The 71,387-nt window shown below is 45.4% G+C and overlaps 2 protein-coding genes and 2 pseudogenes across 4 annotated transcripts; all 4 read right to left on the reverse strand.

Moving 5' to 3' along the window:
* Positions 1-5,229: 5,229 nt before the first annotated feature.
* Positions 5,230-9,817, reverse strand: LOC118521366 (T-cell surface glycoprotein CD1a-like; annotated as a pseudogene).
* Positions 9,818-15,294: 5,477 nt separating this feature from the next.
* Positions 15,295-18,792, reverse strand: LOC118521331 (T-cell surface glycoprotein CD1a-like; annotated as a pseudogene). Its single transcript, XR_013449527.1, has 6 exons — positions 18,654-18,792; positions 17,843-18,109; positions 16,879-17,157; positions 16,407-16,683; positions 15,983-16,073; positions 15,295-15,834 (listed from the first exon to the last, which is right to left on the reverse strand). The product of XR_013449527.1 is annotated as a T-cell surface glycoprotein CD1a-like (transcript).
* Positions 18,793-31,017: 12,225 nt separating this feature from the next.
* LOC118521328 (T-cell surface glycoprotein CD1a-like) lies at positions 31,018-34,589 on the reverse strand. 2 transcript variants are annotated; one of them, XM_036069798.2, is made up of 6 exons: positions 34,403-34,589; positions 33,570-33,836; positions 32,599-32,877; positions 32,295-32,408; positions 31,707-31,797; positions 31,018-31,559 (listed from the first exon to the last, which is right to left on the reverse strand). In XM_036069798.2, exons 1-6 carry the CDS (start codon positions 34,461-34,463, stop codon positions 31,514-31,516), a joined length of 858 nt encoding a protein of 285 aa, XP_035925691.1. In that variant the 5' UTR covers positions 34,464-34,589; the 3' UTR covers positions 31,018-31,513. The 2 variants fall into 2 exon arrangements, with proteins under 2 accessions (XP_035925691.1, XP_035925689.1); XM_036069796.2 differs by having other exon boundaries at positions 32,130-32,408.
* A 30,966-nt stretch (positions 34,590-65,555) lies between these two features.
* Positions 65,556-68,179, reverse strand: LOC118521351 (antigen-presenting glycoprotein CD1d-like). The gene is made up of 5 exons (XM_036069845.2): positions 67,959-68,179; positions 67,419-67,697; positions 66,615-66,893; positions 65,792-65,885; positions 65,556-65,680 (listed from the first exon to the last, which is right to left on the reverse strand). Exons 1-5 carry the CDS (start codon positions 67,972-67,974, stop codon positions 65,659-65,661), a joined length of 690 nt encoding a protein of 229 aa, XP_035925738.2. The 5' UTR covers positions 67,975-68,179; the 3' UTR covers positions 65,556-65,658.
* Between the last annotated feature and the right edge of the window lie 3,208 nt (positions 68,180-71,387).

Here is a 71,387-nt window from a genome sequence, read left to right on the forward strand (position 1 = left end):
CATCATACTCTCTAGCTCCGTATGTTGTTGCAAATGGCAAGATTTCTGTCATTTTTATGGCTGAGTAATATTCCTTTTTGGGTACATACCACACCTTTTTTCGGTATGCCTCTATCTATTGGTACTTGGGATACTTCCATACATGGACTATTGTAAATAATGCTTCAGTAAACATTGGGGTGCATGTTTATTTTCATTTCACTGTTTTCACATTCTTTGGGTAAATATCCAGTAGTACAACTACTGGATCACGTGGTATTTCAGTTTTTAATTTTTTGAGGAACCTCCATACTGTTTTCCACCATGGCTGCACCAGTTTGCATTCCCACCAAGTGTACGAGAGTTCCCTTTACACCACTTCCTCTACAACACTTGTTTCTTGTGTGTTTTTAAATTTAGCCAATGGGACAGGTGTGAGGTGATATCACATTGTGGTTTTGATTTGCACTTCCCTGATGATGAGAGATGTTGAGCATTTTTTCCTGTGTTTGCTGGCCATCTGAACATCTTCTTTAGAGAAATACCTACTCATGTCTTCTACCCATTTTTTTTTAATTTTTTTTATTGTTATGTTAATCCCCATACATTACATCATTAGTTTTAGATATAGTGTTCCATGATTCATTGTTTGTGCATAACACCCAGTGCTCCATGCAGAACGTGCCCTCCTCAATACCCATCACCAGGCTAACCCATCCTCCCACCCCCCTCCCCTCTAGAACCCTCAGTTTGTTTTTCAGAGTCCATCGTCTCTCATGGTTCGTCTCCCCCTCCGATTTCCCCCCCTTCATTCTTCCCCTCCTGCTACATTCTTCTTCTTCTTTTTTTCTTTCTTAACATATATTGCATTATTTGTTTCAGAGGTACAGATCTGAGATTCAACAGTCTTGCACAATTCACAGCGCTTACCAGAACACATACCCTCCCCAGTGTCCATCACCCAGTCACCCCATCCCTCCCACCCCACCCCCCACTCCAGCAACCCTCAGTTTGTTTCCTGAGATTAAGAATTCCTCATATCAGTGAGGTCATATGATACATGTCTTTCTCTGTTTGACTTATTTCGCTCAGCATAATACCCTCCAGTTCCAACCACGTCGTTGCAAATGGCAAGATCTCATTCCTTTTGATGGCTGCATAATATTCCATTGTATATATATACCACATCTTCTTTATCCATTCATCTGTTGATGGACATCTTGGCTCTTTCCACAGTTTGGCTATTGTGGACATTGCTGCTATAAACATCTCTACCCATTTTTTAAATGGATTATTTATTCTTTTGGTGTTGAGTTGTCCAAGTTCTTTATATATTTGGATACTAACCCTATATTGGATATGTTATAAGGAAATATCTACTTACATTCAGTAGATTGTCCATTAGTTTTGTTGATTGTTTCCTTTGCTGTGCAGAAGCATTTTATTTATTTATAAAATTTAAAATCAAGTAATTAACATATTGTGTATTATTAGTTTCAGAGGTAAAGTTCAGTTATTCATCAGTTACATACAATACTCAGCACTCATTACTTCAAGTGCCCTCCTTAATGCCCATCACCCAGTTGCCCCATCCCCCCACCCACCTCCCATCCAGCAACTCTCAGTTTGTTTCTTAGAGTTAAGAGTCTCTTATGGTTTGTCTCCCTCTCTGATTTCCTTTTATTTTATATAATATAAATATAATATACATATATTATATATATATAGCACTTCTTTATCCATTCACCTATTGATGGACATCTGGGCTCTTTCCATATTTTGGCTATTGTGGATACTGCTGCTATAAACATTGAGGTGCATGTGCCCCTCCGAATCACTATGTTTGCATTCTTTGGATAAATACCTGCAGTGCAGTTGCTGGGTCATACGATAGCTCTATTTTTAACTTTCTGAGGAACCTCCATACTGTTTTCCAGAGTGGCTGTACCAATTTACATTCCCACCAAGAACATAAGAGAGTTCCCCTTTCTCCACATCCTCGCCAACATCTGTCATTTCCTGACTTGTTAATTTTAGCCATTCTCACTGATGTGAGGTGGTATCTCATTGTGGTTTTGATTTGTCTTTCCCTGATACCAAGTGATGTTGAGCATTTTTTCATGTGTCTGTTGGTCATCTGGATGTCTTCTTTGGAGAAATGTCTGTTGATGTCTTCTGCCCATTTCTTGACTGGATTATTTGGTTTTTGGGTGTTGAGTTTGATAAATTCTTTATAGATCTTGGATACTAGCCCTTTATCTGATAAGACACTTGCAAATATCTTCTCCCATTCTGTGGGTTGTCTTTTGGTTTTGTTGACTGTTTCCATTGCTGTGCAAAAGCTTTTTATCTTGATGAAGTCCCAGTAGTTCATTTTTTGTTTTTGTTTCCCTTGCCTCCATTTTTTAGTGCATCTCAGTAGTACCATTTTTAAATTTCGGCCTGATGAGATTTTAGTTCTTTTCTTTTTCTACAATGAGGGATTCTCTACTGTACTCTATACTTTTTCAAGTCTCACCAGTATCTTATAAATCTTGTTTTGAATTCAGTTCTGACATCTTACTTATATCCATATTGATTAAATCCCTCACAGTGAGTACTGCCTCCTATTCTTTCTTTTGGGGTGAGTTTCTCTGCTTTGTCATTATGTCCGGAATAGAACAGATGAAAGGGAGAGAAAAGACAAAAGTAGCAACAACAATGCCAGAAAATACAAACAAAACAAACCAGGAGAAAACAGAAACAAAGCAAAATAAGAAAAAATCAAACAAGCAGTAAAACAGAACAAAACAATAAATTAACCCTGAGTGTATTTTTGTCTGTTTGTTAAAGCAACTAGATCCCAAAATAGGAAAGAAAGAAAAACTTATATATATATATATATATATATATATATATATATATATATATTATACAAAAATAAAATAAAAATACAATGAAAAGAAACATACATATATACATATATATGTTTATATATATAAATATAAATACATATGTACAAATTTATATATATATAGTGTATGCAGAATATATATACTATACATATATAGTATACATATATAGTATATGTAAAAGAAAAATTAAAAAAGAGTTTAAAAGTTTAAAAAAGAATTGATAAAAATAAGAAAATAGTTGAAAAAATAAAACTAAAAGACTAAAGAATAATTTTAAAAAACATGAATGCTATATACTGTTTTCCCCAAGATCTGAAATTTTGCAGTTCTCTATGATTGGTAAACTTGGTCCTAGTAAGTTGTTCCTGCTGGTCTTCTATGGGAGGGGCCTGTTGCGCTGATTCTCAGTTGTTCTTGCCTGGTGGAATTGCACCCCTCTTGCCAGGGGGCCAGGTTCAGGGTAATCTGCTCCAGATAGCACTTTGTGGTGCTGTTTTGCTCACAGAAGGATTTCAGGATCCGTGCGGGGGAGATGAAAATGGCAATTCCCTAATCTCTAGCCCAGGAGCTGGAAGTTCAGGCACCCCCCAACACACACACTCTTCAGTGAGCTCTCAAAGAAAAGCAGTCAATCACTTGTCTCCCTGGTATCTGTCGGATCTCTGTGTTCACCCAGCTTGCAACCAAGCGTTTTTACCTCAGGCATGCGACCCAGTTTCCAGTCTTCAAACTTTACAGATTCCTTTGACCTGGACCTGTGCCTTTCCTCCCAGGGGAGGGAGGGTTTTTTTGTCATGCTTCTGCCTTTTGGTGGGCCCCTGCCTGGAGAGCAGTCATGCGACCAAGCAGAGGTTGACAGATTATGGCAACACCTAGCAGAAAGCCAGCGCCTAGATAATACTTACAATACTTCCCAGGTATAATACTTTCTGGGTAACTTCTTTAAGCAAGCTCCCTCCCCTCTGCAGTTTATCTTTTGATATATTGCCCCAGATTCACATCTCCACACCTTCTACCTTGCAAAAAGTGGTCACTTTTCTATTTGTAGAATTGCAGTAATTCTTTTTTCAGAACTCCAATTGATTTCACAGGCACAGACCTCTAAAACTCCAGTTGTTGAGCCCCACTGGTTGCAAAAACACAAAAATCAGCCCCTCTTGAGTTCCCAGTCATTGGCTTTGGCAAAGTGTTTTCCCTGTGTAATCCCCTGCACACTCCTCTCTCCCTCTCTCTCTCTCTGTCTGTCTCTCACTCTCTCTCCTCTATCCTTGACCGGGGCTCCCTCCCCTCCACAGCACTCATGATCTATTTCTCCCCCAAGTCATGTCTCTGAACCTCCTACCTTCTATGATGGGGCCTTTTCTCTGCCTCTAGCTGTGCAATTTGTTCTGTCAGTCCTTAGAGCGATTTCTTGGGTATTCAGAATGATTTAATACTTATCTAGCTTGGTTTGAGGATCCAGGCAAGCTTTGGGTTCTACTATTCTGCCATGTAAACTCCTCCCTCCTGACCCTCTTGTTTCTTTTTCTGTTCTTTTCTTTAATTTTTTGGTGGTGAGAACACTTCAGATCTACCCTCTTGGCAAGTTTCATCTATACAATTTCTCTGCCTTCTTGCATGCAGGTATCAACATCAGGCATGCTTCTCTGGTGCTGAAAAATGGTTTATACTTGTTTCAGGCTCTTTACCCCACACTTTATCATCCAGGACAAGAGAGAACATTCATTCCCCTGCCATCAACCCCAAGAATCAGGAAACAGATCCATGTCAATAGGTGTCTGCTGTTAAATAACTGGAATGGTCACAGGCAAAAATTGTGTTTCTCCTCAGGGGCTCAGAGACATCAGCAAAAATCCAGAAGAGTGTGAATTCACTCAGCCTGGTGACAAGACTTTTAACAAGAAGAACATCAAACATCTCAACTACTACAAACTTGCCAGGAAGTAAAAGAAGAAGAAAAAGCTATAAATGTGGCATATATTCAACACAGATTCTTATTGAGGACATATTCCATGCAGGTGAGATTCCTTGCCAAGGTTACAAATATTAAAAAGGAATGGACATTGTTCTCAAGGATCCTAAGATTTAGGAGAGACGAGGGACCTAAATGGGGGTAAGTAACAAGAGGTGGAATGTGAGGCATAGATTTACGAAAGTTCAGGAAAAGGTGGTGAAAATTCTCAACAGGCAGAGACTGCTTCTACTTGTGAATCAGGGAGGGTTCTCTGGAGGAAGTGACATCTGATGCCTGTTCACCCAAGCAGGTGCTGTGACTTCATTCCATTCATAGATAAATTTTGAGGTTTAAGTTCCAGAACCAAGAAAGAAAAATAAACCCCGCTAAATTAAACTGAGATTATATTGACAACTGATCATTAAGCAAAAATGAAAGACAAGGCTGCACACAGAGAGTTGTAAGACCATCACCACTGAGCTGGGTTTGGTAAGTACTGGGGCCTGGGCTGCTGGGATCTCGCTCAGAAGGGAGGTCAGTGCACTGAGGTCTCCAGTGTGTTTTCCTGGGAGGAACAAGAGGAGTCACTCTGCAGTAGGTGGAGGTGAGCACTACAGGGGGAAGGGCACTGGGAACAGGGAGGACAAAGACAGACTAAAGGTAGGGAGAGACATGGGAAAGAGTAGGAAGTTGGCTCCAAAGACTTACCAATGCTTCCAGAGCCACAATGCCAGACCTGCCTGAAACACCAGGAGCACTGTCACCACCAGGAAAACCAAGCCCTTGGAGTAGGGCTGCTCTGGGTTTGGTACACAGAGGGTATCACTTCCCATCTACCCCAGGTTGAATTGCAACTCCCTGGTCTTCTTTTCTCATGTCACCCTCTACCTCACCAACCTCCCTTCCCCCTTTCACTTCTCCCATCCCTCCTCAGAAATGGGCCCTTACCCACCTTCTACATCCTCCCACATCAGCAAGACCTTCACCCTCAGCTCTTCCATTTCTTGGATTACTGACTTTTTGGTCCTTTGTGGTCTGGAGTCCCTAGAATCCCCAATTTTGCATCTGGCTCTCCTGCTCTGTCAGAGGAATACCCACCCCCTTTCCCAGCCGGACCCCAGTCTTTCTCACCCCAGTAGAGACCATGTCCTGGCCTCCTAGACTGCTGTGTCTCACCCGGCACGACAGGCCAGCTGCGTCCCTGGTTATTACATAAAAGGACATCTGAAGGTACCATGTCCCATCAGCATGGGGCAGGACGTTGCCTTGCTGGGTGCCCTGTTGCTCCTACTCACCCCACATCCACCTACTCATCACATCCACCTACACATCACCCACACAGGCTTTGGGTAGAAGCCAGAAACGTGGGACACCAGCAGCAGATGGACAGAACCGGGACTGGGGCCAGTGGACAACCAGGCCTCTGGCCTCACTGCACAGACAGGACAGGAATTCACAGACTGAGAGGGTAGATATTCACGTCACTTTAGATAGATATCTTTCTACCTCTAGAAACCTGTCCCCATCATCCTCTCTCCCTCTTGACTCCTTCTTACCCTGAATTTGAAAGAATGGTACAAATTTATGAGTGCAGAATAGAGAATCCTTGGAGGGAGGGAGCAGGACTGACCTTGCTGCTGGAGATATGCCTTCCGTGCATCAAGAAGACCCAACAGGAAACGGGGCAGGTGTCACTGAGGAGCGTGTATAGCATTTCACTGAAAACATGATACTGATTAAATAGTGTGCAGACCTGCTGAGCCCTACTTCCTCCCTTTGGAGATGGCCACCATGATGTGTTCTGGAAACTCATGAGATCTGATCCTTGATAAGCAATCTGTGCAAAGTCTTCTGATACTTTTCCAAAGTGGGAATCACAGCCTCCTGCGATCTGTACCTGGAAAGGATCTGGGGAAGAGAGACTGAGTAACAATACAGGGGGTGAGAAAGAGATGAAATGAGATGGGTGGAAGCCATGATGGTGGAAGCCGAAGGAGAAGTTCAGGGGATTGGAGGGAATGGAACACAGTTTGGTTTGAGGTTTGAGGTTTGAGGGGGCGCTCACACAAAGCGAAAGTGGTGGTGGATGGAGGCAGAGGAAGAGGTGAATGATAAAGGAAGGAACAAATATTGGAGGAGAGAGATGAAGGGTGTGGGCAGAGAATAGGGAAGGGCTCAGTGGGAGAGCTGAGGTAAAAATAATCTAGCTTCAAGGGAGTGCAGTGGGTACAGGGAACACATAGATAGAGTTCACTAATGGGACTTAATGAGGAGACAAGTACAGTTCAAGGAGTGTGTAACAGAGTGAGGGAGGAGAGTGCAGGCCAGGGAGAGGGGTGGTGTCAGGTGACACTAGTCAGGAGCAGAAGAGCACAGCTTGTGGTCAAGAGAGGAGTGAAGTATCAGAAGACATGAAGCTTTTCAAGAATTGGGGTCTGGCTTCTACTCCCTGCCTAGATGAGTGTGATTCAGATTTATGATGGGGAGACATGAGGTTCAGAAGCCACTGGAGGCTCTTTCCCAGAGGAAGATGGAATTCAAGTAGACTCCTACATACACATACTCATACATACTTACACACATATTGAAATGCACACAAGCACATGTTCACACATCACACACAACAAAGACTGTCACAAACACATATGCACACACACACACACACACACGTGCACACTCACACATGCACCCACTGGGTAGGGCCAGATCTCACCATCTTCACTGTCACCACCTGGGAGGGGAACCACCAGCAACACAAGTTGCAGGAACAGCATTATATTTGCAGATGTTCTTTCTTTTCTTACAAGTCAGCCTTTGGCATCTCTTCTAGCAAACCTACACCACACAGCACCTCTCTTCTGACTTCCTTCTCAACACACAAGCCTTCCCTGGGTCTCTGCAACAATGCAAATGTGCTCCTCCCTCAACCCTGGACACCTGCTCAGACTTTCACTTCCCCTCCTGGTCTGACTCTCCTTCTGGCTTCCAGCTTCTCCCTGTCACCAGCTTCCAACCTGCTCCACGTCCCCTAATTCAGAACAAGTCTTATATGGCATGAGAAATTGACCGCACCTCTCAGGCTTTTCCTTCTCCAGAGAGAAACCCATGTAAACACACAGCCCCTGCACCCAGCCCTGGACCCTGCCTTCACTCTGTCCCTCCTGCCCTTGTGACACCCCCCATGTATTTCCTTCCCCATCTCACCCCTACCCCAGCTCATTTACATTTCCAACTTCCCGCTGCTTATGTTAAAAAACAAAAAATCATCCAGGTAAATTTGAATATCCAGTTGTTTTTATTAAGTGATTCAAGAATGGGGTAGCACACATCTGGCAGGTAAAGGGGAACTCTGAAGAGATGTATAAATGGGAAGATTTTATAGGAAGACATTGCCATAAGAAGAAAAAGGAGTGTTTCAGGAAAGGTTACTTTCCCTTAATTGTGAGAGGAGAGGGTCTCACCATTCAGATGACCTCCCCTCCCTGGCGGATGGAGAGGGCCCATATGACAGAATACCTCACTGGTGCTGACCAGAAAAATCTCACTGACAGGTGAACATTTCTAGGGGAAGTGGTAACTGTAGTTAGGTTAGGGATTAAACAAGGTTTGGGTACTTGATCTGGCCTGAGGTGCCATTTTGGGCCAATGGGTTTCTTTTTAACAGTTGCTCTATTTGCTTGTCCAAGTTCCCCCATGATTGCATGTGTAACAGTATCAGCAACCACCAGTTCACTATTATTCTTAGGGAGGAACCAGTAGCCATCACAGAGACCATGGGGCATTGAAACATCTGAAGTATACCCCCTCAGTCTGACTTGCATTAATATATACCCACTCACCAGTCACTTAGCACCGGCCTGGATCCAAGGACCTTGCTATACTCATGAAAATACTGTGTTCACAATGCAATCACTTTATACAAGAAGCTTTTATTCTACTTGGGAAGAAAAACACACAAATCAAGAACTATACATTTTGGTGTGCTGAGTTACTTTTTCTTTGTTTGGTTCCTTTATTTTAAATTCTAGTATAGTTAACACACAGTGTTATATTAGTTTCACGGGTACAGTATAAGGATTCTACAATCCTATACATTACTCAGTGCTCATCAATATAAGTGTAATCCTAATCCCCTTCACCTATTTCCCCCATTCCCCCACCCATCTCCCCTCTGGGAACCAGCAGTGTGTTCTCTATAGATAAGATTCTGTTTTTTCCTTTGGCACTTCTTCTCTTTGCTCATTTTGTTTGTTTCTTAAATGCCACATATGAGTGAAATCATATAGTATTTGTCTTTCTCTGACTGATTATTTCACTTACCATCATACTCTCTAGCTCCGTACATGTTGTTGCAAATGGCAAGATTTCTGTCATTTTTATGGCTGAGTAATATTCCTTTTTGGGTACATACCACACCTTTTTTCTGTATTCCTCTATCTATTGGTACTTGGGATACTTCCATACATGGACTATTGTAAATAATGCTTCAGTAAACATTGGGGTGCATGTTTATTTTCATTTCACTCTTTTCACATTCTTTGGTAAATATCCAGTAGTACAACTACTGGATCACGTGGTATTTCAGTTTTTAATTTTTTGAGGAACCTCCATACTGTTTTCCACCATGGCTGCACCAGTTTGCATTCCCACCAAGTGTACAAGAGTTCCCTTTACACCACTTCCTCTACAACACTTGTTTCTTGTGTGTTTTTAAATTTAGCCAATGGGACAGGTGTGAGGTGATATCACATTGTGGTTTTGATTTGCATTTCCCTGATGATGAGTGATGTTGAGCTTTTTTCCTGTCTGTTGGCCATCTGAACGTCTTCTTTAGAGAAATGTCTACTCATGTCTTCTACCCATTTTTAATTGGATTATTTGTTCTTCTGGTGTTGAGTTGTCCAAGTTATTTATATATTTTGGAAACTAACCCTTTATCAGATATGTTATTAGGAAATATCTACTCACATTCAGTAGATTGTCCAACCATTTTGTTAACTATTTCCTTTGCTATGCAAAAGCTTTTTTTGAAGTCCCAATAGTTCATTTTGCTTTTGTTTCTCTTGCCTAGTGAGATGTGTCTAGCAAGAATTTGCAGTGGGCAAGGTCAAAGCAATTGCTGCCTGTGTTCTTCTCTAGAATTTTGGTGGATTTATGTCTCATGTTTATGTCTTTCATCATTTTGAGTTTATTTTTGTATATGTTGTAAGAAAATGGTCCAGTTTCATTCTTCTGCATGTGGCTGTCCAGTTTTCCCAACACCATTTGTTGAAGAGACTGTCTGTTTTCCAATGGATATTCTTTCCTGCATCAAAGATTAGTTGACCATAGAGTTGAGGGTCCATTTCTGGGTTATCTATTCTGTTCTATAGATCTATGTGTCTGTTTTAGTGCCAGTACCAACTGTCTTGATGATGGCAGCTTTGTAATACAGCTTGAAGCCTGGAATTTTGATGCCACCAGCTTTGGATTTCTTTTTCAACATTCCTTTGGCCATTCAGGGTCTTTTCTGGTTCCATATAAATTTTAGGATTATTTGTTCTAGCTTTGTGAATAATGTTGCTGATATTTTGATAGAGATTGCATTGAATGTGTAGATTGCTCAGGGCAGCATAAACATTTCAACAATATTGTTCTTCCATTCCATGAGCATGGAATGTTTTTCCATTTCTTTGTGTCTTCCTCAATTTCTTTCATAAGTCTTCTATACTTTTCAGAGTACAGATCCTTTACCCCTATGTTTAGGTTTATTCCTAGAAATTGTAAATGAGATTGATTCCTTTCTCTTTCTTCTGCCTTATCATTACCTTATAGAAATGCAACAGACTTCTGTGCATTGATTTTATATCCTGCCACTTTGCTGAATTCCTATATGAGTTCTAGCAATTTTTTTATTTTCATTTTTTCTTTTATTATGTTATGTTAATCACCATACATTACATCATTAGTTTCTGATGTAGTGTTCCATGATTCATTGTTTGCATATGACACCCAGTGCTCCATGCAGTACATGCCGTCTTTAATACCCATCACAGGCTAGCCAATACCCCCACGCCCTCCCCTCCAGAACCCTCAGTTTGTTTCTCAGAGTCCATAGTCTCTCATGGTTCATCTCCCCCTCTGATTCCCCCCTTTCATTTTTCCCTTCCTGCTATCTTCTCTCTCTCTTTTTTTTTTTTTTAACATATAATGTATTATTTGTTTCAGAGGTACAGGTCTGTGATTCAACAATATTACACAATTCACAGTGCTCACCATAGCACATACCCTCCCCAATGTCTATCACCCAGCCACCCCATCACTCCCACACCCCACCACTCCAGCAACACTGCTTGTTTCCTGACATTAAGAATTCCTCATATCAGTGAGATCATATGATACATGTCTTTCTCTGATTGACTTATTTCGCTCAGCATGATACCCTCCAGTTCCATCCATGTCGTTGCAAATGGCAAGATTTCATTCCTTTTGATGGCTGCATAATATTCCATTGTATATATATACCACCTCTTCTTTATCCATTCATCTGTCAATGGACATCTTGGCTCTTTCCACAGTTTGGCTATTGTGGACATTGCTGCTATAAACATCGGGGTGCACGTACCCCTTCGGATCAGTACATTTTTACCTTTGGGGTAAATACACAGTAGTGCAATTGCTGGGTTGTATGGTAACTCTATTTTCAACTTTTTGAGGAACTTCCATACGGTTTTCCAGAGTGGCTGCACCAGCTTGCATTCCCACCAACAGTGTAGGAGGGTTCCCCTTTCTCCGCATCCTTGCCAACATCTGTCATTTCCTGACTAGGTAATTTTAGCCATTCTGACTGGTGTGAGGTGGTATCTCATTGAGGTTTTGATTTGGATTTCCCTGATGCCGAGCAATGTTGAGCACTTTTTCATGTGTCTGTTGGCCATTTGGATGTCTTCTTTGGAAAAATGTCTGTTCATGTCTTCTGCCCATTTCTTTTTTTTTTTTAAGATTTTATTTATTTATTTTGACAGAGAGACAGAGAGAGAGGGAACACAAGCAGGGGAAGTGGGAGAGGGAGGAGCAGGCTTCCCGCTGAGCAGAGAGCCCGATGTGGGGCTCGATCCCAGGACCCTGGGATCATGACCTGAGCCGAAGGCAGACGCTTAACAACTGAGCCACCCAGGCGCCCCTTCTACCCATTTCTTGATTGGATCATTTGTTCTTTGGGTGTTGAGTTTGATAAGTTGTTTATAGATTTTGGATACTAGCCCTTTATCTGATATGTCATTGGCAAATATCTTCTCCCATTCTGTTGGTTGTCTTTTGGTTTTGTTGACTGTTTCTTTTGCTGTGCAAAAGCTTTTTATCTTGATGAAGTCCCAGTAGTTCATTTTTGCCCTTGCTTCCCTTGCCTTTGGCAATGTTTCTAGGAAGAAGTTGCTGTGGCTGAGGTCGAAGAGAGTTCTAACAATTTTTGAATGGAGTCTTTTGGGTTTTCAACATAGAGTATCATGTCATCTGTGAAGAGTGAAAGGATGGGGTGGCTGGGTGATAGACATTGGGGAGGGTATGTGCTATGGTGAGTGCTGTGAATTGTGTAAGATTGTTGAATCACAGACGTGTACCTCTGAAACAAATAATACATTATATGTTAAAAAAAAAAAAGAAGGTAGCAGGAAGGGAAGAATGAAGGGGGGGAAATCGGAGGGGGAGACGAACCATGAGAGACAATGGATTCTGAAAAACAAACTGGGGGTTCTAGAGGGGAGTGGGTGTGGGGATCGGTTAGCCTGGTGATGGGTATTAAGGAGGGCACATACTGCATGGAGCACTGGGTGTTATACAAAAACAATGGATTGTGGATCACCACATCAAAAACTAATGATGTATTGTATGGTGACTAACATAACATAATAAAACTAAAAAAAAAAAGAAAAAAAGAAAGGATGCTATAGGGTGCCTGGTGGCTCAGTTTGTTATGTGACTGCCTTCCGCTCAGGTCATGATCCCGGAGTCCCAGGATCGAGTCCTGCATCAGGCTCCCAGCTCAGCAGGCAGTCTGCTTCTCTCTCTGACCCTCCCCTTTCTTGTGTTCTCTCTTTCACTCTCTTTCTCTCTCAAATAAATAAATGAAATCTTAAAAAAAAAAAAAAAAAGAAAGGATGCTGTATTTTGCCAAATGCTTTTTCTGTATCCATTGAGAGGATCATATGATTCTTGTCCTTTCTTTTATTAATGTGCTATATCACATTGATCAATTTATGGATGTTGAACAATACTTGCAGCTGAGAAATAAATCCGGCATGCTCATGGTGAATAATCTGTTTAATGTACTGTTGGATCCAATTTCTAGCATCTTTGTGAGAATTTTTGCATCCATGTTCATCAGGGATATTGATCTGTAATTCTTTTTGGTGGGGTCTCTGCTAGGTTTTGGGATCAAGGTAATTCTGGCTTCATAGAATGAGTTTGGAAGTTTCCCTTCCATTTCTATTTTTTTGAAACAACTTCAAAAGAATAGGTGTTAATTCTTCTTTAAATGTTTGGTAGAATTCCACTGGGAGGCCATCTGGCCCTGGACTCTTGTTTTTTGGAGATTTTTGATTACTTCTTCAGTTTCTTTGCTGGTTATGGGTCTGTTCAGGTTTTCTATTTCTTCCTGTTTCAGTCTTGGTTACTTATTTATATGTTTGTAGGAATGCTTCCATTTCTTCCAGATTGCCTACTTTGCTGGCACATAGTTTCTCATAATATTCTTTTATAATTTATATCTTCAGTGTTGGTTATGATCTCTCCTCTTTCATTTATGATTTTATTTATTTGGGTCCTTTCTCTTTCCTTTTTGATAAATCTGGCTAGGTGTTTATTGATCTTATTAATTCTTTCAAAGAACCAACTTCTAGTTTGGTTGATCTGTTCTGTTATTTTGATTTCTATATCATTAATTTCTGCTCCAATCTTTATTATTTCTCTTCTCCTGATGAATTTAGGCTCTATTTGCTGTACTTTTTCCAGCTCCGTTAGGTGTAAGGTTAGGTTTTGTATTTAAGACTTTTCTCATTTCTTGAGAAAGGTCTGTATTCCTATCTACTTCCTTCTTAGGACCACCTTTGCTGCATTCCAAAAGTTCGGAACTTTATGTTTTCGTTTTCATTTGTTTCCATGTATTTTTAAAAAATTCTTCTTTAATTTCCTGGTTGACCTATTCATTCATTAGTAGGATATTCTTTAACCTCCATGTATTTGTGTTCCATCCAAATTTTCTCTTGTGACTGAATTCAAGTTTTAAGCATTGTGGTCTGAAATATGCATGGTATAATCTCAATCTTTCAGTACCAGTTGAGACCTTATTTATGACCCAGTATGTGATCTATTCTGGAGAATGTTCCATGTGCACTTGAGAAGAATGTGTATTCTATGACTTTAGGATGAAATGCTCTGAATATACTTCTGAAGTCTATCTGGTCCATTGGTTATTCAAAGCCCTTGTTTCCTTGTTGATTTATTTTTTTTTAATTATTATGTTATGTTAATCACCATACATTACATCATTAGTTTTTGATGTAGTGTTCCATGATTCATTGTTTGCATATAACACCCAGTGCTCCATGCAGAACGTGCCCTCCTTAATACCCATCACCAGGTTAACTGATCCCCACACCCACTCCCCTCTAGAACCCTCAGTTTGTTTTTCAGAATCCATTGTCTCTCATGGTTCGTCTCCCCCTCCAATTTCCCCCCCTTCATTCTTCCCTTCCTGCTATCTTCTTTTTTTTTTAACATATAATGTATTATTTGTTTCAGAGGTACACGTCTGTGATTTAACAGTCTTACACAATTCACAGCACTCACCATAGCACATACCCTCCCCAATGTCTATCACCCAGCCACCCCATCCTTCCCACCCACCCCCAACTCCAGCAACCCTCAGTTTGTTTGCTGACATTAAGAATTCCTCATATCAGTGAGGTCATATGATACATGTCTTTCTCTGATTGACTTATTTCGCTCAGCATAATACCCTCCAGTTCCATCCACGTCATTGCAAATGGCAAGATCTCATTCCTTTTGATGGCTGCATAATATTCCATTGTATATATATACCACCTCTTCTTTATCCATTCATCTGTTGATGGACATCTTGGCTCTTTCCACAGTTTGGCTATTGTGGACATTGCTGCTATAAACATTGGGGTGCACGTACCCCTTCAGATCCCTACATTTGTATCTTTGGGGTAAATACCCAGTAGTGCAATTGCTGGATCATATGGTAGCTCTATTTTCAACTTTTTGAGGAACCTCCACACTGTTTTCCAGAGTGGCTGCACCAGCTTGCATTCCCACCAACAGTGTAGGAGGGTTCCCCTTTCTCCACATCCACGCCAACATCTGTCATTTCCTGACTTGTTAATTTTAGCCATTCTGACTGGTGTGAGGTGATATCTCATTGAGGTTTTGATTTGGATTTCCCTGATGCCGAGTGATGTTGAGCACTTTTTCATGTAAATCACCCATATTTTTATTGAGGAAATATTCCATGCAAGTGAGACACTTGGCAAAGATAGAAATATTTAAAAGACATGGACATGCTCTCAAGAGACCTAAGAGTTAGAAGGCAAAAGGAACCTAATGGGGGCAACAAGGGCTTGGGTGCAGGAATAGATTAGCCAAAGTGCAGGTCAAGGTCTTGGAAATTCTCACAAAGTAGACTAATCTACTTGTGAATCAGGGAATTCTCACTGGAGGAAGTGATATCTGATGCTTGTGACCCATGGAGGTTGCCAGGAATCCATTTTACTTTGAGTTCAATTTTGAGATTTAAGTTGCAAACCAAGTCAGAAGAACAAATCCAGCTAAATTACACTGAGCTTATATTCTCAACTAATCATTAAGCACAAATGAAACACAAAAGTTGCACACAGAGAGTTACAAGGACATCACTGCTGAGCTGGGTTTAGGTATATCCTGATCCTTGGGCTGATGATTTCTCATTCCAGTGGGAGGCCAGTACATTGAGGTCTCCAGTGTGTTTTCCTGGGAGGAACAGAGGAGGAATCATTCTGCAGGAGGTGGAGGTGAGGAATACATGGTGGGAATGACAACAGGAGCAGGAGGAGTGAGGACAGACTGAAAGGTGGGGAACCACTTGGGAAAGAGCAGGAAGGTGGCTCCATAGATTTACCAGTGTTTCCAGAGCCACAAGGTGAGAACTGCCAGAAGCACCAGGGGCACTATCGTTTCCAGGAAGACCAAGCCCATGGGTTGGTGCTGCTCTGTGGGTTTGGTGCAGAGAGTGTGTCATTTCCCATCCACCCAGGGTTGAACTGCACCTCCCTGGTCCCCTTTGCTCCTGTCACCCTCTGCCTCACCAACCGCCCTTCCTCTTCTCTCTTCTTCCATCCCTCCTCAGAGATGGACCCTTCACAAACCCTCTGCACCACCCACATTTACAGAACTCTCACCCTCAGCTCTTCCATTTCTTGGATTAATCATTTTTGTCCTTTTTGTTATGGAGTCTCTAGGAACCCCAATTTTTCTTCTGGTTCTCCTGCTCTTCTGGAGGAATACCCATCCCCTTTCCCAGCTGGGCCCCAGCTCTTTCTCACCCCAGTAGAGGACAATGTCCTGGCCTCCTAGACTGCTGTGTCTCACCTGGCAGGACAGGCCAGCTGCCCCACTGGCTTTTACATCCAAGGATATCTGAAGATACCATGTCCCATCAGCATGGGGCAGGACGTCGCCTCGCTGGGTTGCTGTTGCTCCTACTCACCCCGCACCCACATCACCCACACAGGCTTTGGGTAGAACCCGAGACATGGCACACCAGCAGGAGATGGCCAGGACTGGGACTGGGGCCAGTGGACAGCCAGGCCTCTGGCCTCACTGCAGAGACAGGACAGGTATTCACAAACTAAGAGGTTAGTTCTTCACATCACTTTAGATGGACACATTTTTTCCACCTCTAGAAATCTGTCACTGTCAACCCCTCTTCACTCCTTCTCACCATGAATTTGAGGGAATGGTGCAAATTTATGAGTGCAGAGTAAAGAAATCTTGGAGGGAAGGAGCAGGACTGACCTTGTCGCTGCAGATGTGTCTTCCCTGCATCAAGAAGACCCAAGAGGAAATGGGGACAGGTGTCACTGATGTGCGCTTGTAGTCTTACATTGATCACATGATACTGATTGAATAGTCTGCAGACCTGCTGAGCCCTTCTTCTTCCCTTTGGAGATGGCCACCATGACTTGTTCTGGAAGATCACGAGATCTGATCCCTGATACGCAATCCACATGAATCCTACTGATGGTTCCCCAAAGTGCAGTTCACAGCCTTTTGCTGCCTGTACCTGAAAGGGATCTGGGGAAGAGAGACTGTGAGTTTCAGGACAGGGGGAATGAAAGAAATGAAATGAGATGAGTGGAAGCCAAGGATGATGGAAGCAGAGGGAGAAGTTCAGAGGATTGAAGGAAGTGGAGCAAAGTTTGGTTTGAGAAGGGGCTCAGCCAAAGAAGAAGTGTTGCTTGCTGGAGGCAGAAGAAGAGGTGAAAGACTGAGGAAGGAGCAAATGTTGAAAAAAGAGACATGAAGGGTCTGGATAGAGAATAAGGAAAGGCTCAGAAGGAGAGCTGGGGTAAAAACAATCAAGGGAAAGGGAGTTCTGTGGGCCACAGGGAATACATAGACAGACATCACTAATGGGATTCAATGGGGAGAAAGCAGCGTTCAAGGAGACAGTCACAGAGTGAGGGAGCAAACGTGCCTGGATGGAGGCAAGGGAGAGGGGTGGTCATGGGAGACACAAGTATGAGACAGTGAGGATAACCTGCAGTCAGTAAGAGGAGGGGAAATTGCAGAAGGCACGAAACTTTTCAAGAATTGGGATCTGGCTTCTACCTCCTCCCCTAAAAGGTGTAATTCAGTTTCATAATGAGGAGACATGAGGTTCAGAAGCCAGTGGAGGCTCTTTCCTAGAGGAAGAAGGAACTCAAGGAGACATACACACCTGCCACCTCCATCCCACCACTGAGGGAACTGAACTCACATTCAAGCTGCCATTCACTGAAATGGTCCTGAAATATCAGAGGAAATCTAATGGAGAATGTATGGAATGACCTTTCCTGTTCCATCAACTCCTTGTTGCTGAAGTTGCCCTTGGACCAAGGCCACAGGCATGTGAAATTGCCAGAGTCACTGTCCCAGCCATGAGTCTGTAGCTCATTCAGCCAAGCTGAGCCTAGTTTTTGTGTCCAGGAATCATTGTAAAAGGATGTGGTCAGGATGATTTGGAAGGAGAATGTATCCTGGAAGTCTGTGGAAAAAGCATATATAGACTATGGGAGAAGAAGACATTGGGAAGAAGAGAGAATGCAGATGTGCCAGGGAAGGGAACCAAAATCTGGATGACAGGAAAGCCATAGTTGTCTCAGGAGATATGTGCTGCCCCAGAACTATGAGCTTCGTACCCATCCTTCAGAAGAGCACAGGGCTCTGGAGTCAGGGAGCTCAGGAAGGAACCAGGGTGACACTCTCCTTCCCCATGTATGTGCTGGGGAACCCACACCACAAGTGCACACACACACACCACAAGTGTACACATGCACACATGCACAAAAACCCTACACACCCATAAAAAACTCACACATTTACACACTCTTGAAGAAATAAACATGCAAAGACACACACGCACTCAAGTATACACAGAGACACACATATACACACACGCACATATGTATGCACACACATTCACATATTAAAACACACACATAGACACACAAGCATACACACACACACACACACACACACACACACACACACACACACTTGCACCCAATGGGCAGGGCCAAAGATCTCACCTTCTTCACTGTAACCACCTGGGAGGAGAACCACAAACAACACAAGTTGCAGGAATAGCATTGTATTTGCAGATGTTCTTTCTTTGTCTTACAAAGTCAGTCTTTGACGGTTGTTCTAACAAACTTACCCCACACACAGAGCACCTCTCTTCTGACTTCCTTCTCCACACACCAACCTTCCCTGAGTCTCTGCAACAATGCAAATGTGCTCCTCGCTCAACCCCTGACACCTACTCAGGCTCTAACTTCCTCTCCTATCTGACCCTCCTCTCTGACTTCCAGCTTCTCCCTGTCATTGGCTTCCATCCTGCTCCCTGTTCCCTATTTCAGTTGCTATGGAAAAAGTCTTGTGCAGCATGGAAAAATCATCCCACCTCTCATGGCTTTCCTTCTCATCCAGATAGTAAGCCGTGAAAACACACCCCTCCTAGCACCCAGCCCTGAACCTGCTGTTACTGCCCTTGTGAAACTTCTCATGTATTTCCTTCTCTGTTTTGCCCCCACCCCAGCTCATTCATATCTTGACATCTCACTGCTCCTCTTAAAAAAATAAAACCCAACCAGGTAAATTTGATGATCTAATTGGTATTATTAAGTGATTGAAGAATCTGGCTGTATCCCATCTAGCAAGTAGAGGGGTTCCATCTGCTGAGAGAAAGGCGGGAACCCTTAGAATGTCCAGTCCCCAAAACTGAAAAACAAAGTACCTGGCTGGGGATGAGACTGGACAAGAACAGAGCTAGTGACCCACTTTCTGTCCCAATCAGGCTAGCCAGCAGGGTACCAAGAGCAGCTCCTGCTGCTGGAGGGGCAAGAGTCTGAAGATACTTGCCCATGAGGCTCTTCCTCTTAGAAAAAGAAAATCACAGGCCCAAAAAATGGTGTCATGTAGACCACTTCCCACACTGCGGCTTCACACTGGGACTTCATACCCAGTCTAATTACAGTTTCAACCTCCCCCAGAAATTTGGTCTTAACCAGTCAAGCAGGAACTTTTCCTTTCCACCAGCACTACTGAGTCTGTCACCTGAGTCCTCTCCATATGCCACAGGCAAATGAGGTCATATGTATGATAAGACCTCTTGCTTTTCTCCAAGAAAACAGGCCTGACTCCTCAAACAATGATCTTTTGCTATTAACTCCCTGGCCCCAACCTCCCTCTACAAAAACCTTCCATTTCATACAACTCCTCGGAGAGCACCCTTGCATGCCAGATGGGGAGTCTCTTGATTCATGGATCATTTAATAAAGCCACTTAGATCTTCACATATATGTGGTTGACTTCTCTTATTGAACAGTCTGAAGTTTGAATCTGGGTGATTAAATGTAGACATGAAAAAGGAAGGAGCTTAGAGGAAGAGATTATTCCTGATATCTTAAATATCTGCACACAGAGCTGCTTCTCCTACCTGTTGGAACCACTCTCAGAATATGATTACCATACAAATAGTAAAAGCTGAATAAGTGATGAAACAAAAGAATGAATCGATGTATTGTGTCAAGAATTCCATGGAAAATTTCTTGCATTTTGAGTATTAAACTGTCATTGGCATGACACTTCCTGGTTTATTACATGTGCAGCTTGTCCTTTCATCTGTAGGAAAACCCTGAAGTATAAAGATTTGCCAGTTACTTAAGCCAACAGCAGACCCAGCACCTCAATTTCTGACCAGTGGTTTGTTAGAATCTATGAAAACACCCAGGACAGGGATTGCTCCAGATGTCAGGGTTAACATGCAAGACAGGGGAAGAGTGTCACAAGATGAGAACACATGGAAAAAAAAAGGCAAACAGGCAAGAAAAAGAATAAAGGAATACTTTCAAAAATCAAAGGAAAAGAAGAGGGAAGTGAGGAGGAACCTGCAAGGAAGAGAGACGTTAGCCTAGCATCCCCTAGGGGCCACCTCTATCACAGGGGATCTACCAGTCACAAAGGATAGAAATACACCTTGTTGGGTTTAAGCCATATGGGGAATGTATTGGCTGATGGAACTGGGGACCCCAGGGTCATTGGGGATCCAGCCCCTTCTGTGGGTCTGTGTATATGCCTTTGCCTTTCTGATGCTTTGATTTTGTTGTTGCTGCTGTTTTCGGCATCACTGGAGTATGGGGATAAAGGAACATTGGACCTATGGACAGTGTGCAGCTTTCCAGCCTCCCAGGAAGGAAGGTTGGGAGGCACTACAGGCCTTGTGGGCCCTCGCTGGCTCTAACAGGTGCAGCAGAGCCTGTGATGTGACATGAAGGAAGGTCATCCCAAGGAAAGTCTTCCAACAACTTCTCAGAGAGGACGGCCTGAAGAACCACAGGAGTCCGGTGCACATGGGGCATGCAGGAAGCTGCACCTGGATGCGCACATCCTTACCTATGGAGCCTCTAGTGAGGCATGCAGCATTTTGTAAGGAAAATGCAGAATTGGTCAAGAAAACTTCTATTGAAGCAAATCATGAAAATTAATATTTTATGTAGCATTCATCACATGTTTGAATACTTTTATTTGCTGGCCAATAAACTCTGCTTTCTTTTTGAAAACATAAAATGAAGTAACCACTTGATATTTTAGTGTATGTGCGCATGGAGACATGATGCCCACAACCAGGCCAATTAACATGGCCACCACTTCACATCCTAACCCTCTTCTTTCTTTCTTTTTTTTTTTTTTAATTAAATTCCAGTTAGTTAACATACTGTGAATATTAGTTTCAGGTGTAGAATTCAGTAACTCATCACCTACATACAAGACCTAGTGCTTGGGCGCCTGGGTGGCTCAGTGGGTTAAGCTACTGCCTTCGGCTCGGGTCATGATCCCGGAGTCCTGGGATCGAGTCCCACATCGGGCTCCCGGCTCAGCGGGAAGCCTGCTTCTCCCTCTGACCCTATCCCCTCTCATGCTGTTTCATTCTCTCTCTCTCTCTCTCTCTCTTTCTCAAATAAATAAATAAATAAAATCTTAAAAAAAAAAAAAAGACCTAGTGCTCATCACAAGTGTCCTCTTTAAAGCCCATCACCCATCTAACCCATCCCCCACCCACATCCCTCCATCAAATCCTCAGTTTGTTCTCTATCTTTAAGAGTCTCTTCTATGGTTTGCCTCTCTCTCTCTTTTTTCCCCCTATGTTCACTGGTTTTGTTTCTTAAATTCACATATGAGTGAAATCATATGGTATTTGTCTTTCTCTTACTGACTTATTTCCCTGCTCAGAATACACTCTAGCTCCACCCACATCTTTGTAAATGGCAAGATTTCATTCTTTATATAATGAATAATCTTCCATTGTATATATATACGACATCTTTTTTATCCATTCATCAGTCGGCAGACATCTGGGCTCTTTCCAGTATTTGGCTATTGTTGATAAATGTTGCTATAAACCTTGGGGTGCTTATGTCCCTTTGAATCAGTATTTTATAATTTTTGGGTAAATACATAGTAGTGCTATTGTTGAGTCATAGAGTAAGTTCTATTTTTAACTTTTTGAAGACATCCATACTGTTTTCCAGAGTGGCTACACCAGTTTTCAATCTCACCAACAGTGCAAGAATGTTCCCCTTTTTCTGCATCCTCACCAACATCTGGTGTTTCCTGTGTTGTTAATTTTAGCCGTTCTGACAGGTGTGAGATGATATCTCATTGCAGTTTTCATTTGTATTTCACTATGATCATTGATGTTGAGTGTCTTTTCATGTGACTCCTGGCCATCTGCATGTCTTCTTCAGAAAAATGTCTATTCATGTCTTCTGTCCATTTCTTAACTGGATCATTAGTGTTATGGGTGTTGATTATGATAAGTTCTTTATAGATTTTGGATACTAACCCTTTATCATATATGTCATTTTTCAAATATTTTTTTCCATTCTGAAGGCAGCCTTTTAGTTTTGTTGATTGTTTCTTTCCCTGTGCAGAAGATTTTTATCCTGATGATGTCCCAATAGTTTATTTCTCTATTCTTTCCCTTGCCTCGGGGGACCTATCTAATAAGTTTCTACGGCCCATATTAAAGTGGTTGCTGCCTGTGTTCTCCTCTAGGATTTTCATGGTTTCTGATCTCAGATTTAGGTCTTTCATCCATTTTGAATTTGTTTTTGAGTATGGTGTAAGAATTTGGTACGTTTTCATTCTTCTGCATGTTGCTGTCCAGTTTTCCCAACACCATCTGTTGAAGAGAGTCTTTTTTTCCATTGGACATTCTTTTTTTTTTATTTTATTTTATTATGTTATGTTAGTCACCATACAATACATCATTAGTTTTTGATGTAGTGATCCACGATTCATTGTTTTCATATAACACCCAGTGCTCCATGCAATACGTGCCCTCCTTAATACCCATCACTGGGCTAACCCATCCCCCAACCCCCTCCCCTCTAAAACCCTCAGTTTGTTCTTTCCTGCTTTCTCAAAGATTAGTTGACCATAGAGTTGAGGGTCCATTTCTGGGCTCTCTATTCTGTTCTATTGATCTATGTGTCTGTTTTTTTGCCAGGACCATACCGTCTTGATGACTACAGCTTTGTAATGCAGCTTGAATTCCAGAATTGTGATGTCTCAAGCTTTGCTTTGCTTTTTCAAAATTGCTTTGACTGTTCAGGGTCTTTTCTAGTTCTATACACATTTTAGGTTTGTTTGCTCTAGTTGTGTGAAAAATGTTGGTGGTATTTTAATAGGGATTGGATTAAATGTGTAGATTTCTTTGGGTAGTATAGGTATTTTCACAATATTTGTTCTTCCAATTCATGAGCATGGAATATTTTTCCATTTCTTTGTGTCATCACCAATTTCTTCATCACTGTTCTATAGTTATCAGAGCACAAGACTTTTCCTTCCTTGGTTTCCATATCTTATGGGTTTCAGTACAATTGTAAATGGGACAGATTCCTTGATTTCTCTTTCTGCTGTTTCATTATTGGTGTGTAGAAATGCAACAGATTTCTGTACATTGATTTTGTATCCTGTGACTTTACGAAATTCATATATCAGTTCTAGCAGTTTTTTGGTGGAGTCTTTCAGATTTTCTATATAGAATATCATGTAGTCTGTGAATAGTGAAAGTTTGACTTCTTCCTTGCCAATTTAGATGCCTTTTGCTTCTTTTTGTTGTCTGATTGCTGAGGCTAAGGCCTTCCAGTGCTATGTTAAGTAAAAATGGCTAGAGTGAATATCCTTGTCTCGTTTGTGACCATAGCGGAAATGCTCTCAGTTTTTCCCCATTGAGGATGATTTTAGCTGTAGGTTTTTCACATATGGCCTTTATGATGTTGAGGTATGTTCCTTCTATCCCTACTTTCTTGAATTTTTTTTTATCAAGAAATGTTACTGTATTTTTCAAATGCTTTTTCTGCATCTAAAGGTCATATGGTTCCTATCCTTTCTTTTATTAATGTGGTGTATCATGTTGATTGATTTGGGAATATTGAACCACCCCTGCAGTCCAGGAATAAATCCCACTTGATTGTAGTGAATGATTCTTTTAAAGGACAGTTAGATTCAATTTGCTAGTCTCTTATCGACAATTTTTGCATCCATGTTCATCAGGGATGTTGGCTTCTAATTCTCCTTTTTACTGGGGTCTGTCTCTGGTTTTAGAATCAAAGTAATGCTGGCTTCATGGAATCAATTTGTATTCTTCTTCAATTTCTATTTTTTGGAACAGTTTGAGAAGAATAGTTATTAACTCTACATATTGGTACAATTCCCCTGGGAAGCCATCTGGTGCTGGACTTTTGCTTCTAGGGAGGTTTTTGATTACTGATTCAATTTCTTTGCTAGTTATTGGTCTGTTCAATTTTTCTATTTCTTCCTGTTTCAGATTTGGTAGTGTGTATGTTTCTAGGAATTTATCCATTTCTTCCAGATTGCCCCATTTGTTGGCATATAATTTTTCATAATATTCTCTTATACTTGTTTGTATTTTGTGATCTCTCCACTTTCATTTATTATTTTATTTATTTGGTTCCTTTCTCTTTTCTTTTTGATAATTCTGGCTGGGGGTTTATCAATTTTATTAATTCTTTCAAAGAACCCACTTCTGGTTTCTATGATCTGTTCTACTGCTTTTTGTTTGTTTGTTTCTATATCATTTATTTCTTTTTTTTATTTTATTATGTTAGTCACCATACAATACATCATTTCTGTTGTAATCATTATTATCCCCCTTCTGCTGGCTTTAAGCTTTATTTGCTATTCCTTTTCTAGCTCCTTTAGGTGTAAGGTAAGGTTGTGTATTTGAGACTTTCTCACTTCTTCAGGTAGGCCTGTATTGCTATATACTTCTTTCTTATGTCCACTTTGCTGCATCCCAAAGTTTTAGACAGTCTTTTTCTCATTTTCAATTGTTTTCATGTATTATTTTATTTCTTATTTAATTTCCCGGTTGATCCATTTATTCTTTAGTAGGATGTTCTTCAACCTCCATGTATTTTTGGTCTTTTCAAATTTTTTCTTGTGGTTGACATCAAGTCTCATAGTGTTGTGGTCAGAAAGCATCTGTCATGTGATCTCAATCTGTTTGTATATATAGAGGCCTGATTTGTGACCCAGTATGTGGTCTATTCTGGAGAATGCCTCCTATGCACCTGAAAAGAATGTGTATTCTGCCACTTTTATATGAAATGTTCTGAATATTAAGTTTATCTTGTCCAGTGTGTCATTCAAAGCCATTGTTTCCTTGTTGATATTCTACTTATATGATCTGTCCATTGCTGTAAGTGGGGTGTTAAAGTCCCCTACTAGTATTGTAGTATTATTAATGAGTTCCTTTATGTTTGTAATTAATTGGTTTACATATTTGGGTGCTTCCAAATTGGAGGCATAAATATTTACAATTGTTTGATCTTCTGTTAGATAGACCCCTTTTATATGATATAGTGCCTTTCTTCATCTCTTGTTACAGTCTTTGGTGCTATATCTACTTTGTCTGATATAAGTACAGTTACTCCAGCTTACTTTTGACATCCGTTAGTATGATAAATGGTTCTTCATCCCCTCACTTTCAATCTGCATGTGACTTTATGTCTAAAATGAGTCCCTTGTGGCAGCATATAGATGGGTCTTATTTTTTCATCCATTCTGACATCCTATGTCTTTTGATTAGAGCATTTAGTCCATTCATATTTAGAGCAATTATTGAATAGATATGGATTTAGTGCTATTTTATAACCTATTTTGTTTCTGTTTCTGGAGATTTTCTCTGTTTCTTTCTAGTATTTGTCACATTTGCTCTTTCTTTCCCACTCAGGAAGTCCCCATTAATATTTCTTGCAAGGCTGGCTTGTTGGTCATGAACTCCTTTAGTTTTTGTTTGTCTGGGAAACTCTTTATCTCTCCTTCTATTCTGAATGACAGCCTTACTGGATAGAGTATTCTTGGCTGCATATTTTTCCCATTCAGCACTTTCAATTTATCATTCCACTCCCTCTGGCCTGCCAAGTTTCTGTGGAGAGATCTGCTACTAACCTTATTTGTCCTCCTTTGTAAGTTAGGGATTTCTTTTGTCTTGCTGCTGTTAGGATTTTTTTTCTTTGTATTTTGCCCATTTAACTATGATATGTCTTGGTGTTGGCCTGCTTTTGTTGATTTAGATGTGAGTTCTCTGTGCCTCCTGGATTTGGATGTCTATTTCCTTCCCCAATGCAGGGAATTTTTTAGCTATAATTTGCTCAAATAAACCTTCTGCCTCCTTTTTCCTCTCTTCTTCTTCTTGTATTGCTAAGATATGAATGTTTTTTATACTTTATGGAGTCACTGAGTTCCCTAAGTCTACATTTGTGATCCAATATTTTTCTTCCCCTCTTCTTTTCAGCTTCATTATTTTCCATAGTTCTGTCTTCCATATCACTTCTTCCATTCTTGTGGTCATTACATCCATTTGGTTTCACATCTCAGTTATAGCATTTTTTTTATTTTGGCCTGACTAGTTTTTAGGTCTTTTATCTCTGCTGTAAGGGACACTGGGTGTCGTCTATGATTTTCTCAAACACCGCTAGTATCCTTATAATTGTTGCTTTGATTTCTGGATCAGGCATATTACTTATCCATTTCAATTAGTCCCTGGCTGTGACATTTTCTTGTTCTTTCTTTTGGGATGAAATCCTCCATCTTGGCATTTTGTGTAGCACCCTGTCTTCTTCTGTGTTTTATGAAAGCCTGTTATGTTTCTTGTTCCTGGGAGTAATGGCCTTATGAAGAAGAAACCATATACTGTACAGGGCCTGTTACTTCAGGGAGTCTTTGGTATGTGCTGTGTGTACTCTGCTACTGTGTTTTGACTGTTCTTCCACTCCAATCAGTCATCTGCAGAGGATATCCTTGACTGTAGTGGAGAGTGTTTGGACCTTATTCAGTGTGTGGTGAGTTTTAACTCTGTGTGCCCTGGTCTGCCTGTTAAATGAGACATGATGTTATTTTCACTAGAACTGAAGTTTTGCAGAACTATATGGTCAGTTGATGTGGTGAATGTGGAGATTTCCCTGGTCTTCTGGGGGAGGAGCCTGCTGCTCTGGTTCTCAGGCACACTTGCCCAAGAAGGAAAGCCCTTGCAGAACACAGGGAGTTGGATAGGTACAAGCAGTATAGACCACTACTGCTGACACTGTCCTGCTCACTGAAGTTAGTTTATGCGAGTGGCAGGGGAGAGAAAAAGCCCCAGCAACCCCTTCATCCCTAAAAAAGGGATTCCCTACCGCTACTATCAGGGAAGTGCTCCCAGAAGAGCGAACATTCTCCCTTGGTATATTCCAGGTGTCCCTGAGATCCCTGCCTTCACCCTATCTGTGTCCTGACCTTCTATCTGCCAGGGAGCACAGTGACCCCTGGGATCAATCCCAGGCATTAAACCTCTGAACATTCCGGACCTGGCATGTCAGGGACCCATGCTGGTTGTCTGAGGGAGGGTCTCGCCACACTGGGACTGGTGCAGGTTTGTCCCAGAAGGGCAGTTGCATCCAGGCACAGGAGCATGGAGTTTGTAGTAAAGTGCAGCAAATAACCAGTGTCCAGGTTAGCCACACGCAGCAATGTCTCCGTGCCCATGCTCTGGGGTTGGGGAGGGCAATGGTGCCCTCCAGCTCTTTTGTCCCCAGAGAGGTGGTGCCACCTCTCCCAGATGAACCCCAAAAGGTGAAACAGTCTCTCCCATGTGTCCCAGGGGATCCTCAGATCATGCTATCTATCCCCAGACTTCTGCCCTCCTTCCCCACAGGAGCACTGCAGTGCACACTGGACTCAACATTAGCCACAGCACAGACCTCTAAAACTCGTCTTTGAGCTCCACTAGTTGCAAATTTCACAAAAATCAACCACTCCCACTTTCCTAGTCAATGGCTGTGGGGAATTCTTTTCCTTCTGTGATACCCTGGGTGCTCCCCACTCTCTCTCTCCTCTGTAGGTGACCAGGCCTCCCTCCCCTCCACAGCACCTATAATTGTATCTCCCCCAAAGCGTGATGCCCTACCTCCTACCTTCCATGTTGTGGCCTCTTGTCTCCTTCTAGTTGTGCAGTTTGTTCTGTCAATCCTCAGATTGATATCTTGGTTATTAAGAAGGATTTTATATTCACCTAGCTGTGTTCCAGGGTTGGGGAAAGCTTGGGGTCCTCCTACTACTCTGCCAACTTAGCTCCTCCCCAAAGGGTCCCCAAAAAATACCCCCCTTTTTTTTTCTTTTCTTTTCTTTCCCTTTCTTTCCTTTTTTTGTGGTGAGAACACCTTGGATCTATGTTCTTAGCAAATTTCACTTATACAATTTCTCTGCCTACTTGCATGCAAATTTCATCCTCAGGCTTGCTTCTCTGGTGCTGAAAAATGGATGGTACTTGTTTCCATCTTTATACTCTGCATCTTCTCATCCAGGACAGGAGAAAGCATCTCTTTCCCTTCCATCGACCACAAGAATCAGACTTTGTGGAACCTGTGCCACCTGGAGCAGGTACCTGGCCCTGAACCATCACTCTGGGTGATACAAATGGCATCTGTCTGATGATTGGCCTTAGCAGCCGGTTACCTGTCCATCCTTCAACCTGGCTCATTGTCAAGGATGCTTTCTCCTGATGGTCTCAGGCTGATCAGAGCCCAAGGCTACACATGAGGTTGGAGTCAACCATCCAAAAACCACATGGTGGCCATGTGAGGGTGACAAGGTGGACTGAACTTAGAGAAACAACCAGTCTGATCCAGGTGGGAAGATTGCAAACGTCCCATGATTTGCTCTCCCCCATTCCTATATTTTTAACTTTGCCACCCCTCTCATCCCAATGTTTTGTTTTGTTTTGTTTTGTTTTGTTGTTTCCAGAAATGTCCACATGTGTAGGGCTGGGAGCCTGCATGTGATCTCTCTGGATGCCCCACTGCCCTGGGCTCCTCTCTCAGCCCCTAAACAAATTAGAACTAAGTTCCTCTCCCCTAGTTCAATCCACATAAATTCCTGTACTAAGAAAATAGAAACAAAATGAAAAAGGTAAACAAATCAGGAAGGCAAAGTGTTCAATCTCTGGAGACATAGAAGACCTTTTCCTCCCCCACTACTTGACATTCAAGATGTCCCAGCTACATGGCCAGGCTTGAGAATGGTTTGCTGAGTTAATTAATGAAACCAAGAGTAACTGAAGTATAGCCATGGATGTTTCCATTCCCACTGAATGGGAGTCATCAGTCACAAAGGGTCTGTCTTCATCATTCATGGAGTCTGTCTGTGCTGATTGGCCTACCTGCTGATGTTGATTTGTAGCCCCCAGACACATGTGCTCACCACTCTTCAAAGAGGCAAAGAGAGAGACCTGAAATATGTCACCCACTTTATGTGTTGACTGGTGAGGCTGAGCCATGTGCCCCTCAGCCTTCCCGTGTTAATTGCCACACTGTAAACACTTGTCTTGCTCATGGCCCATTTGGTGTCACGTTTTCTGAATTACATGCTCTTTCTTGGTGATTTCAGTGTTTAAAAAGGCCCTGAAGCCCAGAGCTTCAGGGCTGACTGGTGTCCTAAGCACAAGAAGGTGGGATGTGCCTCATGACAAAACACTTGTGCAGGTAAGGCTCACTCAGTCTCCCTATGCAGAGGTGTGGGCCATGAGGTGAGAGGTAATGAATTATCAATGCAGTAAATCCAGGAAAAGAAATAAGATATTCATGACATTTATATGGAGCCAGAGAGTGCTAAAGTAACATCTAGGACACTAAGATAACACCACGAAAAGGGGAGAAAGAAACTATACTTGTGGATTCATAAGATGATGACTATTTCTTGTTTATTTGTTTCTAAAAGCGCCATAGGCAATAACTGTGGGGCTAAAACCAAAGACACTGATGATCACAGTACCAAGCTGAGAAATGTTACACTTCTGAGCTAGTATTTCAGCATAGGGAAATACGTCACACAATGAATTATTTGGAAATACATATATATTAAGAAGCTGTCTTTAATTGGAGAGAGAGATGAACCATGAGAGACTATGGACTCTGAGAAACAAACTGAGGGTTTTAGAGGGGAGGGGGGTGGGGAGATGGGTTAGCCTGGTGATGGGTATTAAGGAGGGCACGTACTTCATGGAGCACTGGGTGTTATACGAAAACAATGAATTGTGGATCACTACATCAAAAACTAATGATGTATTGTGCGGTGACTAACTAACATAATAAAATAAAATTTTTTAAAAAAAGAAGCTGTCTTTACACAGAAACACACATGAATCCAGGCTGTGTACTCACCAGTTGGAAAGTATTATAAGCAGAGGCTCCCAGGAACCCAACCCCAGATTTCTCCCAGAAACAATGGCTCAATATCTGTGCCCTCAGTGACTATAACACAGCAGCCATGAATGCCAGGAGGCACTGAAGGCATGGTCCTTGTTGGATCCCCATTCCTTCCTGACCATAGCACTCTTGTTCTCTTTCCTGGACCATCTCTTTTCTGTTCAGGGACACACTTGCCCTGCTACCTCTCAGGCATCACCTATATCAGTGCCTCTCATATTTTATGCCTCTGTGAATCCCTTGCTGGTTTTGCTAAAATGCAAATTGTGATTCAGTGACTCTCAGCTGAGACCAAGACCCTCTATTTCTAACAAGCCCCAGTGTGACAACTCTGTGGCTATCCCTGAGCCTCACACACAGCAAGTATCCTGCCTTCCTCTTTTTATTCAGAATACTTGGAGCAACAGGTCCACTCCAATAAATGTCTACAGTTAAATAACTCGAATGGTCACAGGTAAAACCGTGTTTCTCCTCAGGCTCAGAATTGACACAAGGAACCATGAGAATGTGAAGTCCCTCGGCAAAAAAAAAAAAAAAAAAAAGACTTTTAACAAGAAAAGCATCAAACATCTCAATTACTACAAACATGTCAGGAAGTAAAAGAAGCTGAAAAAGCTATAAATGTGGCAAATATTCAACACAGATTTTTATTGAGGACATATTCCATGTAGGTCAGACACCGTACCAAAAAGTCAAAAAAAAAAAAAACATGGACTTTGATCTCAACAGGTCTAAGTATTAGAAGAAGAAAAGGGACCTCACAGGGGACAATACGGGGTGGGGTCAGAAATAGATTCGCCAAAGTGCGACTAAAAATTGAGGAAATTTTCACCAGGCAGAGACTGCTTCCACTAGTAAATCAGGGAAGGCTCTCGAGGAACTGACATTTGATGCCTGATGTCCCATGGAGGTTCTGGGACTTCATTCCACCAGAGTTAAATTTTGAATTTTAAAGTCCCAGAATCAGGTCACAACAACAAATCCCACTAAATTACACTAAACTTATAGTGACAACAGGTAATTAAGCAGAACTGAAAGACAAAATTGCATGTAGAGTTGCAAGGACATCACCGCTGAGCTGGGTTTAGATAAATCCTGGAGCCTGGGCTGCTGGGATCTCACTCCAAATGGAAGCCAGTGCACTGAGGTCTCCAGTGTGTTTTCCTGGGAGGAACAGAGGAGGAGTCACTCTGCAGCAAGTAGAGGTGAGGACTGCAGGAGGGAAGAGCAGTAGGAGCAGGAGGGCTGAGGACAGACTGAAAGGTAGGGAGATACATGGGAAAGAGGAGGAAGGTGGCTCCAGAGACTCACCAGCGTTTCCAGAGCCACAACGCCAGAACTGCCAGAAGCACCAGGGGCACTATTACTGCCAGGAAGTCCAAGCCCACGGAGTGGGGCTGTTCTGTGGGTTTGGTGCACAAAGTGTGTCATTTCCCATCCAACCCGAGTTGAACTGCACCTCCCTGGTCCTCTTTGCTCCTGTAATTCTCTGCCTCACCAACCACCCTTCCTCCTTTCACTTCTCCCATTCTTCCTGAGATGGACCCTTCACCCAACCCTCTCCATCCTTCAACATCTAGAGGGCTCCCACCCTTAGTTCTCCATTCCTTGGTTTACTGATTTTAGTCATTTTTGGTCTGGAATCCCTAGCAACCCAAATTTTCATCTGGCTCTGACACTCTGCTCTAACTACCAACGACCTCCTTTCCCAGGTGGGTCCCAGCTCTTTCTCACCCCAGTGGAGGACCATGTCCTGGCCTCCTAGACTGCTATGTCTCACTCGGCATGACAGGCCAGCTGCCTCACTGGCTTTCACATCCAAGGACGTCTGAAGATACCATGTCCCATCAGCATGGGGCAGGACGTCACCTCGCTGGGTGCCCTGTTGCTCCTTCTCACCTCGCATCCACATCACCCACACAGGCTTTGGGTGGAAGCCAGAGATATGGCACACCAGCAGGAGATGGCCAGGACCGGGACTGGGGCCAGTGGACAGCCAGGCCTCTGGCCTCTCTGCAGACACAAGACAGGTATTCACAGAACTGAGAGGGTAGATCTTCACATCACTTTAGATAGACACATCTTACTACCTCTTGAAACCTATCACCAACCCCCATCTCCCTCTTGGCTCCTTCTTTGAAGGAATGGTGTAAATTTATGAGTGCAGAGTAGAGAATTCATGGAGGAAGGGAACAGGACTGACCTTGTCGCTGGAGATCTTCCTTCCCTGCATCAAGAAGACTCAAGAGGAACCTGGGGCAGGAGTCACTAAAGAATATGTGTGTTTCCTCATTGGTCACATGGTCCTGATTGAATAGTTTGCAGACCTGCTGAGCCCTACTTCCTCCCTTTGGAGATGGCCACCATGTCATGTTCTGGAAGCTCACGAGATCTGCCCCTTGATAAGCAATCCGCACAAATTCTTCTGATGCTTCCCCAGTGTGTAGCTTACAGCCTTTTGCCAGCTGTACCTGGAAGGGATCTGGGGAAGAGAAGTTGTGAGTTATAGGACTGGGGGAGTGAAGGAGATGAAATGAGATGAGTGGAATCCCTGGAGGGCAGAAGCAGAGGGGAAAGTTCTGGGGATTGGAGGGAATGGAGCACAGTTTTGTTTGATGGGAGGCTCACACAAAGAGGAAGTGGTGGTCACTGGAGGCAGAGGAAGAGGTGAATGATAGAGGAAGGAAAAAATGTTGGAGGAGAAACATGAATGATGTGGGCAGAGAATAAGGAAGGGCTCAGCAGGAGAGCTGGGGATAAAAAACAATCTAGGGTGAAGGGACTGCAGTGCGGTACAGGGAAAGCATAGACAGAATTTGCTGGTGGGATTGAATGGGGACAAAAGTACAGTTCAAGGAGTCAGTCACAGAGTAAGGGAAAAGAGGGTGCCTGGTTGGAGGCCAGGGAAAGTGATGGTCATGGGAGACACTAGTGGGAGACAGGAGAGCACAGCCTGTGGTCAATGAGAGGAGTGGGAATTAGCAGAAGATATGAAGCTTTTCAAGAATCGGGGTCTGGCTTCTACCCCCTGCCCAGAGGTTGTGATTCAGATTTATGATAGGGAAACCTGAGTTTCAGAAGCTAGTGGAGGCTCTTTCCTAGAGGAAGAAGGAACTCAAGGAGACACACACACTTGCACGTCCATCCCTCCTTCCCTGAGGGAACTGAACTTACATTCAAGCTGCCAGTGTGCGACATGGTCTTGAAACACCTGACGACATCCAATGGAGCATGTGTACAATAACTTTTCCAATTTCATCAGCTGCTCAGTGGTCAAGTTGCCCCTGGACCAAGGCCAAAGGAGAATGAGAGCCCCAGTCTTACTGTCCCAGCCATGAGTCTGCAGCTCATTCAGCCAAGCTGAACCCAGATTTTGTGTCCAGGAACGGTTGTAAAAGGATATGGTCAAGATAATTTGGAAGGACATCGGCTCCTGGAAAGCTGTGGGAAAAGGACAGACAGACTGAGGAAGAGGGAGTCATTGGGAAGGAGAGAGAATGGAGAAGAAGGTGCCAGGGACAGGAACCAAAATCTGGAGGACAGGGAAGCCATAGTTGTCTCAGGAGACATGTGCTGCCCCAGAGCCCTGAGCTTCGTACCCATCCTTCAGAAGAGCACAGGACACTGGGGTCAGGGATGCTCAGGAAGGAACCAGGCTGACACTCTCCTTCTCCAGCTATATGGTGGGGACCCACACCACAAATGGTCACATACACTCACAAACAAGCACACTTACAAAGTCACACAACTTTACACGCTCTTACAAACATACACAGATACAAATGCACACATGTATACAGACACAGAGACACACATATGTACACATGCAAACACAGACATACAGACACACACCCACAGGTACACATATGTAGACACAGAGTTGCACACCTATACACAAATACACAAACTCATACATACTTACACACATATGCACACATAGAGACACATAGGCATGTGTACACACATCATACACACGTGCACCCACAGGGCAGGGCCAGAGTTCTCACCATCTTCACTGTCACCACCTGGGAGGAGAACCACCAGCAACACAAGTTGCAGGAACAGCATTGTATTTGCAGATGTTCTTTCTTTGTCTTAGAAAGTAGGTCTTTGACGTCTGTTCTAGCAAACCTACCCTACATACGGCACCTCTCTTCTGATTTCCTTCTCCACACAGAAGGCTTCCCTGGGTCTCTGCAACAATACAAATGTGCTCCTCCCTCAACCCTGGACACCTACTCAGACTCTCACTTCCCCTCCTGGTCTGACTCTCCTCTCTGGCTTCTAGTTTCTTCCTGTCACCAGCTTCCATCCTGCTCCACATCCCCTAATTCAAATGCTACAGAATGAGTCCTGTGTGGCATGGAAAAGTCATCCTACCTCTTGTGCCTTTCCTTCTCATCTAGACAGTAACCCATGAAAACACATGGCTCCCCAGAACCCAGCCCTGGATGCTGTTGTCACTCTGTCCCTCCTGCCCTTGTGACACCCTCCATTTATTTACATTCCTATCTCACCCCCACCACAGCTCATGCACATCTCTTGTTTCTCACTGCTTGTGTTAAAAAACAAAATCAACCAGGTAAATTTGAAGATCTAGTTGGTTTTATTAAGTGATTCAAGAATGGGGCAGCATCCGTCTGGCAGATAGAGGGGAGCTCTGAGGAGTGGTGCAAATGAGAAGTTTGTATAGGAAGGAACTTGGCAAAACAAGAGAAAGGAGTGTTTCAGGGAAGGTCACCTTCCCTTAACTGGGAGAACAGGGGATCTTACCATGCAGATGCCTCCCCTCCTTGGGGGATTGAGAGGACCCACATGACAGAATACCTCACTGGTGCTGACCAGAGAGTTCTTCACTGATAGGTGAACATTTCTGGGGAGGTGGGAACCATAGTTAGGTTAGGGATTAAGCAAGATTTGGGGACATGGCCTGGCCCAAGGTGCCATATTAGGCCTCTGGGTTTCTTTTTTAACAGTTGCTCTTTTTACTTGTCCAGATTCCCTCATGATTTCCTATGTAACAGTATCAGCAATGACCAGTCTGCCATTATTCTTAGGGAGGAACCAGTAGCCATCACAGAGACCACAAGACATTGAAACATCTGAAGAATACCCCCTTCAGTCAGACCTGAATTAATATATATTCTTTCACCAGTCACTTAGCACCTGCCTGGATCCAAGCACCGTGCTACACTCATGAAAATAGAGTGTTCACAGAGCAATCACTTTATGCAAGGAGGTTTTAGTCTATTTGGGAAGAAAAACCATAAAGAACTATGCATTTTGGTGTGCTCAGTTTTATTATAATGTGCAGACTCTAGACAAACACATGTCTGCTGGAAACAATATATTCTAAAGTAGTGATCCTTGCTGATGTTTGCCCACTCAGAATCTTGACTCACTGTTTGGCCTCAGGTGTTTCTACCCCCTGGTGATCCCCACATCTAACACAGGACCTGGCAAGTGGTAGGTGCTCAATGATTATTTCTGAATGATTGAATAATTCAGTTCTGGGATCCAATTACTCTTAATTATTATGGAGATCTTCAACACAAAAATTTTTTAAGCATCACAAAATGTCGGTTGTAATCCTACTCGATGAAATGAGAATCCTACACATTTTTTCTTGAAAATAAAGAAATATGCTAATGATCAGGAAGTTTACACAGAGATTCCCACTGTAAATCTCCTATACTTGTCATACAAAACCATGAGAATTTATAGGAAGTGGGGTTAGTAGAGTGTTCTAGAATCATGTATCCAGATTCCCTTCTTACTGTTCCTGCTCGAATGTTCCATGCTTGCCTTACTATGACCTGGCCTCTCCTAGACATGATGACCTTCCTCTTTCATGGTGTTCTTAAGCGTTTAAAGGCTGTTCAATATTTATTTGTGCTTTATATCATTTGGATAAATGTGTTTGAGCTATTTGTCTTGTTATTTCTTGGCTAACAAGTAAACAGAAGTAATCTCAAGCAATGTTAGAAAGATAATATTTTTTTGGAAAGGGTCGATTGGAATATAGAAAGAGTCACTCCCATAGTTAAGATTTTGAAAAGCAGGATAATCAAAATCATGTCTCTTGAATCCATCAGAGCTGAAGGATCAGGGAAAATTGTTAACCCAAAATCTAGGGAAAGACAGACTCCTCTGAGGATATAGGGTATGCAAACCCTTGCTTTCTTGGGACAGATGCTCTATAAGTCAGAAAGAAGAATTCAGCTAAAATTGTTAACAAATGACTGAAGGTTAGCATGAGTACCTGGAGCCCCCGAGAGTCAAGAGACTCGGGAAATTCTCTGTATCTCCAGGCTTTTTTCCCTTGACCTCACCAGGGGTTCCTGACAAGCTGGAATCCAGGATACAGACCAGAGAACTGTTCTCTCCTAGTACAAGCCTGTGGACTGAGATCAGTTGCTGCCTGAGAAGGTCAGGAAGGCCACCATCTCCCACACAGAAAGAATCCTTAACCCAGTGTGGGAAGGCAGGGAATTGCCTCAGGGCACAGGTGAAACCACACTGCAGCTGAGGGGAACGACCAGTTGGGGAAGGAGAGTACCACACCCTGTGCCAGAATAAGAGGTTCCGTCTGCTGAGGGAAAGGTGGGAACCCTTAGAAGGCCCAATCCCAAAACTGAAAAACAAAGCACCTGGCTGAGGATGAGACTGGACCAGAACAGAGCTAGTGCCCCACTCTCTGTCCCAGGCAGGCTAGTGAGTAGGGTACCAAGAGCAGCTCTGCTGGTGGAGGGGCAAGAGAATGAAGACAGGTCGCCATGAGGCACTTCCTGTTATAAAATTGTAAATCCAAAATGATTTCATGAAGTGAGTTCCCACGCTGGGCTTCATACCCAATCTAACTAATTTAACCCCATGAGAAATGTGACCTTAACCGGTCAGTGTAGTAAATTTTTCTTTCCATCAGAGCCAATGAGTCTGTGTAAATAAAGGCTGTTACTAGTGGGATCTCAGAGGTCAAACAGCCCCAAAGTTGGTGGGTGCACATCAAACACTGAAAGGCTGTTAGAGCCCTTGCCACCTCCAGAAGCCTCCTGAGATAGGATAAGTTGGTCACCAAACTGGTTAGATTGGCACTAGGTCACCTGCCAACCTCAAGAAAACTTCTGAGCAACGAGGTACACTGTAACATATGCACAGCCCCGTCCCACAAACTGTCCCTTGTAGGTATTACTGCGGCTCCAGGAAACCCAGAAGCTTCCCTAATGGGGGTCTTTAAATTCTAAACAGTCAAGTGTGCCACCTTCTGGGGCACCCACTCAGTTCATGTCTAAGAAGTAGAGTCCTGGAAGATGTACTCATGGAGCAAGATTAAAAAAAAAATTATTAAAAATAACCTAGAGTTACAGTGGCCCCTATGGGGAACATTCCACTTAGACCATTGTTCATTTAGGAAGTGCACTTGAAAGTAAGGGTTCCCAAATTCAATAAACAGAAATGGATGCCTATATTAATTGGCATGCAGAAAATTCCAAGAAGCATCAAGATTCCAAAATAGTCTCATTGAAAGATTCATTACAAAAAGCTGATAAAAAATCTAAAATACAACATGTGCCTAAGAGAAAAGAGAAAGGCTGATATAGCTCCTAATGCCCCTCTACCCTTCCTCACCTGAGGACTCACTGTCTCATTGCTGATGAAATGAGGACTTGAATTTATTTTCTGTGTCTTTCAATTGTAAATATACAGAGTTCTGCCTGGTCTGCTCCAGGAATTCCTTTCAAATGCAAATTTCAGGGAGATAATCCTTACCAACTACAAATAAGAGGGGAAAGCCCATTTAAAAGGTGACTTGCCCAGGTGCTGGAGTGGCTCAGTGGGTTAGAATGACTCTTGACTTTGGCTCATGTCATGATCTCAGGGTCACGAAATTGAGCCCTATGTATAGCTTTGAGCTCAGGGTGGAGTCAGCTTGAGATTCTCCCTCTGCCCCTCCCCCCCACTTGTGCTCATTCTCTCTTTAAATAAATCAATAAAATCTTTTTTTTAAATTAAAAAAAAAAAGAGTAAAACCTGAATTGCCAAGGACAAATACAAATCTTAAGTGTCTTTTCCACAAATACTTTTTAAAAAAATCTTTAGCTATCTAGGGGGGCGGAGCAAGATGGCGGAGGAGTAGAGACCTGGATTTCGTCTCCTGTCAGGAATTCAGCTGGATAGGGATCAAACCATTCTGAACACCTACAAACTCAACAGGAGATCGAAGAAAAGAAGAGCAACAACTCTCTGAACAGAAAAGCGACCACTTTCTGGAAGGTAGGACGTGCGGAGAAGTGAATCCGAGGCGATATTCGGGAGGATAGACGGCGGGGGAGGGGCCTCCGTCGGCCGCTTCTGGCAAGTGATAGAGCCGCGGAGCACAGAATCCGAACTTTTAGAAGTCTGCTCCGCTGAGGGACGTCACTCCGGTGGCTAAGCGGGGGGTGGAACCCTCGCGGGACAGTGTGGTCTCAGGACCCTCGGGGTCACAGAGAGACCGGGGCTGCCTGAGTGCGGCAGAGCTCCCAGGGATCGGAGCGGGGAAGCCGGCTGCAGAGACGGAGCCCAGGCGCGGGCTCTCAGCTCGGGGTTGTCATAGACCGTGATCCGCGGCACAGTCGGGCCACTGCTCCTCCAGCAGGGACCCGACAAGTGGCAGATCCGGGGAGACTCACCTCCTTCCCCCGGGAGGAGAGGTGCGGGAGCGCACCGCGGGGATCTGCTGGGTTTGGAGACTCCACCCGGGGTCGGGTGCCAGATAGAAAGGCGCGGTCACAGGCCGGGGGAGCGCGGAGTGTGGCCGGAGACCGGGGACACGGGAGTGACTGACTGCTTTTCTCTGGGGGCTCGCTGAGGACCGGGACCCTGAGTTCTCGGCTCCTCCGGGGCGGAGACTGGGAGGCCGCCATTTTCACTCTCCGCCTCCAAAGCTGTACGGAAAGCTTGCAGGGAACAAAAGCTCCCGAGAGCAAACCCGAGCAGATTACTTAGCCCGGACCGGCAAGGGCGGGGCAATTCCGCCTCCGGCAAAGACATTTGGGAACCACGGCAACAGGCCCCTCCCCCAGAAGATCAGCGAGAACAGCCAGCCAAGACCAAGTTTACCGATCAATGAGAACGGCAGAACTCCAGCGCTGGGGGAATACTGCACATAGAATTCATGGCTCTCTTACCATGATTCTTTAGTCTTTCAAAGTTAATTATTTTTTTTAACTGTCTTTTTTTCTTTTTTCTTTTTTTCTTCTTTTTTGAATTTTTCTTTTTCCCTTTTTCAACCAACATCTTATCAATCCCTTTTTTTAAAAAAAATATTTTTATTTTTCATTTTTAAAGTCATATTCTATCCCTTCATAGTAGTTACCCGTATTTTTGGCATATATATATAAGTTGTTCTCTCTTTAAAATCTTGAGATAGTTTCTTCTAACAGATCAAAATATACTCTAAATCTCTAGTATATGGTTTTTTTCTACTCCCCTGCCTGATCACATTCTCTCCCTTTTTTCTTTCTTTTTTTTTTTAATCCTCTTCTTTCTTTTTTCAAACAACTTATCAAATCCTTTTATAAAATTTTTTATAATTTCCATCTTTACAGTCATATTCCATCCCTTCATCATATCAACCCTTATTTTTGTACATATATAAGTTTTTCTTTCTTTAAAATTTTGGGAGGGATTGTCTTTCAACAGACCAAAATACACCCAAAATCTAGTGTGTGGCACTGATCTATAAACCAGCCTGATCATATTTGATCACATTCTGTTTTTGTTTTGTTTTGTTTTGTTCTGCTTTTGTTTGTTTTTATCTTTATCTTTTCTTTTTTCTTTTTTTCTTTCTTTTTCTTTTTTCCCTCTTTCCCTTTCTTTTCCCACTGCTTCAGGTCTTTTCTGATTTGTTTAGAGTATATTTTCTGGGGACGTTGTTACCCTGCTAGCACTTTGTTCTCTCATTCATCTATTCTCCTCTGCACAAAATGACAAGACGGAAAAAATCACCTCAACAAAAAGAACAAGAGGTAGTACCGACTGCCAGGGACCTACTCAATACGGACATTAGTACGATGTCAGATCTAGAGTTCAGAATCATCACTTTAAAGATACTAGCTGGGCTTGAAAAAAGCATGGAAGTTATTAGAGAAACCCTTTCTGGAGAAGTAAAAGAACTAAAATCTAACCAAGTAGAAATCAAAAAGGCTATTAATGAGGTGCAATCAAATATGGGGATGCTAACTGCTAGGATAAATGAGGCAGAAGAAAGAATCAGTGAGATAGAAGACCAAATGATGGAAAATAAAGAAGCTGAGAAAAAGAGAGATAAACAACTACTGGATCACGAGGGCAGAATTCGAGAGATAAACAATACCATAAGACGAAACAACATTAGAATAATTGGGATCCCAGAAGAAGAAGAAAGAGAGAGAGGGGCAGAAGGTATAATGGAGCAAATTATAGCAGAGAACTTCCCTAATTTGGGGAAGGAAACAGGCATCAAAATCCAGGAAGCACAGAGAACCCCTCTCAAAATCAATAAAAATAGGTCAACACCCCGACATCTAATAGTAAAACTTACGAGTCTCAGAGACAAAGAGAAAATCCTGAAAGCAGCTCGGGAGAAGAGATATGTAACCTACAATGGTAGAAACATTAGATTGGCAACAGACTTATCCACAGAGACCTGGCAGGCCAGAAAGGACTGGCAGGACATATTCAGAGCACTAAATGAGAAAAATATGCAGCCAAGAATACTATATCCAGCTAGGCTGTCATTGAAAATTGAAGGAGAGATAAAAAGCTTCCAGGACAAACAAAAACTAAAGGAATTTGCAAACACGAAACCAGCCCTACAACAAATATTGAAAGGGGTCCTCTAAGCAAAGAGAGAGCCTAAAAGCAACATAGACCAGAAAGGAACACAAACAATATACAGTAACAGTCACTTTACAGGCAATACAATGGCACTGAATTCCTATCTTTCAGTAGTTACCCTGAATGTAAATGGGCTAAATGCCCCAATCAAAAGACACAGGCTATCAGATTGGATTAAAAAACAAGACCCATCGATATGCTGTCTGCAAGAGACTCATTTTAGACCCAAAGACACCCCCAGATTGAAAGTGAGGGGGTGGAAAACCATTTACCATGCTAATGGACACCAAAAGAAAGCTGGGGTGGCAATCCTTATATCAGACAATTTAGATTTTAAACCAAAGACTGTAATAAGAGATGAGGAAGGACACTATATCATACTTAAAGGGTCTATCCAACAAGAAGATCTAACAATTATAAATATCTAGGCCCCTAACATGGGAGCAGCCAATTATATAAGGCAATTAATAACAAAAGCAAAGAAACACATCGACAACAATAAAATAATAGTGGGGGACTTTAACACCCCCCTCACTGAAATGGACAGATCGTCTAAGCAAAAGAGCAACAAGGAAATAAAGACTTTAAATGACACACTGGACCAAATGGACTTCACAGACATATTCAGAACATTCCATCCCAAAGCAACGGAATACACATTCTTCTCTAGTGCCCATGGAACATTCTCCAGAATAGATCACATCCTAGGTCATAAATCAGGTCTCAACCGGTACCAGAAGATTGGGATCATCCCCTGCATATTTTCAGACCACAATGCTTTGAAACTAGAACTCAATCACAAGAGGAAAGTCGGAAAGAACTCAAATACATGGAGGCTAAAGAGCATCCTACTGAAGAATGAATGGGTCAACCAGGAAATTAAAGAAGAATTAAAAAAATTCATGGAAACCAATGAAAATGAAAACACAACTATTCAAAATCTTTGGGATACAGCAAAGGCAGTCCTGAGAGGAAAGTATATAGCAATACAAGCCTTTCTCAAGAAACAAGAAAAGTCTCAAGTACACAACCTAACCCTACACCTAAAGGAGCTGGAGAAAGAACAGCAAATAAAGCCTAAACCCAGCAGGAGAAGAGAAATAATAAAGATCAGAGCAGAAATCAATGAAATAGAAACCAAAAGAACAGTAGAACAGATCAACGAAACTAGGAGCTGGTTCTTTGAAAGAATTAACAAGATTGATAAGCCCCTGGCCAGACTTATCAAAAAGAAAAGGGAAATGACCCAAATCAACAAAATCATGAATGAAAGAGGAGAAATCACAACCAACACCAAAGAAATACAAACAATTATAAGAACATATTATGAGCAACTCTATGCCAGCAAATTAGATAACCTGGAAGTAATGGATGCATTCCTAGAGATGTATCAACTACCAAAACTGAACCAGGAAGAAATAGAAAACCTGAACAGACCTATAACCACTAAGGAAATTGAAGCAGTCATCAAAAATCTCCCAACAAACAAGAGCCCAGGGCCAGATGGCTTCCCAGGGGAATTCTACCAAACATTTCAAGAAGAATTAATACCTATCCTTCTGAAACTGTTCCAAAAAATAGAAATGGAAGGAAAACTTCCAAACTCATTTTATGAGGCCAGCATTACCTTGATCCCCAAACCAGACAAAGATCCCATCAAAAAGGAGAATTACAGAACAATATCCCTGATGAACATGGATGCAAAAATTCTCACCAAAATACTAGCCAATAGGATCCAACAGTACATTAAAAGGATTATTCACCACGACCAAGTGGGATTTATCCCTGGGCTGCAAGGTTGGTTCAACATCCACAAATCAATCAACGTGATACAATACATTAATAAAAGAAAGAACAAGAACCATATGATCCTCTCAATAGATGCAGAAAAAGCATTTGACAAAGTACAGCATCCTTTCTTGATCAAAACTCTTCAGAGTATAGGCATAGAGGGTACATACCTCAATATCATAAAAGCCATCTATGAAAAACCTACAGCGAATATCATTCTCAATGGGGAAAAACTGAGAGCTTTCCCCCTAAGGTCAGGAATGCGGCAGGGATGTCCACTATCACCACTGCTATTCAACATAGTATTAGAAGTCCTAGCCACAGCAATCAGACAACAAAAAGAAATCAAAGGCATCCAAATCGGCAAAGAAGAAGTCAAACTCTCACTCTTTGCAGATGATATGATACTTTATGTGGAAAACCCAAAAGACTCCACCCCAAAACTGCTAGAACTCATACAGGAATTCAATAAAGTGGCAGGATATAAAATCAATGCACAGAAGTCAGTGGCATTCCTATACACCAACAACAAGTCAGAAGAAAGAGAAATTAAGGAGTCGATCCCATTTACAATTGCACTCAAAACCTTAAGATCCTAGGAATAAATCTAACCAAAGAGGCAAAGGATCTGTACTCAGAAAACTATAAAATACTCATGGAAGAAATTGAGGAAGACACAAAGAAATGGAAAAACGTTCCATGCTCATGGATTGGAAGAACAAATATTGTGAAGATGTCAATGCTACCTAGAGCAATCTACACATTCAATGCAATCCCCATCAAAATACCATCCACTTTCTTCAAAGAAATGGAACAAATAATCCTAAAATTTATATGGAACCAGAAAAGACCCCGCATAGCCAGAGAGATGTTGAAAAAGAAAAGCAAAGCTGGCGGCATCACAATTCCGGACTTCCAGCTCTACTACAAAGCTGTCATCATCAAGACAGTATGGTACTGGCACAAAAACAGACACATAGATCAATGGAACAGAATAGAGAGCCCAGAAATGGACCCTCAACTCTATGGTCAACTAATCTTCGACAAAGCAGGAAAGAATGTCCAATGGGAAAAAGACAGTCTCTTCAACAAATGGTGTTGGGAAAATTGGACAGCCACATGCAGAAGAATGAAACTGGACCATTTCCTGACACCACACACAAAAATAGACTCCAAATGGTTGAAAGACCTCAATGTGAGACAGGAGTCCATCAAAATCCTAAAGGAGGAGAACACAGGCAGCAACCTCTTCGACCTCAGCCGCAGCAACTTCTTCCTAGAAACATCGCCAAAGGCAAGGGAAGCAAGGGCAAAAATGAACTATTGGGACTTCATCAAGATAAAAAGCTTCTGCAAAGCAAAGGAAAGTCAACAAAACCAAAAGACAACTGACAGAATGGGAGAAGGTATTTGCAAATGACATATCAGATAAAGGGCTAGTATCCAAAATCTATAAAGAACTCATCAAACTCAACACCAAAAGAACAAAGAATCCAATCAAGAAATGGGCAGAAGACATGAACACACATTTTTCCAAAGAAGACATCCAAACGGCCAACAGACACATGAAAAAGTGTTCAATATCACTCGGCATCAGGGAAATCCAAATCAAAACCTCAATGAGATACCACCTCACACCAGTCAGAATGGCTAAAATTAACAAGTCAGGAAATGACAGATGTTGGCGGGGATGCAGAGAAAGGGGAACCCTCCTACACTGTTGGTGGGAATGCAAGCTGATGCAGCCACTCTGGAAAACAGTGTGGAGGTTCCTCAAAAAGTTGAAAATAGAGCTACCATATGATCCAGCAATTGCACTCCTGGGTATTTACCCCAAAGATACAAAAGTAGGGACCCAAAAGGGTACGTGCACCCCAATGTTTATAGCAGCAATGTCCACAATAGCCAAACTGTGGAAAGAGCCAAGATGTCCATCAACAGATGAATGGATAAAGAAGAGGTGGTATATATATATACAATGGAATATTATGCAGCCATCAAAAGGAATGAGATCTTGCCATTTGCAACGACGTGGATGGAACTGGAGGGTATTATGCTGAGCGAAATAAGTCAAACAGAGAAAGACATGTATCATATGACCTCACTGATATGAGGAATTCTTAATCTCAGGAAACAAACTGAGGGTTGCTGGAGTGGGGGGTGGGGTGGGAGGGATGGGGTGACTGGGTGATGGACACTGGGGAGGGTATGTGTTCTGGTAAGCGCTGTGAATTGTGCAAGACTGGTGAATCTCAGATCTGTACCTCTGAAACAAATAATGCAATATATGTTAAGAAAGAAAAAGAGAAGAAGAAGAATGTAGCAGGAGGGGAAGAATGAAGGGGGGGAAATCGGAGGGGGAGATGAACCATGAGAGACGATGGACTCTGAAAAACAAACTGAGGGTTCTAGAGGGGAGGGGGGTGGGAGGATGGGTTAGCCTGGTGATGGGTATTGAGGAGGGCACGTTCTGCATGGAGCACTGGGTGTTATGCACAAACAATGAATCATGGAACACTATATCTAAAACTAATGATGTAATGTATGGGGATTAACATAACAATAAAAAAATTTAAATGTAAAAAATCTTTAGCCATCTAGACAAATCATGTTCATTTATTCCATCTGCCCAAAACAAACAAAAAAACAAACAAAATACCTCAAATGCAACTTTTATAATTAGTGAACTTTGCACCTTTTTGATGTCAGTAATTTAAAAACAGAAGCTGTAAGTTCTACCTCTGTCTTGTATGTTCATATCTGTCTATACTGTGTTGTAAATATGTTTCTGCCTTGGGAAGGCATTGCTAAAATCAATTTGTGAAAGAGCTATTTACTGGGCTTGAACACAAACAGTTGTGAGGATTGGGCATTCTAAAACTCAAAAAGATAGAAGCAGACTCAGATGTTGTTCAAGTTTGTGTGAATTGGAAAATATTTAATATAAAAGCTAGTTTGAGATTGATGGTTTAATTAAAACAAACATGTTTTTAGAGTTCTCAGCATTAAATATAACACTTCTACCTGTTTTGCTAACCGAATAAGGATACCTTATCTTGTATAAGACCCATCAACAACAACAATAACAAAACATATATGTTGGCTGACTTCCTCTAATGCCTCATGAGTTTTGTGGGTAATCTGTACATAATTGTTAAGAACAATTAAATTAAATAGTTGTGAAAAAGATTAAAAGGTTTGTAAGTAGATTTCCAAATAGCTCCAAAATCTTTGATAGTTTAAAAATCAAGTTTTGCTAAGTCAAACAATTGAGTTAAGTTCAAGCCATTAAATGTTTAGATCATTTCCAGATAAGACAAAATCCTGGAGCGTGCATTACTAAACACAGGCTTCCCTACTTTAGGCTTAGTACAGAAAAACTAAAATACTTGGGTATGTCAATGTTAATTACAAAATTCAGGTGACACACGTTTCTAGAAATTTTAAATGTCTTCATAAATTTTCAAGTTTAAAAAATGCTGATAGAACAAACAGTTCACAATGGCTCACTTATTAGTTTTTCATAGAAAAGAAAGTTCACGAGGGTTAAGAATTCTAAGTAATATGTGTAATGAAAGCTACTAGAAATCATATGGGAAATATCCTCATATACCAGAAAAGTGGGATGTGTTTATGGTCAGAAAGGGTGTAAGGAATGGAGATGCTTTTTTTTGAGATAAAGAAATTAATTTTGTCCTAAAACAAGGTTAATTCTTTAAAGAAAAACATAGGACAAAATAGAATATAAAAAAAGATAATTGTAGAAGGTTTATGGGAAATGTAGCTTTAAAAATAAATAATAATGTGAGGTCAAACTGGGTAAAACTAAAATAAATTTAAATGAGGCTGTGATCAAACACTTCTCCTTAATTCTTAAAATTATTGCAAAATCTGCTAAAGCAAGAGCAGGACAACAAAGGTCCTTAAAATCTCTAGCCAAAGTTTTCTTTGATAAGAGAATAACTCTTGATCATCTTTTAGATGTGCAAGGAGGTGTCTATCTGATTCCAACATCACCTGCTAGGCCAGGAAGGACACTTCTGGGGAAGCTGAAACTCCATTGCATAAGAACAAGCCACTGGGCTTACAAAACTGATGCCTTCCTCAGGGTGACTTGATGCTCACAACCAAGCCAGTTAACAGGGCTACCACCTCACATTCGGACCCTCTCCTTTTTTTTTCCTTTTTTCAAGATTTTATTTAAATTCCAGTTAGTTAACATACCCTGTAATATTAGTTTCAGATTAGAATTTAATGGCTCATCACTTATATATAACACCCAGTGCTCATCACAACAAGTGCCCTCCTTAATACCCATTCCCTGCCCACCCCCCAGGCACCTTTCTCCATCAACCCTCAGTTTGTTCTCTATGGTTAACAGCCTGTTTTATGGCTTGCCTCTCTCTTTTTCCCCCTATGTTCATCTGTTTTGTTTCTAAAATTCACATATGAATGAAATGTTATTTTGCTTTCTCTGACTTATTTTGCTTAGCATAATACACTCTAGCTCCATCCACATCATTGCAAATGGCAAGATTTCATTCTTTTTATGGCTGAATAATATTCCATTGTGTATATACACCACATCTTCTTTATCCATTCATCAGTCAATGGACATTTGGGCTGCTTCCATAATTTGGCTATTGTTGATGATGATGCTATAAACACCCAGGTACATATGTCCTCTGAATCAGTATTTTTAAATCTCTTAGATAAATATCTAATGTCTATTTATGTCTTCTGCCCATTTTTTTAAAGATTTACTTATTTATTTTAGAGGGAGAGAGCACCAGCAAGGTGGGGGAAGGGGCAGAGGAGAGAATCATAAGGACACTCCCCACTGAGCATGGAGTCCAAGATAGGGTTCAATACCATGACCTACAAGATCACGACTGGAACTGAAAGGAAGAACCAGATGCCCAACCTACTGGGACACCCAGGTGGCCCCTGTGCATTTCTTAACTGGATTATTTGGTTTTTGAATGTTGAGTTTGATCAGTTCTTTACAGATTTTGGATACTAACCCTTTATCAGATATGTCATTTGCAAATATCTTCCATTCCAAAGGTTGCCATTTAGTTTTGTTGTTTCCCTCACTATGCAGAAGCTTTTTTATCTTGATGATTCCCCAGTAGTTCATTTTCACTTTTGTTTCCCTTACCTTCAGAGATGTATATAGTAAGAAGTTGCTAAGGCCAATATTAAAGAGGTTACCGCCTGTATTCTCTAGGATTTTGATGGTTTCCTGTCTCATTTTTTGGTCTTTTAACCATTTTGAATTTATTCTTGTTTGTGGTGCAAGAAAGGGGTCCAATTTCATTATTTTGCATGTTGCTGTCCAATTTTCCCTACACCATTGGTTGAAGAGACTGTTTTGCTTTTTTTTTTTCCTTTCGATATTCTTTCCTCCTTTACCAAAGATTAGTTGACCATATAGTTGTAGGTTCATTTCTGGATTTTCTATCCTGTTCCATTGATCTATATGTCTGGTTTTGTGCCAGTACCATACTGTCTTGATGACTACAGCCTTCGTTGTAATATAGCTTGAAATCTGGAATTGTGATTCTTCCAGCTTTGCTTTTGTACTTCAGGATTGCTTTGGCTATTTGGGGTCTTTTGTGGTTCCATATAAATTTTAGGATTGTTTATTCTAGCTCTGTGAAAAATGTTGGTGGTATTTTGGTAGGGATTGCATTAAATGTGTAGATTGCTTTGAGCACTATAGACATTTTAACAATGTTTGTTCTTCTAATCCATGAGCATACAATGTTTTTCCATTTCTTTGTGTCATCTTCAATTTTTTTCATAAGTGTTCTATAGTTTTCAGAGTACGGATGTTTTACCTCTTCAGTTAGGTTTATTCCTGGGTATTTAAGGTTTTTGGTGCAATTGTAATTGAGATCAATTCCTTGATTTCTCTTTCTGCTGCTTAATTGGAATGTGAAACTCTGAAATAAACTGAGATGTAATTATGAAGGTAACTGGACACAAAAAACTATCAGAAGTGGCTATCTAGAAATTAAAGATAAATTGATGATGTAATGAACTCCTTGGGTGTGTTGAATAGCATAATAGACCTAGCTGAAGAACGATTTAGAGGGAAGGAAGATATTTTTGAGGCATTTGTCCAGAATGCAGTAAAAAGAAACAAAGAAATGGAAAAATATAAAAGAAGGGATAAGAGATACAGAGAAAAAAAGAATGAAAAAGAGAGAAGATAGCTTACAGGATTTGTGGGACACAACCAAGCAGACCATATACCCATTATTAAGTGGGTCTCAGAAGGAGGGAAGAGAAAAAAGGGGACAAAGAGCTTGTTCAAAGAAATGACTAGAAACTTCCATAGCGTGGGGCAGACGTCCAGATCCAGGAAGCCCAAAGAAATTACCCAATAAAATAAATCCGAAGTGACCTACACCAAGATACATTGTAATTCTATTGTCAAAAGTTAAAGACAAAGGTTAAAGTGAAAGGAGATCAGAAAAGAAGCAAAAGGTAAAGCAATTTGTTACATACACAGAAAGCCCCATAAAACTCCGGGCGGATCATCCAGCACAGGACTATGTGTTTTATGCGAGCCTCAGGGTGACTACAAAGCAGAACCCCTAGTAGGTACCAGAAAGATAGAGAGGAATCAAAGCACACCACTGCAGAAAAGGATAAATGTTTACATCTCCACATACTTGGTTTAAAAACATACTTCCAGGGAACTCGTTAGTCCAAGCAGAAATTATGCTGAAAACTTAGAACTCAGGGCTAAATAACAGTAAAAACAGAACCCATTAGAACGCGATGTGCTGCCCAGTTCGCACGCAGATTCTATGCGTCTGCTAGACTCGTGTCTTTATTCTGTTGTGCATGTCTGTATGGGTGTTTTTGGTTCCTGGCTTTACTAACAATAGTGGGAATTGTGTTGAAATCACCCTTGAAGTTCCCTCCATTTTTGCATGAAATAGACCTGAAAATGCTTATATCAGAACAAAGAAACGCTGAAAACCAATGAGATAAGTCACTAACGTAAGAGACCACAGAAAGGCCTGGGTGTGCTTTGGTGGCTGTGGCGGGACCAGCACCAGCCTACGGGCTTGCAGACCCAGGACGAGCGGCTGGGAGGGGGTCAGCCGAGCAGTTTTCTGCACAGAAGGGGTGACTCTTTGCAATGGCCTGAGTATTTCATGGCAGTGGCCTTCTTCTCGACACAGAGAAGCAAAAATCCCATTTGCCAAGTCAGAGCCTGAATCGTGAGTGCAAACCACATGACTGTAGGGGCTGGGTATGGAGGAATGCAGAGCGGGTGTCACAATGATCTGTTCCCCTGGAGGAGACAGCAGAGAGCAGGCTAAACGCCAGAGACCCTGAGAGGCGCCGTGCCCAGCAGAACGCCATCCTAAACACAGAGTCAGCATGCTCTACGAAGGCTGCACTATGCATGTCACCTTGTTCCCATGTAACAAACGTGCCAAGCCCATCATCCAGGAAGGTATGAAAGGAGTTATTCTCACGTCTGAGGATTTTCCCCAGGATGGTGATGAGACAGTAACTACCAGGCTTCCGTTTGCCATGGCTGGGGCTGCATTCAGGAAGTATAGGCAAGATTTTCATGGATCTTTATTCAATTAACAGCAGACCTAGACAGAAGCTTCAGTGAGTCACAGATTAAATCTCCAGGAGCCAGGAATTACCCTCTGCGGAGAAGCTGCTGAGGCTTTCATCTTGAAGTTACAATCACTTTTTAATTGTCAGTACAGCGAGAGTAAGCATCCAAAGACTGGAAGGCCGCACGTCTTCCTGTCCCTTCTGTCACATGGAATCTACATTTGTTTTAACTATTGACTTAGGGTTTAAAATGAAGGAGTCTGTAGATGGCCTGTCATATGGGTGTGGGACGCCTCCCCTTCTGTCTCCTGGTTGGCTGGGGTGCCGTGCCTCTGCAGAAGGGCATCTGCTCTCATCCCGTGCATTTCAGCAGCTGCGCTTCTCGGCTACATCACTGGAAGGACCCATAAATAATTGTGTGTTCTTAGTGGGGATGAGCAAACACACTGATTTGAACATCTGGTCCCAATGAGGCATGTAGTGTCCTTGGAGAAAAAAGGAAGACCCAAATGGCAGTAGCATTAAAGTCTTTGCTTTCAAGGGTTAATGGAAACACCCACCCACCCAAAATCCTAGAGAAGATGGCATGTGCCCTGGCAGATGATGAGCCTACCTGAGCCAAGGACACGGTCTGTGCTCCTGCTGTCCTGCTACACACAGGGTCACCGCACGTTGTCCCTCTGGGGCCGGGACCCCTGTTGTTCAGCTTTTTGGTTTGGTTTGTTGGTCAGGGAGCTCTTACCTTCGATTTACCTACATAATGAATTGTTCCTGGGGGGGACAGCCCGTCTCCCCTGTCGTCCCCAGGACCACGCTGGCTGTGGCAGCAGGAAAGGCCATATGGATGGGAGGAATGGAGCATCCACCCACTTTCCCCATGTGTGGCACTTCCCCGGGCCAGCACGGTTAGCTCCCAAGACCTCTCTACAGACAACAGGAGAGTGTAAGTGAAGAGTAAGAAATCAAGCCCCTTGAGGCAGCCTATTCCAGATCAGTAGGCGGTGGGAGCTCACTGGTGTTCCTTGTGCTGTATCTTCATCAATGTGAGTCCCAGTTCCTAACCACGGTGCGCTGGGGAGTCCATGGTTGTGCCCCCATCTGTAATCTCACTTAATCTTTATTAAACACACTCGGTACCTTTGTTGAGAAAATGTTGCAGTACCTTAACGATTGTTACCTTTTTAAAGTGCTTATCTTTTCCTGCCCATAAACGAACAAGCATGAGTCTTCACGGTGGGGTGTCAGAGGTGACTTGGGTCCCCCAAGGTGAGTGACGGATGCTGTGTGGTGGGCACGCCTCCTCACACAGCGACTATAAACAGCAGGTTAGATAGACACATGGGGGCAGGATGAGGCTTCAGGCAGTGTTTGGGGGAACAGGTGGGAAGAGTCAGAGAGATGTTGCTCCCAAATACCATTTATGAAGATTTAAAATGCATGCACACAAAATTATTTGCAAGAGCATATATAAACATAAACAAAAAGTTACCCAATAAACACTTTAAAATGGTTGTCTATGTATGAAATTGGGGATGGAAGTAGCTAATAAGGATAAATGCAGTAAATGCTTAAGCAAAAGAAAATGTCCTTGCCCTTGACCTTGTCCTATGCTGACATACCCTGAGCTGAGGAGTCTGATGAGCTTGACCCTCTGTAACTGACGCATGACCCATAAATAAATAGATCCCTAATAAGAGAATAGTAAGGTGTCACAGAACGGTGAATGAAAGCCACCACGTGTGGGACTTAGATGTGGATACTGTGAAGTACAGTGCAGTGCGAGCCAGGAAGGAACGTGCGGGCTGGGTGCGGCTTCATACTCACACTTAGCGTCACAGACACACGGATAGAGAAAGGAAGCGTGGGAAGTAGATGCAAGGACGTTCAAGTCAGCCGTCTTAGTTAAATTCTTTAAAACAGTCCTCTTATTATAACATTAGCTGTTGTCCTGAATAGATTATTTTTATTTTTCAATCATATTCTTCCATGAAGCATGATTTATCTTTTTAATACTGTTCTGGAAAAATTGCAAATCTGCTGATTTGACTGAGTTTCCTTTCCTGGTAAAATTAGGCAAATACGAATTCTGATCTAGTCTGAATTCCACATCAGGACAGCTAAGAAAGGCTCACAGTCCATCTGCCTCGCCACCTCAAGGGAACTTGTCACCATGGCCACTGTCCTTCCACCACAGCCCAGAGTAGCTGTAACTCGTGAGGAATTTCTGCCAAAACAGGTGTAATGGGGAGTGTTCTTTAGTCCCTTCATAGTTTAGATCCCCATGCCCTGGGAAGCCACGGCTACCGAACACGCACCTGACTGCAGAGCTCAGCAAACTACCATCGGGCGTCCACAGCGGGCCCTCACGTCCCTCTGAATGGCCCCTTGGCCAGCTGTGTCCCCAGCCTCTACTGGAGCTCCCGGCCAGCCTGAGGTGCGGAAGGACAGCGGTGCCCAGACCAGAAGGGGAGAACCACAGCTGGCCTGCAGGGGCCTCCGGGCTCCCGTGCTGTTGACTCCACAACCTTCAGCCTTTCTTGGGTTAACTGATGCTACTCAGAGATGTGGGCTCACAAAGGTTGGGTTATTTGGCAAAATGTTGCTGCTCCCTATTTTTTAGGCTTTACTATGGAGAATTTAAACATCTAAAAGGCAAAGGAAAGCAAAATAATATGATGAAGCTAACTGGCTCACCTCCCTCTGGCCTGGCCTTCCCCTCCACACCCTCTCCCACATACACACCCCCTAACCCCCAGCCCCTCCACACCAGCCTCTTCACCCCTCCCCACACCCGCACCCGTATCCGCCACCACACCCACCCACTCCCACCTACCCCCACACATACCCACACCCGCCCCACAACCTCCACACTCACAACCCTAACCCACACCAGCCTCCACCCCCACCCTCTCCATACCCACACCCCCCTGCACACCCACATCCACACCTACACCCCCACCAAATTCCAGCAGTCCTATTCTTTTTTTAATTTTATTTTATTATGTTATGTTAATCACCATACATTACATCATTAGTTTTAGATGTAGTGTTCCATGATTCATTGTTTGCGTATAACACCCAGTGCTCCATGCAGAACGTGCCCTCTTTAATACCCATCACCAGGCTAACCCATCCCCCCACCCCCTGCCCTCTAGAACCCTGTTTGTTTCTCAGAGTCCATAGTCCCTCATGGTTCATCTCTCCCTCCGATTCTCCCCCCTTCATTTTCCCTTCCTTCTCCTAGTGTCCTCCATGCTATTCCTTACGTTCCACAGATAAGTGAAACCATATGATAATTGACTTTCTCTGCTTGACTTATTTCACTTAGCATAATCTCCTCCAGCCCCATCCATGTTGATGTAAAACTTGGGTATTCATCCTTTCTGATGGCTGAGTAATGTTCCATTGTGTATATGGACGGCATCTTCTTTACCCATGCGTCTGCTGAAGGGCACCTGGGCTCCTTCCACAGTCTGGCTGCTGCAGCAGCAGCCCTATTCTTCCATCTACAATCCTTGTGGAGTGTATTACGCTCTCAGGATCATACCTAAAACAGCAAATAATTCTCTAATTCCCTGAAATGCCCAGTGTCTTTTTTAAAAATGATTTCTTACATTTTCAGATGGTTAAAAATATCAAAGAGCAACAGTTCATGACACAGGAAAATTACATGAAGTTCAAATTTCAGTGTCTATAAATAAAGTTTTATTGGAACACAGACGCTCATTCATTACGTCCTGTAGCTTCTGTGCCTCAGCCCAGAGCTGAGCCGTCGTCACGGGGACACTGCGGCCCCAAAGCCAGAACATTTACTATCTGGCCTCAGAGGAAACGATCGCCAACCCCAGCCCTGTTCTGGAATCTCCACCACCGCCAGCCTGGAAGGAAGTCCCTGCGGCAGCCCTGCCGGAAACTGTGCGACCTCGCCAGAGGACGGGGGGACCCACCTCCCTGGAGCAACCGAGCCCCGGTGGGGGTGGGGGTGGGGCTGGGGGTGGGACTGGGGGTGGGGCTGGGGCTGGGGGTGGCGGTGGTGGTGGCGGTGGGGCTGGGGCTGGGGCTGGGGCTGGGGCTGGGGGTGGGGCTGGGGGTGGCGGTGGGGCTGGGGCTGGGGCTGGGGGTGGGGCTGGGGGTGGGGGTGGGGGTGGGGCTGGGGGTGGGGCCGGGGCTGGGGCCGGGGGTGGGGCTGGGGGTGGCGGTGGTGGTGGCGGTGGGGCTGGGGCTGGGGCTGGGGCTGGGGCTGGGGCTGGGGCTGGGGGTGGGGCTGGGGGTGGCAGTGGGGCTGGGGCTGGGGCTGGGGTGGGGCTGGGGCTGGGGGTGGGGCTGGGGGTGGGGTGGGGCTGGGGGTGGGGCCGGGGCTGGGGCTGGGGCTGGGGGTGGGGCTGGGGGTGGCGGTGGGGCTGGGGCTGGGGCTGGGGCTGGGGCTGGGGCTGGGGGTGGGGCTGGGGGTGGCGGTGGGGCTGGGGCTGGGGCTGGGGCTGGGGGTGGGGGTGGGGCTGGGGGTGGGGCCGGGGCTGGGGCTGGGGGTGGGGCTGGGGGTGGCGGTGGGGCTGGGGCTGGGGCTGGGGCTGGGGTGGGGCTGGGGCTGGGGCTGGGGGTGGGGCCGGGGGTGGGGCTGGGGGTGGGGTTGGCGCTGGGGCTGGGGCCGGGCGTGGGGGTGGGGGTGGGGCTGGGGGTGGGGCTGGGGGTGGGGCCGGGGCTGGGGGTGGGGGTGGGGCTGGGGCTGGGGGTGGGGCTGGGGCTGGGGCTGGGGTGGGGCTGGGGCTGGGGGTGGGGCTGGGGGTGGGGCCGGGGCTGGGGCTGGGGCCGGGGGTGGGGCTGGGGCCGGGGGTGGGGCTGGGGCTGGGGGTGGGGCTGGGGGTGGGGCCGGGGCTGGGGCTGGGGCTGCCGGCGCCGCTGCGCGCAGTGCTGCCACCAGAGGGAGCAGCTGTCCAGGCCTCGCCGCGCGCCGCGGGAAACGTCGCTGAGCTTTTAATTGGGACCGGGGCTCCCCCTTCTCGCGCGCGCCCCAGGATGGGCCCCCAGGGCAATCGTCAAGCACTAATTCAATCTGTAAAAGAATGTTAACAGCAGTATCTGTATTTCCAAAACTTTTGAGCATCACTCGGCCTGAATATCCAGGTCATTGAGGACAGGTTCTAGAACATCAAATACCTTCAGGATTCGTGCGGTTTGCCCACTGAGCTGACCCAACGCCCTGTCCTGCGGAGGGTGAAGGAACTTGGATCATCCTGAAAACCCCTTTACAAGGCTGCAGGCTGCATGGGCGCCTGGGGGGCTCCGTCAGGGAAGCATCAGCTTGGCTCAAGTCGTGATCCCGGGTCCTGGGAGAGAGTCCGGCGACAGGCTCCCTGCTGGGCGGGCGGGGAGCCTGCTTCTCCCTCCGTCCTTCATCCTGCTCACGTTCTCGCTCTCTCTGTCTCTCTCTCAAATAGATGGAAAAGGTTTAAAAAAAAAAAAAAGACTTCAGGTGGAGACTTCATGTCTGTTGGCCACCAGACAGTGAGGCCTGGCTCATCTGGAGCCCCAGGACCCAAGCCCACCTCGGGGTGAGCCCGTTCTTCCCGTTCCCCGACGGCGCGGGCCCCCCGCCACCGAGCTCTCGTATGCCCGCCCCCCCACAGCAAGACCCGGTTCCCTTCCCCCCCGACTTTTAGTATCACTGTGAATACGTTTCTCACAGGCCTCCCTCGCGGGGCTGCGCGAGTGAGTCGGTGAGGAAGAGAAAGCAGCCTGAGCGTTTCGTGCAGCGAGAGACTTAACGCGGGCAGCAGGGCGCCGTCAACCGTGGGCAAGCAGGGAAGGACGCGGGGGCCGAGGGCGGCAGAAGTGACTCCCGGACGCTGGAATTCGTGCCAGGCTTTCCTGGAATCAGGGGTGGAGGTGACAGACAGACCCCTGCCTTTGAAAGAAGAGTTTTATTACCTACCAACCCCAAGCGAAGGGGCCACGTGGAAGAGTGCAAAGTTCAGACAGGAGGCAGGGGTGAGGGGAGCAGGGCACAAGCCTCTGCTGTGGGTTTCCACGGGCAGGGCCAGGCAGGCGGGTCGCAGCTCCGGGTGGGCCCTGAGCGCCAGGGCGGTGATCTCGGTTTGGTGTTGGAGTCAGAGGAGGGAGGTGGTTCGGGCCGTGGGATGTGGGGTGGCTGGCTTGCACGGGAAAGGGGTGCTCTTAGGGGAGTCATGTGCTAGTTTAGGAATCAACCGGCCCTAGAGGGACAGTCGCTCCTGGCCAGCAAGGTCCTCAGACGTCAAAGCACCATAAAATATAGAAAATAAAAAACACGATTAATACACAGGGCACTTCACAACTAGGTCAGAGCGGTGACGGGGGGAGGGAGGGAGGGATCGATCGTCGCTTGAACTCAAAACCACATCACAGGGGTATAGCCGAGGGAGCAGGACGCCAGGGTCGGAAGTTTTCTGCCACCACTGCTGAGCACAGCTGCGGTCTCTGAACACACAGAGGCGCGGAGAGTGGAACGCGGAGGACAGGTGCAGAAAACCCTAGGATCCACGACTATCTGCCAGTGAGGAAAACCATCGTGGGAAGAAGTCCACTTACTTTCTGCCTTGCGAAGGTCACACGAATGGATCTCCTCTCCCAGGCGAGGCAGAAAAGCAGAGCGGACTTACCGTGTGCCTGACCCGGGCGGAGGCGTGGACAGTGTGTCCGGCAGACATTGGACGTCAGGCAGAACAGGTCAGCCTGGGTCCGAGAGAGGGGACATACACAGGCTGAGTCGGCCGCCCCGGCCCAGGGCTCGAGGAGAGTCTCTAAGCGTAGCCGGGAGGGGACGACTGGGGGGCTGGCAGTTGACAATACACTGGGAGTTCAGAGGCCCCGCAGGAGGGTATATTTAAGGGGCAGAGTGGCAGACGGGAGACAACGTGCAGCAGGCCCTGGAGCTCAGGCAGAGTCCTCGGACGTGTTACCTCGGGAAAGATGGTTAGACGCAGGGTGAAAAGCCAGGGTCACTATTCACGCAGACGAAGGTCCACCCTCTTCCTGCCTAACACTTAGAGCCGAGCCTTAAAGGATCACAGAGTTTCCCAAGTTGCAAAGGAAGCCCACATGTTAGGGCCGTTTGGGAGTAACCAAGAGTAAAATCTGTGCACCCTCTCGGCAAAGTACGCAGAGCTATGGTCAGGGTCCCGGACCAGCTGTTGTCTTCATGTTGCTTCACACTATCCCATGGTAATTTAAATTATTTTCATATTTCATACTAGGATGCCCTCAACCATAAGTATGACAATACTTTAGGTTCCCTTCAGGGAAGGAAAACCTGACAAATGCACTACAACACAGTATTTATAATTTCATGTTTTAACTTTTCTTTTTAAGAGTTCTCTTAAACTACACATATGTGTTAATCATCCTTGTGAATAAAAGATAAATTTAAAAGATAAATTTAAGAGAAATAAGTTGGTTATGGGTTCTGAAAACTTCGTAAAGCTGCTGTGACCCCTCCAAGTCAATTGTCACAGACCTCATCACTTCCACCGGTGGCGGCCCCCAGCTCTAGTCTGCGCTGCAGAGACGGCAGGTGCCTCCCCAAATCCACCTGATATGGAGCAGGTCCCCGTCCCACTCGGGAACACTTACCGAGAAAGGCAGCGCTGGTTGTGTCTTCTTCTGAGAAGTCACTGTAAGGTGGGAGGAAGGGAGGTGTCCCCTCCCCAGATCCTGCCCCCAAAGTTCTCGTGATGGATAAAATGGTGGCACTTCCCGCGGAAGCCTGACAGTAAGCGGCAGCGGGGAGCTGGAAGGAAGGTGGATCCCTGGGCCCTTCATGGATCCACCTTTGAGCGCCTACCTCCGGATGTCTATTGAGTGATAGGAGTAAACTTCTATCTTGTTTCGGCCGTGTTATTCTGTTCTTCGGGCTGTTCCTGCCTCAACAACTACAGCGAGTCTCATCCATGCGTGTTCGCAGGTTTTCGTCCTTGTGAAATAGAAACTCTCCCACATCCTTACGTGAACAGCATCCTCGTACGCACGGCCTCACATTCTGATACTTTTATTTCCCAAAATACAGTCTCAGGAGTAGGATTTCTGAGCTGAGAGGTCTGTGGATTTTTCACGTGAAGAGATTTTGTCAAATCGCTTTCCCAGACTGTTTTGAAAAATCCTGTATTAGTCTCCCTCCTCGTTGCCAATCCGGTGAGAATGGTATCTCCTTTTACTGTAATTTGCATTTCCATGACTACTAATGACAATGATTATCTTTTCTTCTGTTTATTAACCAATTCAGATTTGCTCTTAATGAGTTACCTGTTTAGCCTTTGCCCAGTTACTGTTTGAGTGTTGAGCTTTTCCTTATAAGTAAGGGACTTCTCTCATTGTTAATATTAGCTTGAGCTGGGCGCCTGGGTGGCTCAGTTGGTTAAGCGACTTCGGCTCAGGTCATGATCCTGGAGTCCCTGGATCGAGTCCCGCATCGGGCTCCCTGCTCAGCGGGGAGTCTGCTTCTCCCTCTAACCCTCCCCTCTCTCGTGTACTCTCTCTCTCTCATTCTCGCTCTCTCAAATAAATAAATAAATGTTTAAAAAAAAAAATATTAGCTTGAGCTATCTGTAATTTTCCCCAATCTAGGGTCAATGATGCTATCTACTGCCATGCAAAATTTTAATTATTTTTTAACATGTGTATAATTTATTTTATAGTTTACGAGTTCCTATTTTGGTAAAAAAAAAAAAATCTTCAAAACTTCAGTCTTTAATATATCTGGAATTTATTTATGCTGCGAGGTAGATCTCCAATATTATTATTTTCCTAGAAGGAGAGCCAACCCCCTCATTGATTATTCTTCCACAGTGATATGAAATCACTCTATTCCTTACCTTCAATTTTATTACCAGAATATTTTCTTCTTAGCTTTTCCTTTATTATATTTTATTTTCATTGCAATATGTTTGACATACAACATTGTGTACATTTAAGGTATACAACATGTGAATTTGATACATTTATATATTGTAATATGATTGAATTGTAGCAATAATTATCTCATCTCTATCTCATCACATAATTATTGCTTTTTACTGGTTGGGATCATTAAAATCTAGTCTCTTAGTAAGTTTGATGATTCTGTATTCACTATACGGTACATTAGAATATCTAGGAGTTATTTGCTACTCTCTGCAAATTTGTCCAGTAAACATCTGTCCTGTCCCCTCGCCCTCTGCCCCACCCCCACTGCCCTCTACCATAGAATTTTAGTGACAGTGCCTCTGAGTTTTAATATTCAGTATGGCAGGTCCCATACCTGCACCATTATTTTTTCTCACATTTTTGGCCATTTTAATACTAAGAATTTCATTTAATTTACACATCTTAGGGATTAATACTTGATTATATTAACTCTTCTAAACCAAGAATAGACCATATCTTTCCATTAATTCAGAACACGTCTTTTGCCCTTCGGAGGACTCTGTTTTTCTTTATTTGGGCTATGTACCATTTTTGTGAAATTTGTTCCTAAGAATTTTATATTTCTGTCACTTTTTTGAATGGACTATTTATTCTCATTTTCACTTCTAGTTGGTTATTGCTAATAGAGAGAATAGCTTTGATTTTCATACACTTACCTTGTCCACATGACAAAAATTCCTGTTCGAATTCAAGTCATTCTTTGCTTTGTCAAATACGGCTGCTTGGCCTTTCCAGGTATATCGTCTAATCATCTGTGGAAAGAGCTAAGCTTAGCTCTTCTTGTCACATCTGTAGGGGACACAAGGGTCCCTCTGCCTTGGCAGCCGGTTTTCAGGCCCGAGAGAAGGGGACTTTTGCTTGGTTTTCCAAAGGCCACCAAGCCGGCAAGACATCTCAACTGTCAGGGCTCCGGATGGCTCATGGGGCTGGGCCTGGACCTCCCAGCACATTCTCTGTGTTGGTCGCCCTTTGATCATGTGGCAAGAAACCAGCTACACCGCCCATCTCTCCGTTGCTAGTGCCAGGACTCTGAAAGTCTGAAATGCAGCACAGAATGTGCAACTTTACACCTTACAAAACGTGTTCCCTGGGAGTCAGATTTACATTTCTAAGATGAAACTCCCCCAGGCCAGCGCCCTCACGGAGCTGTTAGGCTTGCGTTGATGTGGTCAGTGCTGTTGAAATCTAGAATCTAAGACACAGGCCACAGATGTAACTTCCCACTTCCCTCCATTTCAAGCTGTTATTTCTGGAACTCACAGAAATCAACCTTCTTGGGAAGTTCTAACAAGGCTGCTTTGACCCTCAGTTTCTTCTATCCGACAGCCACCGTGTATCCACTTGCCGATGATGCATCACTCTGCAGCCATCTTTCACACAGATCTCCTCATAACCCACAGAGATTTCAGAGTCAGTATTAAATTCTGTGTCCATCTAAAGACTTCAAATAAATTTTCCAGCACAGTCCCAGTGAGTGTCTCAACATGCATTGGCCCCAGGGCTAAGGGTGATCATTCATGCAGGATGCAGACGATGCTTAGCAACCCACAGGTAACTGGTGTAAATCTTAGACTGTAAGTTCACTGTGTAAGAAATAGTACTTTCTTCAGTTTCTATTGGTTAACCTCTAACTTCTAAGTCTGAGCATCGCTCCATTCTGTGGTGGGGGAGATATAACCTTAGCTTTCCCCGGTTTCTGCCCCCAGTCTCTAGAGTCCACTCCAATCCCATAGCCCCTGGTGCTCGTTCACTGAACCACACAGATCACTGCTCAGATATTCACCTCACTTCCTGCCCAGCCTCTCAGATCCAATGTCCTTCCCGACATTTCTGAGCCACAATCATGAGCATGGGCATTTTGTTCAGCTTACCCTACTCCACTGCCCAGGAGTGCCACCTGGGCATTCTTTCTGGGAGGCCGCCCCCACCCTGGGAGCACTGCCGGACAGGAGGGGACAGGCGTCTGCAGTTAGAGCCCTACACACCTCTCTGTCCGGGAGAAACATCTTGCTCTGGTTGGGAAGATCTTCCTGTTTTGTGAGGATGTTCTGTTTAAGCCTTGACATCCTATCCCGTCTGCCATCACCGAACATTTGGAAACACAACCTGGAGTTTCTGTCTTCTATTCTGCCACATTCTTCCCCCGAGGCACACAGAAATGCGTGGGTATCTCACATGGATAAGAATGAAAAATAAAGTTTCAAGGAAAGGAATAAAGACATATGTTAAAATGTTGAATATTATCCAGATACATAACTTCAGGATTTTTCAAAAAGAGGAGCTTTTGCCCACGGGCAAAGTTTTTGTGCTTGTGTTGTAAACGTCACCGGCTGTCTGTGAACACTGGCGTGCTAAAGGTGGGGAGCCTGCGGGTGGCGAGACACGGGGCACGAGCTCCAAGGCTGTGCCAAGCAAAGCCCAGATGGAAGGGTCCAGCTTAGCAAAGACAGACATCTCTCTGCAGATGGAGATGACTGGAAAATCACTCACCCCGTGAGCCAGGAAGGAGGAAGATGTGGGAATCATCCCCGGATAATCCCAACTTTCACAAGAAAATAGGAAAGATGGTTAGATGCAGGGTGAAAAGCCAGGGCACAAAAATGTGGAAGAACCCCTCTAGGGATGGTTCAACAGAATCAGCAAAAGAAGAATACAAGCCATGGGAAAACCCAGCCTGAGTTCAGAGAAAGAAGCTGAAGAGGGTACCGCCTCTCCCATGCCACATACCCGAGCAGGAGCTGTGCTGAGCGTGAGACACGATAGTGAGCACAGAAGCCAAGGGAAGACCGAGGGGACGGGAGAGCCTGCGGAGCGGACAGAAGCTAGGCGTGGCCTCGGGACAGAGGCCGGCCCAGCAGCAGGTGCCTAGGGGCCAGCACGGCACAAACAGCAGTCACCAGAAAGTCTGTCCCAGGTTACACCTGTCCTGGTTGATTATTAACAGCACCCCTCTCAATTACACCCTAAACTTCTGAGGATGGCCTGGCAAAGAACATCAAATCGAAGCTCTGGGTGGAAAGGCTACAGCTCATTGCAAAGTGGATCAACTCTATGCCACAGACTTAAGAGCAGAGAAGTAAATTTGAGTGACAGCCTCGGAAAGCTCACCAATGCCTTTGTAGGGTCACGGATACACCCGTGTGCATCTACCTGAGTCCAATTAGGAAACAGAAACCAAACAATAAGCTAAGCAGAGGAAGTTGAGTAGAATTAGCAAACTCTAATAAGAAAATAACTAAGATGAAAGATAACTCTACATAAAACTCCAGGGCCGGGCGAGACTATGCAAGGGGGACTACGCCTGGAAAGGTAACCCTTCCCCAAGGCTGGAGTGTAGCGGCCTCCTCATCCAAGAAGGTGTAGCAGAGAAGTTTGCGGGCTCGTCCAGGCCGGAGCTGGCCTGCAGTCACCGGACAGGCTGGAAGCAGTTCTGCAGACCTCAGCCCGGGGCTTGGAGATGGCGCAGCTCAGGGGGACCCTCCAGGCAGCAGGCGGACTAAGCACAGGCCGCGCAAGGGTCTGCAGAAGGAACGGGGCACCCCGGGCAGCAGGAAGTGCCAGTGTCCATATCAAGAAGGCACGGGAAGGTTATGGCCAGGCTGAGGCTGCGAGGTCACCAGTGTCCGCGAGCTCTGGGCACGTGGCTGGGGCCTCAGCGCAGCGGGTGCCTTCACGCCCATTCTGCGGACCGGCCCGCGTGGTGGCCGGAAACTGCAAGAGAGCACCTTCCTCCCGCCGTGGCTCTCGAGGGCCCTCTACCAAAAAGCTTAACTCTGTGCTCACTTTAAAGAAGTGGCCAGAGGAATTCCACGCATTGTCACCTGTCACAGAGCGCAGAAGAAGGACGACTCTGGAGCCCAGTGACAACGCACTGACGAGCAGCCCAGCACCCAATGAGGAACGTGACATTCACAAAGAGAGTATCAACAGCTTAAAATGAATTGTCAGGGCTTCCTGAGGTATTCTAAGCTAAGGATGTCAAGACAAGACAGATTTTCCCAGAGATAGGACTTTATTTCCAGAATAAGTCAATTTCTTTAAAATGAACCAGAGTTTCTGTAAACTCATGCTGCCGCATTTCCAAAAAGAATTCAGAAGGGCCGTTAGCACACATGCCCTAAGAACGCAGCCGGCCGGCGGGACGGGTTCACAGCCTGGGCGCTGCCGGAGGAAGCCAAGCTGAACCGCATGGCCTGCCTGGGGGCAGCATTAGGCCCCTGGCTGGAAGGCATTATAGATGGCCATGCAGCTGCACACATTTGCTCCCCACCCTCCGCGAGATCATCTGTCCTAACCCATTCAGCCTGCACTTACAAAATGCCTCGGAAGGGCTGTCTTATAAACAAGGGAAATGGATCTCTCATGGGTCTGGAGGCTGGCAGTCCTGCTCTGGCAGGTTTGCGGCCGCTCTGAGGATCTGCTTCCTGGTTCCACTTGACACAAGAAGCCACTGAGTCCAAGGCCAAACCTCTGGTCTCCTGACCCAGTGCACTTGCTGGTTCCCCTCACTACCTGTACAAGTCCTGCGTCAGATGCCCCTTCCAGGAAGCCTTCCCTGACTAATCCCAGGCCAATATTTTCACTTACAATCATTCTGAGGAATTTGTAGCACCGCATGACCCAAAGCAGAGCAGCTGAACACCAGACCCACCCAAGGGCTTGTTCAAACACAGATTACGGGGGGCCCCACTCCCATTTCTCATTTAGGAGGTCCGAGATGGGGTCCAGAACAATGTGCAAGTCCCCAGTGGTGTTAAGGCTGCTGGTCAGGAGATCACAATTGGGAACCACCGATTTAGAAGCTGGCAAGATCTTCATCCACATCTGAGGCTCGACCAGAAAGTTCAGCATACAAGATGCCAAATCTTAATTTTCTCAAGCAAAGACTCTCTGAAAGTTTAGTCCCATTTCTTCTGGATGTTCAAGGATCCTTAACTAGGAACAGAGCAAACAGCTGGGTGCTGATCAGGGCAGTTCACACCTGCCCAAGTGGGTTCATCCCCTTCCTGAGCATTGTCTCACTTAATAGCTGTAAGTGGGGGAGGCTGTTTGTGGGGAAACCTTCATGACTGACTTCCTCCAATCTGAAAAAAGTGACTGGCCATTTGGGAGCAATATCCCTACCCAGAGTAACTTTTTTTCTACCTAATACACGTACACTACGATTTCTCCTTATAAATCAGTTGCACCAAATAAAATCTTGAGAAACCTCTGTTTCTTACAACCTAATTTTCTTTTAAAGAAGAAAACGCCCCCCCCTTTATAAGTCCAAATTCACAAAAGAAACTATGCCCTAAAACTACCAATTTGTCATTCAGGACAAACTTTTATCCAAGGAGCTCCCACACTGCCATCGAGAAGCAGAAATGTATCTGGGGTGTCCCAAACAGTTCATAAAAGCTTGAGTGCACATTTTAATATCAGGCATGTTCACACAAAAATCTAGACGTCCACTTTTCTTTTTTTTTTTTTAAAGATTTTATTTATTTGACAGAGAGAGACACAGCGAGAGAAGCAACACAAGCAGGGGGAGTGGGAGAGGGAGAAGCAGGCTTCCCGCCGAGCAGGGAGCCCGATGTGGGGCTCGATCCCAGGACCCTGGGATCATGACCTGAGCTGAAGGCAGACGCTTAACGACTGAGCCACCCAGGCGCCCCTAGATGTCCACTTTTCTTGAAAGATGTAGGTTACAGCCAAGCCAGGGTCTTATTTTAGAAATTCATTCATTTTTTGGTGGGTCTCCCTTTATCCTTGACAGCAAGCAGCAGGAGCAAGCACTTCCCAATTCACTGCAGACTGCACCATCCAAACAGTGACCAAGCACCACCTTACAGCCAGCCTGTATCTGCTTGTCCCTGGAAGTTTGCACGTCTACTTTTATAGAACCACGGGGGCTAATAAACTTGCACTATACTGAAGAAGAACTTCAATCTTCTCACATGAAATGTTAAAAGGACATGATGAGAACTGCTCTGTGACTGTTGTCTGATTCTTCAAGGCACCTTTCCTTTCACCCTCAGCTGCTGAGCTGACGTCCTGGGCACTTGGGATACTGAGTCCCAGACAGGTGAGGCGAGCAAAGTTACAGGATGCCTTGGTAGGAGCTGAGAGGGTGTAGGAAGGGAGAGAACATTAAGGGAAAGGGGAGAGGGGCTGGAGGGGCCAGGAAATGGGGAGAGGCTGAAGGAAGGAGGGGTCGGGAAGGGGAGACCTACCGGCGCTTCTTATAGCAGAGGGCTAAGCATCCAATCATCAGTAAGGACCCCAGCAAGGCCACAAGCATCAGCCACATGGAGGAGTGGCTCCCCTCTGCGTGGGGAACACAGGCTCTCAGCACAGGACCCCTCCCTATTCCAAGGCCCGTGGTCTGAGCCCATGGGAGGGTGCCACAGGTGCTTCTCACTGCCTCTCCCACGGGGAGTGCCCACGTCTGTTCCTCTGCAGTCTAGAGGCCCCCTCTTGTCTCAGGGCCTGGGCACCGGGGACCCTTCACTTCAGCACACGGCGGTATAGCACACACAGCAAGGACAACCAGGTAGCCACTCTCCATCCATGAGACCAAGAGCAGTGAACCTGACCTAGCTCGGCCTCCGTGTCTTCAACGATAAAATGAGAAGAATAGCACCTGTTTCAAAGGAGCCGGGGACAAGTGGACACCATGCTGGGCAGACTCAGGAAGCACTCAAGACCCAGCAACTACCTTGTTCCCCCGCCCCGCAGCCCTGGCCTCTCATGGGGAGTGACCTCTCCTGGGATTCTTTATTTGCCACCTGCTTCTGGACCTGTGAATGGTTTGGTCTCTTTTTCCTTGTATATGGGACATTTATCTCAACCCTTTTTGAGTTCAGACATTGTCCCCCTCCGTTCCCCTCCTTCTGGTATCTGGAAGCCCCTCTTTCTAACCCTCCTGGTTTGGGGGGGTTCATTTTGGAAACTCCTCTATCCTGCGTGTGTCCAAACCCACCTCGTGGCCAGTGTCTCCCTCTATGCTTGAGGACCATCTCCCCCATGCCCAGCCGGGCCCCAGCTCTTTCTCACCCCAGTGGATGATTATGTCCTGGCCCCCTAGACTGCTGTGTCTCACTCGGCACGACAGACCAGCCGCCTCCTGGGCCGCCACGTCCAGGGTCACTCGGAGATACCACGTCTCATCAGCATGGGGCAGGACGTCGCCTTGCTGGGTGCCCCGCTGCTCCTGCTCACCCCGCATCCACATCACCCACACAGGCTTTGGGTGGAAGCCGGAGACGTGGCACACCAGGAGCAGACGGCCGGGACCGGAACTGGGGCCACTGGACAGCCAGGCCTCCGGCCTCACTGTGTCGGATGAGGAAGTGGGGGATCTCAAGGCGGGAACTCTGCAGCCCACGTTTCCTCCTCTGGAGATGGAATCCCTCATGCCTTTGTCCATTCGTGTTGGCTTCTCCAGGAAAACCTTCCCTGACCGCCCCCCATCCCAGGCTCCCGTAAGTGCCTCTGCTCCGACCCCCGGAGCGCCCTGTGTTCGCCCGCAGGGTCCGTAGTGGGTTTCAAACATGACTCTAACTCCTGTGTTCGCCCGCAGGGTCCGTAGTGGGTTTCAAACATGACTCTAACTCTTCCTCTGCTTCCCGCCCTCCCCTCAGCAGAGATCCTGTCTGACCCCCAGGGTTTATTTACTTCAATTCATGGAACCCAAGGGGTGCTTGGTTAATGTCTGTGGGATGAATAAATCCCCTAGGCCTCACCCATGCCTTCCCGAGCCATTCTCCCCCGGGGTGATCCAAGGGCTGTGCAGTCTGCAGCGGGGAGCCCCAGCCAGAGCGCAGGAGTGGAGGGCAGGGGTGAGAGAGGCAGGCTCACCTTGCTTCTCCAGTTCCGACTTCCCTGCCTCAAGGAGGCCTCTGACAAACTGGGGGCAGGTGTCATTGAGGAGCCTCTGCAGGGTCTCTCTGGTCCCCTGGTCCTGGTTGAGCTCTTTGGTGGCCCTGCCCACCCAAGAGGGGGCATCTGGGGCTGGCACCCAAACAGCTCCTTGGAAACTCATGATCTCTTTTCCTTGAAATGCTCCGTGAAAGAAGCTTTCGGAGGCGTTGCCGGGGCGCAGCTCGCAGCCAGCGGACACCTGGATCTCAAAGGGATCTGAGAAGAGGACGGGACAAAGACCAAAGAAGGGCCGAAAGGATTAGAAGGGACCGAGGAGGGGAAATGCGCGTCAGGGTTCTACGGGGGACCCAGAGTCCCGGGAGACGAGTGGGGGACCAGCAGCGGGAGGGACGGGGGCAGCGTGCGGGGCCGGAGGTGGGGAGCGCCGGGCAGAAGCGCGGATCCGGAGACGCAGGCGCGAGCGGGGCGTCTCGGGCAGCGGGGGCGGCAGAGCCCAGGGTCCCAGCCCCAGCTCACAGTCCTGGCGCAGCATTTTGGCGAATTCCCGCACGTCCCTGGTGAAGCTGCTGCGGTGCACGCGGAGCGTCCGCTGCAGCTCGTCCCACTGCCGCTCGCTCCGCGAGCCCCGCGCCCAGGGCCGGAGGAAGCGAGTGGCGTCCGAGCCGTTCTCCAGCCGCACACCTGCAGCCCCCCGAGCAGCACCAGGTCGTCGGTGCGCGCCCAGCTGCGGTTGGCGAAGGCCGACACCTGCAGGTACCGCAGCCCGCCGCGCGTCCCCGGGGCGCACAGCCCGCCCGAGGCCAGCGGCAGCGACCAAACGACGAGCAGCCACCAGCCGCACGCGCTCCGGGCCGGGGGCCGCGCCCTGCGCGCGGGGTCGCCGGCTGCGCCCCGCCGGGGGCCCCGGGACCGTCGGTCTCCGGCGCCCCCGGCTCGCGCCGCCCCACGCACCCCCAGGGCTTCCCCGAACCTGGGGGAGCCCCCAGAGCAGCGAAACTGCGGCCACCTGAGGGCGCCGGGGTCGGGCGCCGGGGTCGGGCGCCGGGGTCGGACTCCGGGAGTCGCCGCCTGCCAGCCCGCCAGGAGGATCTCGGATCGCCCCGCCCCCGCCCCGGCCCTCCCACCTCCAACTGCCTCCTCCTCTCGCATCTCTGATCCCCCTCCCCCCCAAAACCGCCCAGTCCTTCCCTCGACCCCGCCCCCATCGTCCCCCCCTTCAATCTCTGATCCTCCTGCTCCCATCCTCCCTCCCCTGTCCCTCAAAAGTCTGATCCCCCTGCCCCCATCCTCCCCCTCCAATCTCTGATCTCCCCAACCCCACCCTCCCCCACAATCTCTGATGTCCCCGCCCCCACCCTCCCCCACAATCTCTGATCTCCCTGCCTCTATCCTCCCCCCTCCAACCTCTGATACCCCTTCCCCCATCTTCCCTCTCCAATCTCTGATCCACCTGTCCCCACATCCCCACCCTCCAGCCTCTGACCGTTATCCTTATCCGGAGAGTCTTCCACCTCAGTGTCCCCAGCCCCTCTGTCCTCCCATCAATGTCCCTGCTCTCCTCCCCCACCTCCTGGTGCACCTCCCACAGGGCCTCTGCTCAGCCCCCCTGCCTCTCTGCCTGCTTCCTCTCTCCTTCAGCTACCCACTCAGTCACTCTCCAGATGTGAGCCTCTGTGCTGGAAAGAATGAGACCACATTATGGTGTGCACCGGACAGCCTGGACCCCACGGCTCACATTGATGATGAGCATCCAGACAGTGGGGTTCAGAACGTTGGATGCCCCTCTTTGGCAGGTCAGAACCTGGATGGCACCCTGACACCTCCCTTCCCCGCACTCCTTTTATCCAAATCCTGGGCAACTCCTCTAGTCCATCTCTTTGGAAACATCTCTTTTTTTTTTTTTTTTTTTTAAGATTTTATTTATTTGACAGAGAGAGACACAGCGAGAGAGGGAACACAAGCAGGGGGAGTGGGAGAGGGAGAAGCAGGCTTCCTGCCGAGCAGGGAGCCCGATGCAGGGCTCGATCCCAGGACCCTGGGATCATGACCTGAGCCGAAGGCAGACGCTCAACGACTGAGCCACCCAGGCGCCCCTGGAAACATCTCTTGAGTGTGTCCCCCTTCTCTACATTTCCACCTCCACCGCCGCCCTAACCTTCTGCATCTTCTCAAATAGGTTTCCTAGGATAGAGACCACAGAGATTGATGGGCCTATGGGATTATGCCTGGCCTGACCTGACCTTGGTCCCCTGCTGTCTCCCCCCCACCCTAGTCTCCCCTGCTCTGTGCCTTAGTCTCGCCACAAGGCTTTCAGTTCCTCCAACATGCAAAGCTTCTTCCTGCCCAACATCTTTGCACAAAGTTCCCTTTGCTTGGAAAGCTCTAGGACCTCTCCTCCCCTGACCCACTTCTGATGCTTTGTTATTTCTACTCGGATCTCGGCTTAAAGGTCACTTTTTCAGGGGGTCTTCCCAGATCTCCCTGTATGAGCAAAGGCAGACTGGTCAGCCCTAACAGGACTCCCCCCGTGCTACCAGCTTAGTCACCTCCCCCCCCTCCCCCGCACACAGCAGTCGGTAATTACGATGGCAGGCAAGCTCTGTCTCTCTGCCAGCCCTCTACAGTCCCCCCGTGGAGCCACCAGGGTGCAGGGAGGGTCCTGGAGAGAGGAGGCTGTGTCTGGTCCTCCTCGGTGTGCTCAGTGTGGCCCCAAAACAGTTTGAGGTCACATAGAAAAATTATTTTTGCTACAAGTAAGGGGTTGGTGATTAAATTAAGATACGATATTGCTGGAGGCCCGGATAGGAGGGGGCTGGGGGGACAAAAGTAAAAAGGACAACAGTTTACAAATCACAGCACAGTGCCTCACTTGGCATTCTCCAAACGTCCAGCTTCCTGTAAAACTTGAACAGTTCTGTTTAGTTTATCTGCATCTTGAAATTTTCTAAGGCTAACATCCTTTCAGACTAAAGACAAGAACTGGTTTGTTGTTGTTGTTTGCCTTTTTCTAATCAGAAACAAAAGCCAGGAGGGATAATCTTCAGATGTTGGGGTTATAGACGAGATACACCAACGAATTTTCCAAAGGTCAACTGAGTCAGGTACTTTTAGCCATGACAACTTTAACTGCTTCCTTCGGGAGGAGACTCACTGAGTCGCAGAAGGAGCCCTGGGAGCACGGCTAGGTCCCACATGGTGGGCTCACAAAAGCAGGGCACAGGTCTCATGAGGAGAAGGGGCCACAGCACTCCCCCGGGGCCAGGAGCTGGCTGCCATCCTTGCCCCTAGATCAATCCTGCCCTCACTTCTAGAGCATTTTGGGTTCCCAAAGAGCTTTCACATAGGCCATTTTGCTTACTCCCCATCGCAACTGCTAGAGATAAGGATCATTACCTCTAATGGGTCAGTAAGCAGACCGACCAAAGTGGACGCGGGCCAGCACTCCAACTGTAGTCTGCTGACTCCCGGTCCAGAACTTCTTTTCCTCGGGGCTGCCTTCTGAGGGTGCACCTCCTACTGCGAGGTGGTGGAAATGAGATGACTGCCGTGGTTTCTTTCAACCTCGTGGGTCTGTAACCCCAGGTCATCACAGTAGAGCAGGGAGTCGAAATGTCTGAGATGGGAGTAAGGTTGGAGGAGAATCAAAGAATTACAGATGATTTGACTAAGAATAGCCACAAATAAGACTGGTTCTGGAGTCATTATCAGAAGCCCAGGATCTGAGGGCTTTACCAGAACCCCATTCCCAGTGGGAGGAAGAGATGCTGCTTACCATTGATAATCCTGCTGGCTTCAGGCGGGGCTTTCTGTGCCCCGTGGGCTACGTCACCGTTTGCTGCTTTCCTTAGCTGTCTCCCCACACCTGGCATTACTGTTCAAGTGGCTCGTTTGGGTTAAGTTTCTGAAATAAAACTTCCCCATTGATCTCCATGGTACTTTTGTTTG

The sequence above is a fragment of the Halichoerus grypus genome, chromosome 7 (genome assembly GCF_964656455.1).
Source record: "Halichoerus grypus chromosome 7, mHalGry1.hap1.1, whole genome shotgun sequence".
NCBI classification, from domain to species: Eukaryota; Metazoa; Chordata; class Mammalia; order Carnivora; family Phocidae; genus Halichoerus; species Halichoerus grypus.

Bases quoted from the DNA above. Each gene is read 5' to 3' on its own strand.
- LOC118521328 (XM_036069796.2), bottom strand. From the start codon at position 34,463: ATGCTGTTCCTGCAACTTGTGTTGCTGGTGGTTCTCCTCCCAGGTGGT. The intron at 33,837-34,402 runs GTGAGAACTCTG...CTTTTCCCACAG, and splicing joins AGGTGGTGACAGTGAAGATG to CTTTCCAGGAGCCGATGTCC. The intron at 32,409-32,598 runs GTCAGTCCTGTT...TTGTGTCTGCAG, and splicing joins GGAAGATCTCCAGCGACAAG to AGAGGCCAGAGGCCTGGCTG.
- LOC118521351 (XM_036069845.2), bottom strand. The intron at 66,894-67,418 runs GTGAGCCTGCCT...CATCCGACACAG, and splicing joins GTCGGAACTGGAGAAGCAAG to TGAGGCCGGAGGCCTGGCTG. The intron at 65,886-66,614 runs GTGAGAAAGAGC...TTCCCCACGCAG, and splicing joins GGACATAATCATCCACTGGG to AGGGGAGCCACTCCTCCATG.